The sequence below is a fragment of the Sciurus carolinensis genome, chromosome 12 (assembly GCF_902686445.1).
Source record: "Sciurus carolinensis chromosome 12, mSciCar1.2, whole genome shotgun sequence".
Taxonomy (NCBI): domain Eukaryota; kingdom Metazoa; phylum Chordata; class Mammalia; order Rodentia; family Sciuridae; genus Sciurus; species Sciurus carolinensis.
Genome location: NC_062224.1, coordinates 107,298,843 through 107,370,931, shown reverse-complemented (window position 1 = coordinate 107,370,931; position 72,089 = coordinate 107,298,843).

Genomic DNA, 72,089 nt, shown 5'->3' with positions numbered 1-72,089 from the left:
TTTTCTTTTACATTTCATTTTTACCATTGTTCCGTGAGACCATCTCTTCCACAAGTCTGGGAGCTAGTCATGGGATTTGAAAGGTGGGTAGGAAAAGGTGAAGCATTGAAATGTAAGTAGAAGTTAGAAGGCCAGGAGCCATAACCCTGGTGGTTAGAGGTCCTTGCCCCTTCCTGGTGGAAGGAAAATCCCTGCCCAGGGAACCAGGGGAGACAGGGGAAGGGACTATGTTCGTCGGCTTTTGTCATTGCCACCATTACCTTAGAAAAACAACTTAAAAGAGAAAGAATGATTCTGGTTCATGGTTTCAGAGGTTCCTGTCCACAGTTGGTTAACTCCAAAGCAGAAACATCATGGCGGAAGGGAGTGGCAGAGGAAACTGGGAAGGAGAAAGAGAGGAAAGGACAGGGACAAGATATAATCCCTAAGGGCATGATGTCCCCAGTGACCTCTTTCCTTTAACCATGCCCCACCTGCACGGACTTTCCACCACCTCCCAGTTGCCCATTCAGCTATCAATGGATTGACCACTGACCAGGGCAGAGCCCTCGGGATCCAACCCACCCCACCTATGAACGTCCTGCCCGGGGAACCACGCCCTCCACACCTGAGACTCTGGGAGAGAGACACATCCCAACCGTGACCAGGGCTGAGGGTCTGGGGAGAGCAAGCTGAGCAAAGGCTGCGATAATCAGGAAAAATCCTGAATATTTTTCCTCATAAGGAGACTCAGAGTGGGAAGGGAAAGGGACGCGAGGAGGCAATGGAAAGCCAGATAAATAACACTCCTGTCACATAGGTCTTAAGACAACTTGAGAAATACGGACTTGCTCCTATCACAGAACAGTGACATTTAGGACATCGTTGCCGACACAGTCGTGCTCAGTGGTTCCCATCTGCACTGTGTGGGGAGGGAACACGCGGTCCCCAGAGCCACATTACCACAACACACTGCTCTTCTGTGCACCCCGCAGCACTCCTGTGAGAACTTCAGACTGTTCGCCCCTCTGCTCAGGAGACATTTCAACTGCTGTCCGGAAGATGGGAACAGCTGGGCTGTTAAAGCCAACAGCCTCCTGCTTCCACACAGACCAGATTGTGTCATAATTGGAAATGTGAAATATGCCTTCCGCTGCTTCAGCTCTCCAGGCTGAGTGAGGCCTGTTGTTTCCTCCAAACCTCAGGAAAGGCCAATCCCGATGTTGAATAAATGCCCCAGTCCTACTGGTAAGAAGAGGGTCCATGGCCTCTGTGGGTCACGGTGAAATTTGTGGGCTTAGCAGCCCCAGCTGGGGAAGGGGACTGTCCACCAGACGGGAGGCTGCAGGGAGGCTGGACATGAAAACAGGCCACGTTAGCCTCAACGGGCAATGTCCTCGCCAGTCCCCTGCACCTGTCCGTGGAAATCTTCTGGTCCTTCAAGGCCTGGCTCCACTCCTGCCTGTTCTGTGAGGCATCCCTAGAAGATCCCCTCACTTCTTTGAGGCTGAGCTCCCCAGACACCAGCTGTTTGCACGTGGACTTTCCCTGTGGTCTCCTGTGGGACCCAGCGCTCTTTCACAAAACTGCTTTTCCTCCTCTCTCCTTCAGTCCCCACCTCTTTACCTCCCTTCCTGAGGTTCCCATTGCTCCTGGCTCCCATACCTCTCGTTTCAGAAGCCACTCCGTTCCCCACGTCCACCTGGGTCTCGTAACCTGCTCAGACTCCACCTGTGAGGGTCAAAGGTGGGTCTACTCCACCCCCAATTTCTGCTGCTGGGGAAGTGCCTGGGGTCTGAGGGTCCATGCAGAGGAGGAAGGACTTTAAGTTCCACATTTCAGTTCACAGTTACTTTTTCCCCAAATACTAAACAGATCGGACACATTCCAAACAGCAAGGGTTAGTTTCCTGCCAAAACCCATCACCAGGACTACCAGAGACACAGATTTCTCCTGTTACTCTAATTGTGAACTCACTACTCTTCCGCAGGTCTTTGTCCCCTCCTAACCTCCCCAGAGGGTAAAGGATACCATGTCCCCTGTCCCCTGTTCAATCCTGGGTTTCTCCCTGCCTTTGTTGGTGACTTAGAGAACTATTTGCTACCCAAACAAGTTAAATTTTTTTCTCTCCAGAAAGAATGCAAGTTCCTTTTTCACCGCCTCAGGACTCACACGGGGCCAAGCACAGAGCTGCTTAAGAGCTCGCTCGGAGGCCGAGCCAGGACTGAGACCCAGGTCTGCCACCTGCAGGCTTCACCCTGCCTCTGCCCCAGCCTGCCTTCCTCTGTTCTGTAGCTTCCCAGCGTAGAGGGTCCTGTTTCCAAGGCACTCGCCAGCAGGGCTCTGGGAAAGCAGTGACCATCTGTTGGGTCTGGGGTGGGAGACGGGGTGTTCAGAGCCAGCAGAGACACCATCCCCACCCACTGGGCATGGCCTCATAGCAAGTGCCCAGGCCCTCAGGCAAGGAAGTGGGTTCCACAACCATGTCACATCTGTGGCAGTGCCATCAACAGCTCTGTCCCAGTCTTTGCCAAGGCATTTGACCCCCCTCCAAGACCCAGCCTGTAGCCAGGGAGAAATGGAAAGGAGGCCAGTTCAGGAACCTGCTCCTCAAAAATAATTTGGCTGAGAGTAAAGACAGGAAGCATTAATAATTCCTCTTCTTTTTATTGACAAAACTGCAGCCACAGAGCGAGTCCAGCCCACCAGGGCCGCACGCCACAGAGCTCTAACCCGGCCAGCAGACAGATGCTCCCTGCCTCTGTTAGCATCGAAACCTTTCTTTTTTCCAGTGAAATCTTATGCAGAATCCCAACACAGAAAACCAGGGGGGTCCCAGAGCCCCTGGGGGCCTTCTCCTTGGTCATTGTCCCAACTCATTCTCCTCCCACCCAGGCCCTGAGGCCCTGGTCTGAAAACACTTGCCAAAGAGGAAGAGAGGGCAGGCAGGAGAGTTGAATCACAAATTTGTTCTGGATAAGGCCCCTTGAAGTGAGCTACTTTCTCTTTTAGAGAGTAAATAATGGACCTAGGGATCAGAATGGAGCCTGACAAGGCAACTGTCAGCATCTCCGACATTCGCAGCCTTAAATATTCAAACACCAAGATGCTGAAGGATCTTTGACTTTTCTCTTCATTTTTTTCCTCCAAATGTCAACAAATATTGCTTTTGCTGAGTGAAGAGTATGGCCTTGCCTTTCCCGGTGAAATAAAAGAGAGGTGATGTGAGAGAGGAGATGAGAAAGGCAGGGTAAAGGCTGAGGGAGCCTGAGGCTGTCCTGAAGGAAGGGTCGGAATTGAGGGAAGGAGCGAGGTGGAGAGGGGGAGGGACGGCCCTGTGGTGGTCCTGTCCTTCTTTCACAGAGAAGAGAACTAAGGCCCCGAGGGGTGAGCATCAGGTCAGATCACGACACCAAGTTTAACAGAAGTCAGTGGAACCGGAGCTCCGAGTTCCTGTGCCTGGGCCAGACTTCCTCTCTCTGTATGCACTCATGAAGCCCCACTGTGTGTCCTTCACTGGCCTGAGTGTGGGGACAGAGATGAGCAAGACCCCATCCCTGCCCTCAAGGAGTCCAGAGACAGAGGAATAACTGGGGGCACCCGATCTAGTGAGCACAATCACTGCGCCGTGCTGCTGTGGGATGTTGGCAAGACCAGAGGCCCGATCTGTAGACCTCAGTGCAAAAGAAAATGCAGGACGCCTTGTTCAAACACGATGAAGACATTTGAAACCGGGACGGCAGAACATGAATCCCAGCGCAGAGCCCTTCTGAGCAGAGGGCAGCTGTGCGGTGGGGCCCACGAAGCCCACGCCCCGGCGTCAGACACCCTTCCCCAGAGGAGATGCTGCCAGAGCCGGGTCTGAGAGGACAGTCGCCAGCAGAGAACAGAGGAAGAGCATTCCAGGAAAAGCTTTGCCCAAAGACACCGACAGCACACTGCATATCGTGGATGTGGGACACGGAAACAAGTCCCTTGAGGCGGGCGAGTGAGGCCTGGGTGGGAGAGGGAGAAACCAGCCTGGCAGGGAAGCAGGACCTGGGAACAAGGCTCTCCCAACCTCGCCAGGCAGCTTCGGGTGGATGTTGGTGAGGGGTGGGCGCTGCCCCTGGATATGACATGAGCTCATGGGTAATTTAGGAAAGAAATCCAGACAGCGCAGGAGTGTGAGCCTGGAGCTAGACCCGTGTTAGGAGGTCAGTGCAATAACCAGGCAGGAACTAAAGTGGACATATCCAGAGGCCATCCAAATACTTAGGAAAGAGTTCCTAGCTAACAGGAGAGGCCTGGAGCAACTGAAGTCCAAAGTGTATGGAGTGTGGACCTGGTTACCTGGGGTGAGACTGAGAGTGGGAACCAAAGGTCAAGAGGCAGGTGGAGGAAAGAACTTCAAAGGAGACATGTTTGGGGGAAAAGGGCCATTGAAGGACAGCACCGTACTCCTCAAAGGCCAAGAGGGTGGCAGGTAGGAAGGAATGGCCACCTTGTAAAATAGCACCGTTCCGAAGAAACCAAGGGAGGCACCAGAGAGTCCACAGGTGGGTCAGTGATGGTGTCTGGGCTCAGACAATAGAAGACTCTGCCTCTGCACCTGCCCCAAGGCTGGCCCTGCACCACCGAGGTCCTCCAGGGGTTATGGCGGCCTGAATCATTGGTTTTCCCTGGAGCTGAAGTGAAGACGCTCCCTGCCATGGTCTGAATGCATGTGTCCCCCCAAAATTCAGAGATTGAAACCCTCACTCCCGAGATAGTAGTGTTAGAATCGGGACTTTGGGTGGTGATTCAGGAGGGGAGGCTTCCCCAGAGAAGGCTCCGCCCAGTTAATTAATGTCCTTATAGGAGAGACCCCAGAGAATGAGCTTGCCCATTCCACATGTGAGGAGACAGGAGAAGGGCCACCTCCAGGCAACAGGCCCTCACCAGACACCAAGTCTGCCCCCAAAACTATGAGAGAAATGTCTGCTGGTCATCAGGCACCCAGAATACGGCATTTTGTTATAGCAGCCCAAAGGGTCTAAGACTCACCTTCTTCACTTACTCTCCCATGGCTGCCAAACTTCCATGAAGGAGCTGCTGGAAGCCACACTTGACCTTGGAGAGAACACTGGGATGTGCATCTGCCCATGGCGACCCCCCTCATCCTCCCACACACTGACCCTCTGGGTTACCAGCCCTGCACAAGGCTCCGTGGCCACCAGGGCTGTTTGCCTTCACTGAGGGCACCCTCCTCCCGCAAGCTTGGTTCTGTCTCTTGAGGCCCCAGATAGAACTTGTCCAGCATGGCAATACTTTTCTTGAATTTACTCTTCCAGAATGATTCATAACTCATCTATCTTGGAGCTTCCCATCAGGACTGACTTGGGAGTGCACGCACCAGGCCCTGCTGACCCAAGATGAGACCCCTGCTCCACATCCTCAGGCAGGAGACCCAGTCCTCCGGAGCCTCTATCAGGCATATGACCTGGGAGAGTAGCAGTCCCACGTGGAGGCGCTCTTGTTAGGTTCCTAGTATGCTCCAGGTGTCTCACCCCACTAGCTCTTTTCCTTCTCCGTTCCAGCCAGGGAGGAAGGTTCTAGTTTTGCCCTATTTCCCAGAGGTCACCAGAGTGGCCAAAATTTGTAAAGTGTGCACCAGGTATTCAGCAGGTGCTCCCTGTTGTCTGGGTTAAAAGGATTTTACAGTCTTTTGTACTTTCTGATGTTTCAGGCAGCCATAGGCTTCTGGCCTTGTTCCTCCCCAAAGATAGAAAGTAGGAAAAGCCAACCAACGAGACCCTCTCTCTTCAGTCTTGGCTCCACATCCAAGGGCTACCAGACTGTCAGAAGCAGGTGCGGCAGGCCCAACTGGCCAAGATGGAAGGCTTCCTACAGAGGCTTCCCTCCTGGTCCCAAACAGCCCGAGAGGATGTGTGGCTCCATCCCAGCAAAGCTTTCGGCTGCTCTGAGTACACACATGTGCACGTGCACACACGAGTGCTCACACACATGCACACACACACACACACACACACTCCACCTTACTTGGTGAAACACATTTCCCCTGCACAGAGACAAACCACAGATGCGACCCGGCATACTTGGCGATGCGAGCCAGCCGTCCACAGCGATTCTGGCTTGCTTACAGCTGGCCCTACTTCTGACTTGGCCTCCCGCCATTATGATGAGTTCATGCCATATCTGTTGGTTAAATATTTTTTATATCTCCTTTATTCTGGAGAAAATGAGGCTCAGGACACGTTAAATAATATGCTGATAGACTCTCAGCCATCAAATGACAGAGCCAGGATTCATAACCAGCTCCATCCACCCCCACAGCCCAGTGCTCTGAGCACCAGGGCACATGTATCTCACCTTTTCCTGCCACAGGGCCTAGTGGGTGTCTATGCAGAGAGGACCCCTAGCAGTCCTCCCATGTACACTGGATGTCCCAGGTGGGGATGCAAAGTCTACCCACTTATGAGATTTTTTGCAAATCTCATAAACTTCAGATGAGCCACCTAGGATGATCCAGGGCTTCTTTATTCTCTGAACTAGATTTCTGGTTCCTGGAAAATGGCCACAAATGAACACACATTCCAATTCCAGGCTTTACCTCCGTTACTGACTAACAGGCCGCCCTCGTGAGTTCAAGAGTGGACCTTCCCTAAACTTTGCCTAGAGGAGGGAGATGAACTCAAACGGGCGCAAGTAGCCAATATTCATTTCTCCTGAGAGACAGCACACAGCAAGCAAGAGCTAAGCATGCATGGGTGTTACAGCAGCACTGCCCCGCAGCCATCCTGGGGCCAAGAGGACAGGGACAGTGGCTGCCCACACTCCCCTGCTTCTCTGCCTCACCGGGCAGCATTCCTGTGTGCCGCCTGTGCCAGTAGCAACTGGAAATTGTGAGAGATGCAGACGCTCCTGCCCGGATCCAGACCTGCTGGATCTGCAACTTTGGGGGTGTTTTGTTGTGTTTTGTTTTATTAATGTGCATTAATTGAACATATTAATCAGGTTCAGTGGATATGTGCTTTAACGAGGCCTCCAGCTGATTCTGCTCTATACCAAAATTTAAGAGCCACTACACTAGAACTTGACAAAGATTCAAAACTGGGCATATCCCACCCTTGGACCAAGAGAAATTAGGAATCCCAGGCCTTTAAAGAGAAGCACGTGTCTGCATAGGGGGCAATGTGAGAAAGCATCAGCTTTAGCATGAAGCATGTTTACTTACGGCTGTTTCCCAGGAAACATGGAATCATATGGATTTGTATCCCAGCTCAGCCACTCACTAACCATGTGGCTTTGAGCAAGTCATTTGTTTCCCAAAAATCAATTTCATCATCTGCAAAATGGGAATCATAAAGGCTGGCACAGTGCCTGGCATGTAGAAGCTGCTAAATGAAATCCCCTGTTGGAATGATGCCTCTGGTCGATCGGCAACCAGCCCTAACCCTCGCCAGCCACCGAGGACCTTTCTCTCCCATCATGGATGCTGGGGAACATGCAGGCGAGGGGAATAACCAACTCTCGGTGGTGGCGGGTGGGAGCTGCGCTGGGCTCTGTGTGCTCAGGGAGAATGACAGGCTCAGAGTGATCTGAATCCAACGGGCACAGCTGGGGAGCAGCAGATACAGAACCCCGTGCCAGATCTTTGGGGACAGAGTGTCACCAAGGAAAGGCTGCCTCACTCCTTCACAGCAACCCTCCCCTCATCAGCCATTCCTTTGAAAAACTTCAAGTACCACACCGACGTGCCAAGCAAAGCTAATGAGACTTCTAAGCGCACCCTCCTGTCCTCACAGAGCCGAGCGCGCCACAAGACAAAGCCAGCAGCGTCCAGTCCCATCAGAGAAGGGCTGAGGAGAGGAGGGGCAGAGTGGAGAGGAGGCAGCGATGGCGGTAACCTCCGCAGAGCACCTGCCTCTCACGCAGGCGGGGATGGGTGTCCTCAGCGGACTCCAACTCAGTGAACCCAGGATGGAGCCTGGGGCTCTGCTTCTCCTCTTCCTGCCCTGGCCTCCCTCCCCTCCTCTCCTCCAGGGTCCCTCCAGGGAATGAGGCCCACATCTCTACCTGTTCCTAACTTCTGTTCCTAGTTCTGGACCCAAGTGCCCTTGCTGAGAACCCTCGGCCAGTTCTATTCAACCTGCCTCTGATCAGCATCCTCCTCAGACCGCTCCACAAACCAACGCCCCTGGCTTCACCTGGAGCTCAGCTGGCTTCTCCTGCAGGCAGCCTTGGGGGGCAGGCAGGGCTGAGAGGGCCTCAGGGGCTCTAGCTCCTACCACGTGACCCCACTCACCACTCAACCCTGACTGCTGGGCTCCTTTCCTCTCCACCTCTGGAAGGGGCCTCCCCGAGGTGTGGGTCCCCCATGTGGGGAATCATGTCCCAGAGGGACAAAGAAACCGCTTTGTTATCAGCTGGGCGGTGCCCAGTCTCCCCCACAGGCAGAGCCAAGTGGAGCATGGAGCTCAGGCCTGGAGTCCAAGAGAGGGTCCTGGTTCTCCTGAGCCTGCATCCAGACTCCAGGGGTCTTATCACTTCTGGCCAGTTCATGAGGGAAAGAACCTGAAATCTTGATGAAAATCCCTAAAAAAGAGAGGAAAGGGAAGAGAAGGCAGGGGAGGGGAGGGGGAGAGGGGGAGAGGGGAGAGAAGGAAAGGGAGGGAGAGACAGGGAAGGAGGGGGAAGTGGAGGGGGGACACCTTCTTTGCTCTAAATCCTCCTGCTCCCTGTCTCAGAACTTTATGATATAGATTAGCTTAACCCCTCGACAAATAATAATAACAAAAAGAATCATTCTCTTTGGGAGGAAAGGGAGGGAAAAAATTGAGCTAGATGACAAGATTATTTTTAATGGGAAAAGGGAAAAATGTAAGCACCCTTGTGCAGGAAACATGTTCTAACGCTTTGCCTTGAACAATGTAATTGTTTAATAAAATGAAGAATAAATTGTAAAATAAAATAATCTGCAAGAAAAATACTTAGAAATGAAACATGACTGTCACTCCCACCCCTAGTAATTTGGTAGCCTGTTTGCCTTCTCAGTTACCCACAACTTTGGGGTGGTGGGGCAGGAGGGAGAACAGGACCCAGTTTCCTAAGAAGCAATGGGTTTGACATTCAAGTATGACTTTTTAAATTCACAGGAAAAACAATAATTTTGAAAGCCCTGACTTTTCAGTGCAAGTGCCAGGCATCTGAGAAAAAGAGTGTCTTTCCAAACCCCATAGGATGGGCAGAATGGAAGACACGGGGTGGGATCCGTGTGCCTCGGCCGGAGGAGGAGAGCTCAGCGGAGCGGCAGAGAAGAGAGTTACCGTGACTGAGGGTCCTGAGAGGACCCAGCCTGCCCCTTCCCGGTGCCTACCCAGTGGCTGCCTTCCAGAACACCAAGTGGGGAAAATGACCCTTCTCTCCTCAGGGGATCCTCATCTCTAGGGAGGGGGTGCATCACCCATCACTCACACACACACACAGGTGTCACCCTGGAAGTTTCAGGGGAGCACTGTGGCTAGCAAGAGCTGAGTCAGTGCATAAGCTGGCTGGGCAGTGGGCAAAGTTGCAGGGACTGACCCCAGAGGACAGACCACACGCTGCACCAACAGCAGACACTTGGCGACCGTGGCAATGAGAAGCGAGGACAGAGACGAGCCTTGACACCAGAGGTCAGCCAGGACAGGGACCGTCACACAAGCCAGAAGATCCTTCTTCCCACCTCTGTCATCACAACCCCATAAGCTTCTTTCTGCACACAAGTGTCACCCCAGATAGGAGGGGAGGGAACAACGGTCCTGCTAGGAAGTTTGACTTTTAAAATGACTGAGTTCCAGTTGCTTAAGTATTAGAGGATGACAAATCAGGCCCCAATTTCACTGAGGTACCTTTAAATGTCAGGATTGTCTTTCCCCAACGGCAAAAATGGCTCTCGTCATGATCATAGAAAAATGATGTCACATGCCTGCACGTCTGAGATGTGCCTAAGCTGAAAACCCACGGCCTGCCTTGGTGTGGGGAAGCTCTGAGAGGAGGACGGACACCGTCTCCACCCTCCGGGAGCCTAGCCCAGGGAAGCCGGGCCTCACACAGGCTGTCCCTGCAAGGGCCACGAAGGGTGAGAGGTGGGCCCTGTCCCAAATCCGTTCTCCTGCCGCCGACACCCATGTTATTCTCAGTGTTCTGAAATGAATCCTGGTGTTCCATGGTTGCCTTCTCTCTTAATCCTTTTCTAAAAGCAAAGACCTGTGGGGGGAGCTCATGAAGGGGCTAATATGTTAATTTGAGGAGTTTAATCATTCTCTTCTTCTTCAAAAGTGAAAACGCGGGAAAGCTCTAGGCGCACCCAGCAAGTGCTCCAGTTGGGTCCCACAGTAAACCCGACGGCTCAGCAAGTCTCCCCAGGGTCTCTCTGGCCTGAGCCATGGCGTTTGAAAGCTGGCAGAAGTTGAGGCGGCCCTGTAAGTGGGCTCTGATGTCCCATGGACTGGGGTCATAGAGGGCGCACCAGCCGCCAGGATCCCTGTGATTCCTGGACAGAGGCCGAGGCTCTTTGCAAATTCAGAGGACATCGGTTTCCATCATAGCGCCCAAGGGGAAGTGAGGACAGAAGACCCTGTTAGCCAGAAAGCTCTCTTCCTTGCAGGAACTGTGTGTCCTTGTGGTTAAATCTGTTGCTCTGAGGTCCAGCTAAAGTCAGACTCAGTCACTTACACAGTGAGGGACTTCGGCGAACCACTTAACACCTCCAAGCCTAAAACCAGAAAACAGACTCAGTCATCTCATGAGGGGTGGCAATACCACATAAGATGCTTCCCGCAACAGCTTCATAACATGCTTTACCTGTTACCTGCCAGAGCCCAGAGAGAGCCAGAGGCCTGACCACCAGCCTCAGCCCCATCAGGACCCGCGGGACATACCGTTGGCATCACCAAAAGTTTGTTAGACCTGCAAGTTTTAGGGCCTCCTGCCTCAGAAATGGGGGATGAGAATCTCTGAGAATCTGCATCTTAACCAAGTTCCAGATGGTTTCTACACACACGCAGGTTTGAGAAGAACTGCTCTGTACAATCACAGACAAGCCGGAAGTCACCACGGTGTGTGAACAGCACTGAGGAGGAGCCAGGGTGTGGAGCTCCTGCTAGCAGAGTGGTCTTAGGCAAGTCCCTTTCTGCAGCGGCCCTGACCTGCCCAGATAGAAGACGGACGAAAGCCTCACCCAGATGCTTTGCAACATGTAAAGTCACTGGCGAGCCTAAGAGAGCATTATCGTCGCCCTGCGTTTGTAACAGAGCCCTCAGAACGAGAAACAGCCAAGTCCTCGGCTTCTCTGCTCTACTCTTGGCAAAACCTCCTATCACTCTGGGAAGATTTCAAGAACGCTAACCCAGATTTCCCTGCAAGCTTCCTTGAAGAAGCAAGCTGACTCCGACGCAGTGCGCCACGAGATCCCCGCAGCTCTGCCCCCTGGTTTCTGCAGTGCACTGGGCCCAGGAGGGTGGAGAGGGAGTTCCTGTGCCTCCAGGCCTTGCTGCTGATGGGACCTGGCTTCCGGGGGGCCCCAGGATTTGAAGACCAATGGGTGGAAGCTACAAGGAGTCAGATTTCATCTCCAAACGGGGAAGAACCGTGCAGCTGTCAGAGCTGCCCAAACGTGGGCGACCATCAATGGTCAGTAGGGAGTAAGCCCAGCATCCCATGGCTCGTGGGCACGGGCCCTCTGGGGGAACTATTTCATCATTTCCTCCTCCTCCACCTCTCTCCTGGTTGCAGTCCTCTCCTCAGTACCCCTTAATTCCCTTCTCTCATCCCACGGATATTTGTTAGTCACTTAACTAAGCACTAGCACTGTCCACTTGGGACAAAGGGCCTGGCTCGGAAGGAGCGTCCATTCTCCTGGGCAGTGCAGACTGTCCAGCGGGCGGGCAGGGAAGGCCTCTCGGAACAAGCGATATTTTAGGCTGAGGTCGGAAAGCAGTAACTGGACCTTGTGATTCCCAAGGCCCATACAGGTCCCGCAGACGGAAATGGCAGGCCTTGGGCAGAACACAGGCCAAGATCAGGCTGGCCTTGAGGTCCCGGGGCATGAGCACACACCCCTGAGAGAAGCAGGCCCATTCACTGTCTTGTGCTCCAGATAAAATATTGATTAGGGAATTTAAAATTTTGAAATGATTTAAGAGCCCCAAGACGGGGACGTAATGTGCTGTGCCCGGCTGCGTCAGGAGCCATCTATCTCCTGTCAGCAAGCAGCAAGAAACTGACAGAATCAATACAAACGTGTCTGAAGACAGGCTTAACTCATTTCCTTGCCCGGGGCTCTGGTTGGAATGGGTCAGCCTAAGCCATGAATGCTGAGGCTGGGCCTGTGCCCCAGGAGCCAGCCCAGGGACCCAGGTGGCGGGATGCAGGCTGTCCTCACTGCCTCCCAGGGCTTAGGCAGGGATCTCTGCTATGCAACTAGTCATCTAGAGCTTCCTTTCCTTCTTTCGCCTTCTAAGGTCTAATAAGACCTATACAATAATAATATCCCCTGGCCTAAAGCCTGAAAGAAAAATAATAACCAGAGCACCCATGTACTTAGCACTCAATAGGTACGAGGGTCTTACTTAAATGATTTGTCAATACTTAACTTCCCAGAGCCTCAGTTTACCCATCTGTGAAAGGAAGATTATAACACCATCCTCATAGGGTTCACATTAAATTTAATAAGAAAAGTGACAAGATCAGAGTGAGGCTACGTAGCAGTACTGAATTGGACACTAGAAACAGTTAAAATAGTCAACTTCATGTTAGGTATATTTTTCCACAATAAAAATAATGTAATGAATAACAAGGTTAAAGCAGATCCACTATGTTGCAAAGTACAGAAAAGTTTCTCCTAAGTGGCAGCTGCTGAGAAAATGGGTTATCAGCTTTCAGTGATGAGTGACACCTCCATGGTAGCAAAACTTCAGAGTGACAGAAGCAGCTTTGGAACCCAGGCCTGCCCCATGGTGACACTGGAGCAGCATCCTCCGCCTGGCACTGTCACAGGAGAAAGGGGAGGTGAGCCTCTTTGCCAGGTTCTCTGCGTTGTAGCTTGCTTGGTCCCAGGCTAGCACCTGGGGTGCAAGCTTGCATGACTCAGTGAGGTTAATAAATACGTCAGTCCCAGGGAAGGGTTTTGCTCTGTGCTGCCTCACACATGGTTCTATGTCCCCAAAGTATTTATTAAACACGCTGAGAGGTTGAATAGGAATTTAATTTTTTCTAGTAGACAGTGGTGTGTGTAGCAAGCAAATAGAATTACTTGTTTAATCTTACCCTCGCGTGCTCAAGGCGACTGGCTAACCCTAGGAACAGCATGACATCTCAAGATTTAGGATACGAAAGAGCACATCTATAAAGGACCTACTTGCTTTGTCAAGAAAAAAACCCACGTGTAGGTCCTTTTTAATTCAGAATTTCTTTCATGATGAATCCATCTTCCTAAGGACATATGTATTAAAGTCACTTCTACTGGAAGCTATGTAGCCCCCTCACAGCACAAGATATGAACCTGTTCTCTTTTTTCTCAATCCAAACCTCAACTCAAATCTTAGAGTGTTCTTTGTTGAATCATAATCTCTCTTTTATTCAATTCTTTCCCGCAGTTTGTCATTTTTTTCTCTATTGAGCTTATTCATTCATTCACTCATTCAAAACCTTCGTTGAAGCACCTATTACCTGCCAGGCACGGTGGTCCATATGGAGAGATCATTTAAGACAGTCTTTGCCCTCAAGGGATTCACAGTCCAGCAGAAAAGACAAACAAAACCAAAACAGGGCGATACAGAGGTAGAAGTGGCCTGACTCAGGCGTGTCAATGTGGGGAGCAATAATTCTCCTGGATGGGTTGGGAGCAGCAGCACAGTGGGACTTTTGAATCACATCTTCATTCTAAGCAGGGGACCCAAGTGGCCTGAGCAAGGAAAAGCATTCTGGACATGAACACATAGGCAGTGCTTGGAGCTGCAGAAGAGGTGGCTGGTTAGGGGCTGAGTACAGTTTGGCAAAGCTATAGCCCAGGGTCCAGGCAGCAAATGCAGCTGATGAAGTTGGCTACCAGATCTGGGGGGCCTAGGGGGTCTTGACAAAGGACTCTGAATCTCATCAAGATAGTCATTAGCTGCCATTTATTGAGATATTGTTTGAGGCACTTCAGATATGCCATTTCCTTTGCTCCTCATACCCATGCCCGCAAAGTGGATATTATCCCATTTTTCAGGTAATTAAACTGTGACTCAAAGAGGTAGGGAATGGGGGATAATTTCTATGGAATGGTAACATGATTTAGTTTATGCTTTAGAAAGATTCCTCAAGTGGAGAATAGATTATCAGGGTATAAATATGAAAGCAGAGAAACCAATTAGAAAACTATTGTAATAGTCCAGGTGCAAAGTGTTAATGGTCTGAATTAAACAGAAGCAGAGAGATTAGAGAGTTGGGGGTGGGGGATAATGAGTACATTTTGCATTTCTGGGCCATTTCCTCCAATCTTTGTTTCTAGAGTTCAATGGCGGGGCATTGTCCTCTCAGCTCAGGACAGGACACGGGAGGCTCCAGAGAAGGCGCAGAGATGAAGGAGAGAATGCTTATTAGCCAGACCTCTCGCTCACTGCCTCTCTTTCATGAGATGTCAAGGACAACGAGAAAAACTGTTTTCAGTGAGGGTGTGTTTATTTTATTTCTATCTGAGAAGGGTTGTTTTCTTTCACTTTCCTATATTTTTCTAATTCCATTGCAGAAAAGACCAAAACGCATCTTTGATGCCGAGAAATGACCCAGAACTGTGCTCTAGCAGGCCATAAGCATCTCTTCTAAGTTCGTGAACTCAAGGAAGATCCCTTTCCTTCTTAGATATCACAAAGTAAAATGAACTGGGCAATCATTTATGTAAGACCTTGCGAAGAGAGAGCAGAGTGATAGATGGCATTATTGTTCCCAACTGTTTACTCTTCTCTGTAAGAGAAATAGGCGTCTCTGACCATTGCCAGGCATTTACAGAACCTCCTTGTGAAAGGAGTATAGTCCCTGCCCTGGTGATCTTGGACTGCATGTGACTTGCTTTGGCCAACTGACCGTGATCCAAAGGGACATACGTACATCACGTTGTGCATAAAAGTCGCAGTATGATTTGAAAAAGCGTCTCTTTCATTTTCATTATTCCAGATGTTGGCTCCTTTTCCCACCTGGATTCTTAAAGGAAAAAGGTATCTGAAGTAGGAATGGTGGTGCCCTTGGAACCCATCCCAAATGTGACCGAGAAGTGACTCTTGTCATAAGCCACTGAGATTTGGGGTTGCTTGATATGCCACTTAACCTGCAGGAAACTCATACTGGTGGCATCTAGCCACACAAGGCTCCAGGAAACAGGCCTATGGAGCTTTAGTGTTTAAGATTTCACCAACCAGAATGGAAGCTGCAGACAAATGACTAAAAGAAAAAGAGTATTCGTTCTTTCAAAGTCATGGCCCATTTAGAGCAATGAAGAGTTTCCTAGCTTGCATACACTGCACGAAATCTCTCAGACGTCTCACGGAAGACCTTTGAGCCTCATCTTTCTCTCAGGGGAGAGACCCTGGTAGGGTTCCCAGTTCCCTTTATTGAGATTATTCAGTTGAAGTCTATTACTGAATAAACCCAAGAAATAAGATTGAGCTAGCTGATTGCATGCTTTAGACTTTTTTCATTTACGAACTTGACCATTTCAATCTGTAAAATGCCAAGGCAGTCGACCATCTGCCACTTAAGTGTCTGCAGGAGCACTTACAGCCGACCATGCTTCTTGCCCGAGGAAAGCTATCTTTCTTCTTATGTTAGTTCATCCAAAAGAGACAAAGAGAGGAGGTTTTGTGTTACCCATAAGAAGACTTGGCTGGAAGGGCTTTCATGGTTTATCAAGCTGCTTTTTTAGAGATGTGATAATGGAAGATGAAATGTGACTTAGAGTCAGGCCTGACTTAGCACCTGGTGCATAATAGGCACTCAATAAATATCTGTGAATAGATGAATGGGCTGAAGACGGAATGAATGGGAACCGTCCCAGACTGCAGATGGCAGGAGTGGCCCTAATTAAGCCCTCTGTGTCATGTCAATGCTCTTTCCATAGGCGGGTGTGTTTGGAACATTTATTCATCAGTTTATTCAATACCCCAATTTCACCAAGCTGTTCCTGAGTGCTGAATATAATGCTGGACACCGGGGAGACGAAGCTGGCTTAGGTGAGTGACAGCCTTTGCCCTCCAAGAGCCTCCAGTCCAGTGTGAGCCAGTCCCCGCCCCTCAGCTTCTCTTCCAATAGTAACTGTGGGCAGTACCTTTAACTCAATGACCGCCCCTGCACAACGGAAAAGCTACCACCAATACGTCAGCGGTTTTGAAGTGGCAATGGTCACGCCGTTTGTTCTCAGGACCTCTTCATGTTCCTAAACAGTACTGAGGACCACAGAGGGGTTCCGTTTAATGCCAACTCTTTTTCCTTTTCCACAAGAACTGGCAATGCTAACAATATCCATCATGATGAAAATTTCAAACGAGCAATGTTTAAAAGCTATATTTATTCATCCCGCCACATTCACATAAATAACATATTATTTTACTTATTAAAGTATATTTTTCAAAATAAAAGTGATATTAATCTAAAGTTCCTCCATTCTCTTATCAGGGAAAAAATTCAGTTGTTGGTTTTTTGGGATTGGTTTATTTCACTTAGCGTGATATTCTCCAATTCCGTTCACTTATCTGCAAATGCCATAATATTATTCTTTCTTGTGGTTGAATAGTATTCCATTGTATATATTTATACCATAGTTTCTTTATCCATTCATCTGTTGAAGGACGTCTAGGCTGGTTCCACAATCTGGCTATTGTGAATTGAGCTGCTGTAAACATTGATGTGGCTGCCTTACTGTGGTATGCTGATTTTATGTCCTCTGGGATTACGTAGAGGGAAATGAGAGGGAGACAGGGTATGAAAGATGGTGGAATTAGACAGACATCCTTACCCTATGTACATGTATGATTACACGAATGGTGTGAATCTACATCGTGCACAACCATAGAAACAAAACGATGTACATTTTGTGTACAATGAATCAAAATGCAGTCTGTAAAAAATAAAAATAAAAAAATAAAATAAAAAATTTTAAAAAGTGATTTTAATAAAAAGAATGTCGTTTTTTACATTTTTAAAATGTCTGCTTCTGAATTCACTCTGTGGTAACACACATCATGCAGCCTCCGGAAAGCTCCTCTGCACACCGTAAGAACATAGCAGTGAATAAAGTGAAGGACAGCTTAGTGTTTTTTGTTTTTTGTAGTACTGGTAAATGAACCCAGTGCCTCGGGAGTACTAAGCAAGCACTCTACCACTGAGCTACATCCCAGCTCTTTTTATTTTATTTTGAGGCAAGGTCTTGTCAGGTTGGAACTTGCAATCCTCCTACCCCAGCCTCCCGAGTGGCTGGGCTTACAGGTGTGCACCACTGTGCCTTGCTAAGCATTAGTTTTTTAAAATAGTTTTGATCTCATAGGCCCCTGAGAGGTCTTAAGGACCACCCCAACAATCACAAGACAACATTCGAGAACCACCACTCTGCAAATAATTTAATCTTCCCTTGAAACGGGCAGAGGTGGAGGTAGGAAATGATAAACGAAGAGGAAATGCTAACACCCAGGTGTGTCCAACCTCTGAGCCGGTGCCCATTCAGCACGCAGAGAGTCAAGCTGGCGAGTAGCCTCCCCCTGTAGTCACTTAATGATTTCTTAAGGTTGAATGGCAACTCTCCAGGAACTGTTAATACTCCTCACATCAGGCCTCATGAAATTTGAGGCAGGATCATTGCTACACCAGTCTTTCTCCTCCATTAATCTGACTTAGTTCTCTTGAGGACCAAATGACTCACAAAGATAAAGGAAGTTGGCTTAGAGAAAAAAATGTACAATCAACTACCCATACACCAATACCAATTCCAAGTAAAACACACACACACACATACACACACACACAGAGTCATCTTCTCATTAGCAAAAATAAGAATAGAACACCTGAAAGCATTTCTAAGCCTATGAAAACTTTGCTGTGTGCATAATCAAAGGGTTCTCTCCTTTTACCAAAAAAGGATTTAGGGGAGGTCATGAAATCCATAAAATATATAATACTAAAAACAAAAAGAATATCACTAAAATAAAGAAAAACTTAACACCTAAGAGTAATAGGAAGCTAGGGAGTAATAAGATAGAGAAATGCAAGATGAAAAGACTTGAACAATTATTTAAGTAGCTTAAATTTCATGTCCAGATTCCTTTTAGTCCTATCTAAAGGTAAAACTGCAGTTAGCTACAAGATAATCATACACGAGCTTTTTCTAACGTAGCTTGACTGGTGCTGAAACAGTGGGTCCTCGTGGAGGGCATGGTAAGTGGCACAGAGAAGCTACGTTTCAGGTGAGTTCCCTCAAGGCAAGTTAAGGGCATAACAGGAAAGCCCTTAAACCACAGATTAAATATCTGTCCTATGTTGAGGGTTTACGACTCTCAGTGATCCCCAAACTATTTGTGCAAAGATTTTTGGTGACTTTTCACTCACCCTAATGCACATCCATACTCCCCAGGTTGGCCTTCAGGGTCCAGCATGACTCCTGGAGTGACCTTTCACTCGAGGCTCCCAAATCCCATCCCAGACAAGCTGGCGCAGGCAGCCCCAACCCTCAACCTGATTCTGCCTCCTCAGTTGGTCTAGACCATTTCTTCCACTCAGTATGTGCCCTGGGGATATTTGTTATGTGGGGGTCCAAGTTATGATCAGAGAAATATCCAAGTAACCAGTCTTCTCCTTCTCCTTAACAACTCTTTGTTGTTGTTGTTGTTTAATTTTTTATGATTATTTTGTTGTTTCAGAATGAATAGAAAGGGGTGGAGCAAGTGGCATGGATCTGGACACCCCATCTATGATTCATTGAATGATTCCATTACCTTTGCACCCCTTCCCCTCCCTCTCCCTGAGTTCTGTGGAAGGTTCCATTCATTCCCTCATTCACTCATTCAACAAGGATTTAAGGGTAAGGTGCTGTGAAGAGTCATGGGGGGTATAGCAGTGCATAAGACAGACTGATCCCAGTCCACAGCAACAAAAACACAAGTGAACAGAGAAATCACAACTTATAATTGAAACTATGAAAGTCTTAACAAGGAGCTGAGGATGAAATGAACATGTTAAAGGTCGAGGGGTTAAGGAAGGCATCTGTGAAAAGTTATATTTAAGGAAAAACCTAAAAGAAAAAAAAAAGAAAGTTGTCATATAAAAGGGAAATGAGTAGATTGTCAGTGTCCTCATCTGTTAAATGGAAGAATACAGTTCCTGTCTTGTATGGGTGATTTGAGAAGTTCATCTGTTAATCAGATGAACAGAAAGCACATAGAGCTGGCCGGGCCCATGGGAACAGACACGGCAAGGTATGTTGTAGGGTTTGAATTGACAGGACTTTTTCATGTTCAGGACTGGGAGGGTGACATTAAGTTAGAGATGAAATGACAAATCCAGGCAAAAGGGACAGCACATGAAAACTCCCAGATATGCAAGGAAGCACAGTATGACCAAAGAAATGCAAGAGGACTGGCATGACCAGAACCCAGAGAAAGAGGAAGTAAGTGTGTTCAGACAAGGTGGGAGAGTAAGAAGGGCCAGAGCAAGCAAGGCCAGGGAAGCACAATAAACAGTTTGTGCAGAGGCAGGGTAAACATTTGGGAGGTTTCCCATGTTCATGGATAGACAGAATTAATGTTAATATTAAAATGAGCAGATTACCAAAAGTGATCTACAGATTCAATGAAATCTATATCAAAACACCAATGATATTCTTCACAGACCCAGAAAAAACAACTTTAAAATTCAGATGAAAGCCAAAGCAATCCTGAGCAAAAAAGGACAACACTGGAGGCATTACAATACCTGATTTCAAATTATACTACAGAGCCACAGTAACAAAAGCAGCATGGTACTGGCATTTAAAAAAAAAATGTAGACCAATGGAGCTAAGTAGAAGACTATAGAAACAAACCTACATACCTACAATCATCTGATTCTTGATAAAAGTGCCAAAGGCATACATTGGAGAAAAGACAGCCTCTTTATCAAGTACTGCTGGGAAAACTGCATATCTATATATAGAAGAATGAAACTTGATCCCTATTTCTCACCCTATACAGATGTCAACTCAAAATGACCTAAGTATAAGACCAGAAACTTTTGCAACTGTTATAAGAAAAAATAGGGGAAACACTTAAACTTATAGGCACAGGCAAAAACTTCCCGAATAAACTCCCATAGCTCAGGAAATAAGAAAAATGAATCAGTAAATGGGATAGCATCAAATTAAAAAGCACAGCAGAAGAAACCAATTTCAGAGTGAAGAGACAACAGACAGAAAGGGAGAGGGTCTTTACCAATTACTCTTCTGACAGAGGATTAATATCCAGAATACATAAAGAACTCAAAAAATTCAACATTATGAAATCAAATAACCCAATCAATAAATGGGCAAATGAACTGAACAGACACTTCTCAAAAGAAGTATAAATGACCAACACCTATAGGAAAAGAAATGTTCGACATCTTTCGTCAACAGGACAATCAAACAACACTGAGATTCTCTCCTTCCAGTTAGAATGACAGTCATCAAAAATACAAATAACAATAAATGCTGGTGAGGACTGGGGGGGGGGTCTTATCCACTGTAGGTGGGAATGAAAATTAGTACAGTTACTATGGAAATCAGTAAAGAGTTTCCTCTTAATGCTAAAAATGGAACTACCATATGATCCAGTAATACCACTCCTCGGTATTTACCTAAAAGAATTAAAATTAGCATACATTAGAGATAACATGAATGCCCGTGTTTATCACAGCACAATTCCCATAGCAAAGTTATAATCCAGGTATCCACTGACAGATGAATGGATGAAGAAAACAGGAGACTGGGGATGTAGCTCAGTGGCAGAACATTTACCTAGCATGTGGAAGGCTTGATCCCCAGCCCCGCAGAAGAAAGAAAGAGGCAGAGGGAGACAGGGAGGGAGAGAAGCGAAAATGTGGTATATATACACAATGTAGTTTTATTCAGCAATAAAGGAGAATAAAATTATGTCATTTGCAGGAACATGGATGGAACTGGAGAACATAATTTTGAGCAAAATGAGTGAGACTGGAAGTGAAAAGTACCGTCTTTTCTCCCATGGGGTAGCAGAGAGATAAAACAGGGGAGAAAGGAAGGCCAAGAATCCAGAAAGGTGACCATGACTGTAGAAAGAAGGAGGGTGAGCCAGGGAGGAAGGAAGGGGCAATACTCAAAATTAAATAAATCAACTCGTGTTTTTATATACGTGCCAATATGCCCCCAATGAAACCTACCATTCTTTATCAATGAGTCGCACCACTTTTGAAACACTGGAGAGGGTTTGAACCAAGGAAGTGACTGCTCGACGTCCTATGACAGTATTGCACGGTAAAACCAAAAGATAAGAGACCAATCAGGAGGTGTTGTACCTCCAGAGAGAAGATATCGAAGGACCCGACCAAGGATAGGGAAGTGGATTGTCAAATTTGAGTTGACGGGATCTGTCAATGGAGATGATGCTGAGTGGGTGGGAGAGGAGGTGGGAACAGGTATCAGGGCTACCTTGCCCACTCGCTTTGAAATGTCTGCAAGTGGCAACATCAAACGACAGACCTACAAACCTAGAACTCAGGCTAAGATGGAAGCCATGATATTGGAGGCATCAGTGAAGAAGGTCTGTTTAAACACATGAAACTCATGTAGAGTAGTAAACAGGAGACTTTGGAGAGACAAAAAGAGAAGAACTGAGACCAAGAAGAATTACAGGTTGCATCGAGGGAAGAGAGCCAAGGACCCTGGAGAGGAACAATCATTGAGGTCCAAGAAGAAACAGAAAAGAAAAATGTTACGGAAAAAAAAAAAAAAAAACAAGAAAAGACTACTTCTAGGAGGAGGAAATAGTCAACATTGCCTCAAGTTGTTGAGAGTTTAAACAAGATAAGAATGGAGAACTGGCCATTGGATTTGGTAACATGAGCGTCATTGGTAATCCTGGCAAAATCGAGTTCAATCGTTTGATAGGGTCAGAGGTTTGACATGAACACTTGAAGAGAGATTGAGAAGTAAAGACCTGGAAATAATGTGTCTAGACAGCTCCTTCGAAATGGGAAATGGGACAGTGACTGGAGCAGACATAAGGTCAAGGAAGGAGTTCTGCCAAGATGATTGTGGGTGTTCACAAGAACGAACATTGGGTTCCATGATCTTTCCTTGGGAATTCTAAGTTTGATCCTCAAAACCCAAATGGGTTTTGTCTTTTGTCCCCTAAAGGGAGCATGAAGTTGTAGGACAATGTTGGTAACCTCATCCGGGCATTCTTACTGATTTCCCCCCTCTAGCTAAGGTTTTAGGTCTCCAACCTCAGTACAACATTCCTCAAGTTCCCTATCCCAATATCAGGATAATCTTCTCTGATATATTAAGAAATTAATTCAGTTTACAAGGGTTTGGACTGGAAGGCACGGGTTCCATATGTCCTCCTCCTCACCCAAATGCCACAGCAGTCCCCTCTCTCACCTGGATGCAGAGTAAATCATTAAGTTTCAACATGTCAAAGCAGTGTTCATTTAGATAGACACCACAGTGAGCCAAATATACTCATTTAAACGTCAATAAACCCGACCGCCGACTGAGCCCTTCATTTGTGCAGAGGGAGGTAGGATGGATTTGAGAACATCAGAGAACCCCGTTAACTCTCAGGATGTTATTACGGAGGAGGAAGCACCAACCTCCCGTCAATAGTCCCTAAATGTGATCACTTTCAATTTGTTCAATTCAGCGGATAAGTGATATACAGATTTGAGGCTTAGAACAAATCGTAACAAGAATTCTAATGCTGTGATGTTCCCGCAGGAACCAAGAGCACACATACCTGTCCCCACCCCCTGCTGAATTAATTTGGACCCACAGGGAGCTGGGCAATCTGCTGGAACCCCAAACCAGCAAACTTAAGAAAAGTCAAGTCTGCTTCGATCATCAACTGACCAAAATGTAATGATCCTCCAACTTTCAAATGCCGTGGGGTATTGATTTTTTCTTCACTCCCACACTTGATCTAAGGGCAGCAGAACCCCCACTGTACAAACTTCCATGAGGGAAGAGAATGCAAAGCCAATTTCCCAATCAAGACTCTGTTTCAACTTCACTGAGGTAATCATTGCTTTGTTCGAAGATAGAGGTTTTACCTTAAAAGTTAGTGGCTACCATACAATGCTAAGACAAATCTCCACAGCAATATTTAGATTCCAAGCATCATTCACGACACCCAAAAACATATGCTCAGTAAACATTTTCATTAAAGCACTTCATCAAGGCAGAGTTTCTTTTAAACCTAACAAGTGAGTAAAACCAGAACTAATGAATGTGCTATTTATCCTTGCTATAAACATTCATCATTTTAAAATAATATGGGGAGGAAGGAGACAGAAAGGGACAGTTCATCTGGGTTTCTGATGTGGCCAGGAGCTGTCTGCAACTGATTTAATTCATATGCCTCCTATAAAAGGTAAGTGATATTTCCACCCTTTCCTAGTGAGGAAGCAGGATCCGGCATGTTAAGTGATTTGCCCAAGGTCACATCCCCAGTAAAAACTGAATCAAGATTTGGCTGATCCCAAAGCCCATATGCTCTTCCCACCCGACTAGGCAGACTCTCTCACAAAATGACCCAAAACATATTATAAATGAGAAAGGGGAGGAAGTCAAAACAATTATTTGTAGGGTCGAGACTCTGGAGCATTCACCTTTACAAGAAATAAATCATGTTACCACATTGATCCATGCCAGTGAGTTAACTTCTCATTTATTCATTACACAAAATAATCTAATTATTTCAAGCCACTAGGGATCGCAGAATTACTGCTCCAGTGCACTAAGTTGTTCGCTAGTAACCTTAAAAAAAAAAAAAAAAAAAAAAAAAAAAAAAAAACTAACCAAAATGTTGGGGTTATCTGTGGAAACCTATCAGTTTGTTTATCAGAGAAAACTCACTACTGCCTGGTGTAAATAGAAGCTCCTCTGCCTCTTCAGTCCTCGAGATCTCACTCTCTCTAAATTCTGGACCTACACAGCAACACATAACGCTATGTAGAGCCTTCTCCAGCTTTTCCCAAAAGAGGCACCAGATCAGTCCTACTGACCTTATCCTGAAAATGGGAATGGAGCAGCAGGAAGGAGCAACACACACAAAGAAAACCAGAGCTAGCGGGCTGCGAGTGCCTAATGCACTATTTATTTTTCTCTGCTAGTATGTTTAACCACCTCTAATAGACTCCATAAGAGCTTTCCAAATCCAGTTTCAATGGCCTATTTGCTGCCTAGTATGCCATATAATCTTTTCCAAAAGTGGTATTGATCTTGTCAAGTCTCCTCATCATCTAGACCTCTAGCACCCCCAGCAGCGTCATTCCGGTGGCCAAACCACGTGGTCCTTTCACACAGTTACCATTAAGAGTGTCTGAGAGTGTCTGTCTGCTAGGACAGATCAGGAGTTGGGGGGTAATCATGGTCATAGCCAGCAGGTATGAGATCTGCTGTGCTCAACACTTGACATGTATTTTCTCTGGAGCCTCTCAACCACCAAAGGGGCGTAACATCAGCCCCCCTCCAGGCCGGGAAGGATACGTCATTGCTGCTGAGGATACGGAGATGGAGGCTAAAAGGGGTTAAGGAATTGACACCAGCTCATTCACTCAACTCAGAGACATGCTATGCTGGCTCCCTCTTCCTCTGCTTCTTCTTCTCCTGTTGCCTATCACCCCCAGGTTTTTTGAGAAATCAAAGAGACCTGTGTGATTGATTATGTAGTCCCTTCTTCATCATAGAGGGCAGAATCCAATTATATTGAGAGTTTCAGAAATGAAAGATGAAATGACTGCTGAAGAGTCATTCCGTCCCCTCACCAAGAGCTGAACCCAAAAGGAAATTTAAACTCCTAAGTCTGCGCCCAGTCCTCACGTGCCCCCGTCTTATCTAAGTCCAGACTCCACAGCCGCTGCCCCTCCCATCGGGCTGAATTCACACTCTTCCTCTGTAAAGAGTTTGCCCACGATTCTAATCTGACTAAAGCCCATGCATCCTTCAGGGCTGTGCCAAATCCCATCTCTTCCTAAAGGAAGTTCTTATTCCTCCTGATTGAGGATAAGTCTTCCTCCTCCTCTCCTTCTTACTCAACTGCTCTAACTCTTCCTCGTGGCTACCGGCTATTAAAGTCACTCAATCATATGCCTAAGTTGTGAGTTCCCAAGTGCAACAGGCCATGGTCTTAGTTGTCTTTTGCAGCCACTCCCTGGCTTTGTCCAACTCCTAGAGGTCAGCACATTGCTGTACAGAGAGTAGGCCCTTGCTGCATGCTTAATGAATGAACTGACTGTTTGGGGTCCCCAGCAGCCCATTAGCAACATTGGGCCATTAAGGTACAGACCCAGTGAAGCCCCAGCTCAGAACTGCCTCTGCTCAAAGGAAAGCTTCACTTCAGGCAGAATGAAAAGGAAATTGAAAGTGAACTACTACCACCCAGGATGTGTTTCTTCCAATACTACAAAGCATCTGGATCCATTGGAGTGGAGGTTCCAACCCTGTGGGCCATCCTGGGTCAGGGACTCCGACATGCCCTGCCCCATCTCTCTTGGGCTGGTGACAGCACTGCTCAGCATGGAGGGCAACTTGGGAGCCACCATGTCGTACAGATCCCTCATGAAATGGGTCACAGAGGGAGTGTTTTGATATAGAAGGAAGAAGATGAAAGATATAGCACGGGGCTGATAGACAGGTCTGAGACGGGTCCAGGGTGGGAGCCCAAGACCAGGTGAGCCTGCCGGGTACCTGGGAAGACCAAGGAGCAGGTGTGAGCCGGGCAGGCCTGGAGGAGGCGAGGTTGAAGGTGAAGACATGTCTTGCCCTGGTCCTTTGCCCCGGAAGAGCTTTCTTTGCAAGGTAACTCAGCTGTCACCCAAGACCACAGGACCCTGCAGGCAGCCTTCTTCCTCTCCCTGTGCCACTGACAGGAGGTTCACACAGTCTGGGGAGGAACAGAGACCTGCCTGATCCCTCTTCAGCAGCAACAGCATGTCCACAGCAGCGAGGGAGGGGGAGCCAACAGGGAGCAGACACCAGCCTCACCCCCTCGACATTCACACGACCTGATTGTGTCAGCGTCACTTGTCCCCCATCTGTCACCATGTCAGTTCCTGCTGGGGCCCCGGGATCCACGGAGGTTGCTCCACGTGTCGCCCCATTTATCTTTGCAGGCGGCAGCACTGATGGGTTTGACAGTTCTATTTGTTATCCCACAAAGCAGGGTCCTCACTCCTCCAAGCAAAAGAAAGAAAAGCCAGGCACGGAACAGAACTGAGACAGAAATAGGCACTAGGAGAAACCTGGAGCAGCTCTGCAAGGCTTGCACCGTCCAATGAAGATGGGAAGGGAGACCAGGGAACTGGGAAAGCAAACCTGGCTTGCCTCCTGGAGGAGGCTGGACCAGCAGACTCTGTGTGTGTGTGTGTGTGTGTGATAGAGACAGAGAGAGAGAGAGACAGACAGACAGACACACAAGCAGTGTAACTATCAGATGACAAAATGACCCGGGTGGCCTTGAGGGACTGGCCCTAAGGTTGGCCAGCCACCATAGTAACACTGCCCTCCTTGTCTTCCCCACACACTCCTTCTACAAGGAGGGAAGTCATGGAGACCAGGGTCCTCTGTCTGATGACACCTCCAACTCCGCTCTGGGGTTGTGACATTTATCACAGTCGGTGCTCAGAACACAGACTCCATCTATGGGAAAGATGTGGATCCTGGGGCAACACTACTCTGCACCCAGGCTCTTGGTTGAGCACAAAGCCCTCCAACCAGTTACCCAACACCCCACAGGAAGTGCTCTTACAGCCAGGCAGACAGCACTCTATACCAGGGCATCTTGGGTAGAACGACTTCAGACAGTCTGATGGGTTATGGTCCCAGGTGAGAAAAGAGCACAATGGCTACCAGCAGCTACCTGTTGCCAGGGGCATTACATTTGGTGTGTCCTTTAATCTCCACAAACAACCCTCTGGAGTAATATTACCATTTTATAGATGAGGAAACAGGTGCAGCATCTATGTAGCCCAGGGTCTCATAGAACATGGTAGACCTGAACTTTGAACCAGGTCGGACTCCAACCCCTAAACTATTAACCAAAATAGTACATTGCCTCCCAAAACAATGACTGAATAATTGTGACCCCCTCCCACAACCAAGGCGACCAACCATGCCAGTTTGCCTGGGACTGTCCTGGTGTTTGCCAACATTCCTGTGTCCCAGGAAGCCCCTTGGTCCCAGATAAACTGGGGTGATGGGTCATCTGACTGCAGCACAGCTCGCCAATGCCCCACACACCCACATAGACACCTCCTCTTTTGACCGCTCTCATGGGTACTGCTACATGCACAGAGCCAGGTCAGAGGTTCCCCCACTACTTGAGCTGTAAGGAAGGAGCCTAGGTTCTAGGAGGTCAGGTGCAGGCAGACCTTGGGGTCCCTACCCAAGGGAACCTCTTTCTCTCAGCTGACCTTCTCTGCAATCCCTGCTGCTAAGCCCAATTATGCTGCTGAAGATCAGAGAGAAACTCGGGGAATGAAGAACCACCGAGCAGCTTTGGGGGCTCTCTCATAATAAAATACATTTTACTACTTATAAAATATTCATACATTGTCCAATATTCTGTAGGATGTTGATTGATATAAAAAGGTAACCAACTGAGATTATCAGATAATGTCTTCAGTGACTGAAACACTGAGCCTTAGGAATCCTCCAGAATGGTGCACAGGAAGGGCAAGATGACCAACCTCCACGTCTGGTCAAGGCCTGGCAAGTGGACATGGTCTCAGAGTTCAAAAGAATTACAATAAGGATTAAATGAAATGACACGGAAAATTGCCTAAACCCATACCAGGTGTTCTAATGGTATCCTGTGCTGCTGTTGTTAAAACCATCCACAACTGGCGCAAAAGGAGTCTGTCTGTGTATCAGTCATTCCACTCTCTTTATTGCTCTTTGCCTTGAGCCTGGGGAAGGAGGTAGAAGGGATGAGTGACAGCAGCTACGTCTGGGACGGGCCAGCAGGCCACGCTGCGATGCACGCAGAGAGCAGGTGAGTGTATTTCTCAAGGTGATAAGAATTGGCAGCACCCTCAGGGAACGGTCAAGTGCAGTCCAGCTGTGAGTGTGGAGCGGGGACAGGGGGTCGGAGTGGGGGGACAGCATAAGGGAAAGCCAGGAAGCGAGTACTGTTTGGGGACCTGGAGGCAGCAGGGCAGGTATCTGACCTCAATTTTACCTCCGTTCCTTTGATGCCACTGATTGGACAGCCATGGTGACAGTATTGTGACTGCTACTCAGAGTTCTGATTGCGGCCGAACATGAAGGTAGGAATTTTACATCTCCAGCGATTGAAGTCCAGCCTTGCAGATATAGAAACTACCTCTGGGCAGCAAAACTTGCTGGTCCAGTGTCACTCAGTCCCCAGGGGGACCTGAACCTAGAGACTTCTCCTGCCACAGTTTGGAAGCTGTTTTTGCAAAGCCACTCCACTTCCCACAAACCAAGGATTTCCAAACTCATTCAGACCAAGCTAAAATGTAGCCCACAGCACAGAAACACCAACCACTCTCTTGGAGAGTACATGGCTTGGGACTTGAAAAGGCCAGAGCAGGGACAACTGACCAGGGGCCTTAGACTATAAGGAGCCACAGTGCTGCCCTCTGCTGCTTCCCAGCTCCATGTCAACCTGAAAGCACTTCAGGGGAGGTGGCTGGGAGCCAGCAGGCTTCCTCAAGGTGCCTCCATTCCTGAGGGTCCCTGCGCTCAGCAGCTGCTAGGACTTCCAAGTCGCCATGCCTCTCTATGCATCCCTCCGCCAGGTATTCAAGAAGACCCTCCCTCACCAGGCTGTTCTCGGGATCCTGATCACCCCTACTCAGAAGAGTTGCCTGAGGGAAAATTGGGAGATCACAAAGCAAGCCCATGGCTGAAGAAGACTGAGGTCTTGGTTCTCCAACTCCTGGCTCAGCAGCCCTGTCCACGACCTCCTGCCCAGTGGCACCCAACCTCCAAGGCTCTGAGAGAAGCACTGGGCAAGAAATGGAGCCCAGGAAGTCTGTCACTTGACGACTTCCTAAAAGGCAGAGGATCTCTCCCCAGAATGAATAAAAACAATGTCACTCATTCCCAGGAGAACCTATCCACTCGCTCATGGGAAGGTGGCGTTATAGCTTTCAGATGATTTTTATGTGACCTAGCACTTTTTCAAAGAATACCTCTTGGGACCATTTTTCTAAAATCTTTACCTCTGTATGTTATTTTTCTTTTTTATGTTGAACATCCTTTATTTATACCCTCTAAATTCCTTTATAATTATTTTTTCATTAGCTCCATGAGATCTAATAAAGGGAGATCTCTTGCTTCCATTCGGAGCTGCTCATTGAGTAATGTTATCCCCATCTGATCCCTGGGGACATTGAGGGGACATTTATAAGATGTCTTTTAAAACATCCCTTCCCAAACATGACGTGTGAGTGCCTAGTATCTTCCAGTCAGCCGACCTGCTAAGCCCACCCCCCAACCCTGCCACAAAAGAAATGTGATGTGATAGGAAAAATATTTAGGCATAAAAGTAGAAAACTATCATATAAAAATTAGTGCTCCAAAAAAAAAAAAAAAATTAGTGCTCCTGAAAAAACTAGTACTCTCACCCTCACCAGGCCTCAGTGAAGGGCACAGCAGGCAAATGCAACAGCCACACAAAGCCTCTGACCAGGAAATCAACCAGGATACACATGATGAAGGCTCATCTCTTGTGGACACTGATATCGCCCACTCCAGATCATATCGTGGTTGATGTATCTCTGCACATCATAACGTGCTTGCTTAGAGGACCTAATTCTAGCGCTTGTAAAGTGTACCTGTTTCTTGGCTACTGCTGCCCAAGAAGGACCAAGATGTTGGAACAGAGAGAACACTGGACTTGGAGGCCTAGGCTCAGGGTCCACGTCCATCATGGTAAATAAGTCAGGCACTGTCTGAGTCTCAATTCCTTTATCAATAAAATGGAATTTATGATATCTTCCCCACAGACCTCAGAGGATTGTTGCAAAATTGAAATTGATATTTTAATTTGTAAATTATAAAACTGTAAAGTCATAAGAAGGAACATCCCTTCATTGTGACTGGAGAACTGTGTGATAGCTCTCAGGTCTAGGGACAGACGCTGGCAGACAACCCGTGTTCCACGCTCTAATATGTACGTGACCAGGGGTGTGGGGTGGGTTCACGTTAATGTGCTACGATGTCTGTGAAAACAGCCATTTATGGAGTGGTGAGGTACCCCAGCACACACACCATGCAGATCTGGAAAGAAGGATACGGCATAACCTAGGAGATGACAGACAGGAGCGATGCTCCATCTGGACACAGCAACCTCATCAAATGCATTCCTCCCTATTTTGGTTTAGGACTTTGGTGTTTATAGGGGATATGGGAGGCAGGGATGAAAACAGGCAAAGACAGGGGAAAAGTGGGAACTGTAACAACCCAGGAAACAGCCTGAAGACTCTAGGGTATGTGTTGTCAGGCTAGAGTCTCAAGGACCTCCAACACAGCACGTCCTCAGTCAGACTCACCATGATCTCAATCCCAGCCTGCTCATCTTCCTTTGTTCCTTCTATCTGACAATGGCAACCCCAGCCAACCATTGTTCAAAATCTGGGTGTCACCCTGGACTCCTCTACCACTTCATCCAGCTGCGTCCAGTCCAGTAGACAGCACATCCTTCAAATGTCCTCCACTCCAGTCCTACGACTTCTGTCTGGGTCAGGGTCCTCGTCACTGCTGCCCGATTATCACAACCACCTCTGTGCAGCTCCCCTATCTCCCCTTTAGTCCACTCCCCATGTTCCTGAGTTCTAAACATCTTCCCTGGCTCCTTTCTTCCTTGTGGCTCACTCCTTGTTTTTTCTTGTACACAGACGGACCCTTGGCTCTAGTGTTCTGCATGCTTGTGGGTCTTTAGGTACGCTGTTCCCTGTCTATGATGCCTGTCCCTAGGTAATTCTCCTAGGTAATTCCTTCCAGGAGACTTTTCCAAACCCACAGCTACACTTGGCATCTCTCTCCAGTGCTGCCTGAGCCTACCCCCTTGATATGGCAATATGGTACTTAGCACGCTGGAAAGAATTGGTCTACTGACTTACAAGAACATGTCTGAAGAAAGGCTCAGCCCTACAGTCACTCTGTGTTCCACTGAGTCACTAGTGACCGGCGTGATGACTATTTGTTGCTGTGACTAGCACTAAAGTGAGTCTGTTTCAGTCAGTCTCGTCCAGAAGTCCAAAGAACCTCCATCCTTAATCCAGCCCAGCCCAGAGGACACTTCTGTCAGCCCAGCAAATTGGTGACTGAAGCATTCTCCACAGTCAAGCCATTACCAAGAGCCCCCAAACTTACTCCAAAGCCGACCCCAATATGTTGTCTGCCCAGAGTGAAACTGTTCCTGCGCCACCCTGAGCGACCCATCTTCGGATCGAGGTCATGATCTCGGCCTAGCAAAGGCCCCAGCAACAGTCCTAGGACACTCAAAACCCTTTCCACACGATGCCTCTCTCTGTGGTTGCACTTGTCAGCAAGCAGGCATGTGTCTGTGTGTGTCCTCATACGAAACAGGCCTTAGGTTTCCTGGGTTTTTAAAGTGTCACTTCACCTCTCACTGACCTGAATTGTCCATGACCCTTAGGAGTGGCAGCAGGTTACAGAGACTCGAGGCTTCACTTCTGCCTTTATCTGAGCTCTTCTCAAGGTGCCTCTCGGCTCCATCGAAAGGGAGTCTCTCTCCCCTCCTCTTGAAACGGGGCTGGTCTCGCCAGGTGCTCTGCAGAGCAACACAGCAGAATTGAGTCGAAGTGACAGTGTGCCAGTTTTGAGCCTATGCCTCAAGACACCTTTTGTGTGTGTGTCTCTCTCTGAATCCTGCTAACTACTATGCAAATAAGCCCAATCCAGTCTAGCCTGCTGAACGATGTGAGACACATGGCTCAATAACCCTCGATTTCACCTGCCTCTTGTTATATACAAACCACCTCAAACTCTGTGGCTCAAAACAACAACTGCCATTTATTCTGCCTACAAACCAGTGATTTGGGCAGGGCCTGGCAGGGCAGCTCATCTCTGCTCCTCCTGGCCCCTGCTCAGAAACCTCAAAGGCTGGGGGTTAACCAACATCTGGAAGTAACGTGACAGTTTGGAGCTGGGGTCATCGGAAGACCCCCCTCACCTACTTAAGCATATGGTGGACAGTTGGATTTCAGCTAGGACTGTTGGCTGGACATCTGTATGTGACCTCTCCATGTGGCATCTCAGCTTCCACACAGCCCTGTGGTGAGTACCAGCAGGAAAGGGAGAGAAGGGAGCCGCCAGGTTCTCAAGGCTCAGTCTGGAAACTGACCCAGCATTACTTCCACCATTTTCTATTGGTCTAGGCGGTCACCAAGATCTTCCCAGTATCAAGGGAAGGGGACATAGAGATGAAAACTGTCAACATCGCAGTGTAAAAAGAACAGGCGCAATAAATATATTATGATAGTTATCTTTGGAAAACACCACCTGCCACACCCCATGATTCCAGCCAGCAATCCATCAACTGTCAAACTCATGAGTGAGGCTCTCCTAAACCAATCAGTCATGTGCACGTGCACACACACACACGCACACACACACACACACAAACACACACACACACTCACACACACACACAGCAACCAACAGCCAACTGACGGCAGATGCATGAGCAAGTTTAACCAAAATTTGCCAAGGGTGATGCCGATCAGCAGAGTTGCCCAGCTAGCCTGTCAACTGATGCTGCCAGTAGACTAGTGAGCAGTCATAGATGGTCACAGTTGGAAGTGGTTTGTTACACAGAAATGACCCTGGTTCCCTCGCCAATTACTAACATGGAAACCCTTGAGCCTCAGTTTCCTCACCTATGTGACATCGGGGGTCTGGTGTGCCCAGCGAAGTGCCATCCGTGAGTTGCTAAATGACAGTTCCCTCCCCTCCCTCACACATTCAAAGCTGTGATCAAGGTCATCATTCCTGTGCTGCATACACCAAGGTCACAGAATCTTGACTGGATGTCAATCTCGCTTCTGCCTTACAGAAGGTGACTTTCAAAAATAACTCTCCTTACTAATCAATTAAACTAGTGAGAATTTTCAAAGTCACTCAACTGTTCCAGCAGAAGGATAAAGGGCAGGACAAGAGGTGAGCTGTATGATCCTCCTAATGAAAATTTCAAGGAGACTTGGTTTATAAACACTGCAAAAATCCATTCTAAACAAAAACAACAGCTTTTCACTGTGACTTGGATATTAGCCAGCAATGAAGGAGAGATTGACCTGATTTAGGGTTGGTTGCACAATATGAAAAGTGATTTTTTTTCCCCTTTGCCTGGACCTAGAGCTAATAGCTTTGTTTGTGTCCCTGATCAACAGAAGAGAACACTGGGCTTGTCTCCTTTAAAATCTGTAAGTGCACAAATGGAAACTTGCTTCTAGTTAACTCCACATGCACTTTGGAGCTGCAGTTGACATAAGCTCAAGTAAAGTAGAGAGTCCAGAATAAACACTTCACACTCTGATATTCTATGCCCACACTCCCCTCCCAAGAGAAAGGGGACCTGAGCCCTTTTCAAGAAAATTCAAAAGCAAACCTCAGCTTCTGCCTGGGTCTTAGTTGCCCCTGACAATAACAACATAAGCTTATGTTTGCAGAGGTGTTTCCATTCAGCAAAGGGCTCTGTGACAAATTATTTCCTTTTATTTGTACAACAGCTCTGTGTGGCAAACAGAGCAAGTGTGGATAGTCTCCTTCCACAAATAAAGAAACTTCTGTGATTTGACTAATTTATTTAATGGTAACCACACTTTTAATGAGCTCTCAAACTGGTGAGTTAGTCAGAAATTCAGAGTATTGGATTCTACCCAGGAATTTGAACTTTATAAGTTTGGGGTGAAGTCCAGAAATTTGTATTTTTAACAATCTGCTATGCGACCCTTTGATAGCATTGACCCCATCTGATACTCTTCCTAACATGCAAAATTCAAAGATGACTTTTAAAACTCATGCATACCAGTAACTCCTGTTTTCTCGTGGCCTGTTACTCTTAAGCATTTGGAAATACCACGGGTCACATGGTGCCCTCTTAAACATAACTATCGGCGCTGCGAACGCCTCTGACAGCCCAGCTAATGCTTCCGCTTGGTGCTTGAGCTGACTGCCAGCACTACAGGATTTGGCTTTGGGACGCAGACTTTTTCTTTCCAGAAGATTCGTCTTCATAATCATGTCTGACTTCAGATAACATTAAAATTAAATAGGTTTTCTTTCTTCTTGGGCCCACAACAGGGACAGGAGTGAGGAAGCGGAAACAGGCATTCCTTCTGGGAGACAGAAAGAACAAATGACAGCCTCTAAGAGCTGAAATGATCTCTCACGACCACCTGGTCCAACTCACTACTGCCTCCAGGATGGGGAAAGAACAGAACAAGAGGTTAGGGGTCACAGAAAACCTGGCCCTGACCAGAATCATACAACACAGCCCAACTGGCATCTGAAAACTGAGAAAGTGGACTTGAGCCCTCTGCCATATGCCTCATACCCATCTTTCATGGGGCCAATCACTCACATGAGAAGCTGGCAGGTACCTAGGGTGATTATTACTTTAGGACACTGCATTACGCATCTACCAATTGTTATTGTTAAGTGAATTTTTCATGAACTGACAGTTTCTAGCTTCTATAAGGCTACCCTACTATCTGACGACATTGCCAAAACCTATTTTGACTGTGTTTTCTCAATAGATACTCAATAACTGGTGTCTGAACCCATGAGTGAGGATAGGGCAAGGCCTCTTTTGATGATCCAGACTTAAATGTGAAAATCGAAACACGTTAAGGGAAATTACTTCAAGTTAACATCAAGTTAAATGAGATCAGCCAGAGGAAAGGGGTTTAAATGCCCCCTGGGATTGATCGGGAAGAGTCTGATATTATGGGGACTATCAAGCAAGCATAATGTTATCACCACTGCCTCAGCTTCTTGACCTAAGGAAACAAAATTGAGTCTGCCTACTGGTCATGCTCCACCCAGAGTTTCTCACTGCTGTGCAGAGGAACAGAGACTCACACTTTGAAGTAAGTGTTTGCCTAGATCTACTGGCCAAGATATCTCAATATACCTTATTGCGATCATTCTATAAAGCCTTACCTGATAGGAAAACTCTCCTCGAATTCTCCATCAACCACAGTCATCTGCCAGTCTGAGAAGATGCCCTCCAGTCCCTTTGTCCCACAGGGATACAGGAAAACTACACTTCTTATCTACCCTCCTAGTGTGGTTGGAGACATGTGGCCAGGTTCTGGTCAAAAATGTAAAAAAGGAAATTGATGATTGTCACTTCCAAGCCAAGTATAAAACAGCCCATGTACTCATCCATTCTATATCTTAGCTCATCATGGGGAAAATCGACAACCAAAGAGGCTCAGGGAGCACAGGGTATAAAGGTCTAGGTCCCCATATTGCCTGGTCTCTGCAGCTGTGGCACAGGCAGAAAGTCAACCTCTGTCCAGGTAAACTGATGAGACTCAGGCTGTCAATTACAGCACAGAGTTGGTCTAATGAATATGAGGCACACCTTCATGACTGAAGAATCGAAAGCATAATATGCATCTCTAAAAACCAATATGAAACAAAATGATCAGAAGGTGAAACAGCCTTTGTGGGATTTTTTTCTTTAATCTGGAAAAGAGAGAGAGAGAGAGAGAGAGAGAGAGAGAGAGAGAGAGAGAGAGAGAGAGGAGTAAAACAAAAACGCTAACCAAAAAAAAAAAAAAAAAAAAATCAAACTAGAAGTCACCCCCTCGTGCTTAGTACATTTTTGTGCCTTTTATGTCTAAAACAGTCAATGCTTTGTCTTTGTGCCAACTTAATCAAATTCACATCAATATAAAATCTGAATGACTCTCTTCCTCCTAATACTTTGAGTCCATTGGTTTTGACACAACTTTTCGTTTGAAATATTCATCTTCTTATCAGACTTCTAAGAGGGAAAAAATCCAAGTTTAATATTTATTGAGCATATACTCTGTATCAAGGACAGCTGGCACTCTAATAACTACTCTGTGCCACAGCTACCGATTTACAGGAGAGGAAATTAAGGTAGCAAAAAGTTCTGCATGCATCCAAAGGCCAACCGGGCCATTATTTCACCAGGATTAAGACAGTCATTCCTCCCACTCTTGAGTCTGCTCTCTTTTGTGACTTCTTTCCCTCTTCCATGCAGTTTTGTATGCTCATTTTCTCTGGATTTTCTGTGAATATAGTCTGTGGTAACAATTTTCCTAGAGGCAGAATTCCAGATTTGCTATGAAGGCAGGTACTTTATTTATACTCTGTTCACTTCCCTAAAAGGACCCCTGAATTGGTCCTTATGTTATTCCCTAAACTTGACATATTTATAAATGCAACCCAGGTTCCTCTGAGTTATGAATTCCTCAAACTTCTAACTTTTTTTCAAAGGCTTAGAGCTCCTAACACTCCTTAGTGACTTAAAGGGACATTTTCTTTCTAGTCTAAATTTCAAGCCTGCTTACCTTTTAATACATATTCAATATCTAGGTATTATAAGAGCAATAGGATTATTTGACGTTCTAATTTCCTAGGGCCTTATTTTAAATGCCTTTGTAGCAAAGGGTGATGCCAACAGTAGCGTTCATTCTACTGCTTCATTTGAAGTTCATCCAGAGAGCCCACTAGATATGAAACCCAGGGTCAAACCCAGAGGAACATGAGAGACCAACTAAATCACACTCTAGAAGAATCACACTGTGGCCCCATCCTCACCACCTCCAAGTGAATACCCTCACCCCATCACTTTCTCACCAAATGAAGTAATAATGAGCATCCAGGACGGTACTGAATTGAAAAAGAAAGCACAGAGGGTCAGTATGAGGCAGAACCCCCTAATTCACTGGAAAGGGACTGGTATTTATGGATGAAAGGACTCATGATGGTAAATGCACACCAGTAGGTATATTTGGGTGTAAGTACAGAATATTAAGATGGACTTCAGGCCAAAGTCCCGAAGCACAGATAACGCTTTTCTGTGGTGCAAAATTTCAGATGATGTTGAACCAAAAAAACCTATTCCATCCTTCATCCCTTCACATCCAGAATGTAAGTTTGCAAGATTAAGAGGTAATTAGGCAATCTGGGGTTGGTGTTTTGCATTGTTTCCTTTTGTTGGAAAAGGCCTGTGGTAAAGACTTGTCTGCATTCTGAGCTCACCCCAACCCCGGCCCGAGTCAGTATAAAGGTGGGGTTTTTCCCTTACCTCACACCTAAGGGAAGAGATTTCAAAAGAATTCCTCAGAGGGTCTAGGGCCTCTTTGTGGTTCTTGTGCACATACCTGGCCCCCATAAGGTAAGTCTAAAAGGCAGGAGAAATGGGCTTCCCAGCTGGGCTGGTGGCAGAATGAAAGCAAATTCTACTCGCGGTGCGCCTGCACCACCAGAACAGAGCTGCACTTGGCCCACTAGGAACAAAAGGCAAAGACCCTGGGTGTCACCACAGAACCAAAGCACGCCTCTGAGAGCAAGGACAGATTTAACACCCGCAGGCCAAGCGCACCAGTGCTGGGGGTCCTGAAGCGCCCTCTAGAGGCCAGTCTCCGCTTTCCTCACCCCGGCTCCCTCCTGCACCCCTGGCCAGGGGTCAGAACCCGCTGGGGCAGTCACCTCACTGATTTTCATGGATACTTCCAGGAGAGAAAAGGCTTGGTGGGTCATCTTGCAGATCACTTGGCTAGGCTACGGTGCCGCTGTTCGGTCACGTGTTCGCCTAGATGTTGCTGTGAAGGTATTCTGCAGAGGTGATTCACATTTACCATCGGTTGACTTTAAGAAAAGATTATTAACCTGAATGATGTGGGTAGGCCTCATTTATAGATGACAGTCTTAGAAGTTAAAACCAAGGCTTCCCAGAGAAGAAATTCTGCCTTAAGACTTTAACACACAAACCTCCATCTTTACCTGCCAACCTGACCTACAAATTTCAGATTTGCCAGACCCTACAATCAAATGAACCAATTTCTTAAAATGAATCAACCTCAATCTTTCTCCTTCCCTCTTTCTAATACATATGTAATGTAATATAAATTATGTAATATATAAAATTTTTACATATAAAAATTATATTTATTATATATTCCACATATATAATATGTGAGAACCCTGATTAATACAAAGGGGAACTATTAACAACCAGGCCTTGGCAACAGGCAGGTGGGAGCTTCCTAAGCAAACCAGGATGTGTAGTCTCCCCAGCCAGGAGTAGGGAGGATGTGGAAGGAGGGACAGAAGGGCTGGGTGAAGGAAAAAGGAGAGGCTGAACACCCTTTCCCTGACCACGGTCTGCAGCCTAGAACAAACCTCAACAGGAGAAAGGAAGAATTTTTTATTTTAACACAAAACGAGTTTTAACTATAACATGAAGCTAGACATCTTAATCACCACACCAAGATGGTGGCGTATGAGTTGAAGCGACCGGTGTTCGCGTTACTCTGGAACAGACAGAATATTCACAGGGCATGTCTGTGTTTCATCTGGGGACAGAAGGACTACATCACCCCACAGAGTAGGCTGAGAAAGGCAGGGGGAGACAGAATTAAGTTACTCCCTGACTCTCCGCTCAGAGGCCTGCCCAAGCTACCCCAGCAGCTGGTGCCTGGGCACAGGGCCCAGTCCTGAGGCCCGGAGCAGAGCCTGGATTGACTGCATCTCAGGGCAGCTCTGATGGGCTCCCTCAGCTGGGATGAGCTCACACACAGCTCAGCACATTGGCAGAGAGCACCTACTTCCTCTTCTGCTCACACTTCAGTTAACATGCTTAGCCCACCAAGGCATATGGAAACTTGAAAGCTCTTTAACACACTCAATAAATGCTTCACATGTTGAGTACCTATTTACTGAGCATCTACCCCGTTCCTAGTATTGTTGGACAGAAGTACAAAGATAGAGGCTCTGGCTTCAAGAAACTTAGAACCACATGTGAGCTTTGGGATACCAATCTTCTTGTACTGCATTTTAATCCTCTTATATATCTATTCTGAGTCAGCCTATATTATACATTCTGAGTGCTCCAAATTTGATTTCCATTTTTTTTTCAAACTTACCCCTGTGAGTTTCATTCCTGGCCATAAAAATCAGAGCAAAGATTGGTTTTGTGGTTTGAATGAGAGGCCTAATACCAAAGGCCACAAACTTTAGATCGGGAAAAGTTTTACAAGAGATTTAGAATGTGTGCAAACCCCTTTTATTGTGCATAATACACACAGACATATACACACTTACACTTATTTTTGGATTTTCAGTTTCCATTTATATGACTTAGTACTTCGTCCTTTTTTTTTAAAGGCTGAAAGAGGACCTAAGGACTAAAATAAATTGCTCTTCCTGAGATAGAGGAGTAGCATTGAAATTACCCTTTTGAAAAGCAGAGAGCCAGACGGCCAATCTATAGGCTTCCTTTAAAACACTTAATTCCACAAGAGATGCTCATGGAATGGTTTCAGATTTTCTTTTAGGAAGCGGAAGTTAAGATGAAGCCAGTGGCTAACAATCTTAAGCAGAAGATCCACACCCTGATGGGGAAACGGAGCGTGTGAGCAGCCACAGCTTCTTCTGAAGTGCCAAGTTCAGGTGTTGGTCGATAACGAAAGGACAAGAAGCAGATAGGGAGGTCCCCGAGGACCGATAAGAGACCAGAAGGAGACCTTGTGGGCTCAGCTGAGCAGAGGGTCATTGTCACGAGTGTGGTGATGGCACTCAGCACTTATTGGCTTATTTTCATGAAGCAATGAGCTATTGAACGGCCAGCTCGCCTGCCACCTGCCATTTGCCGTTTCCATTAAGCTGTATTTAGTTCTAGTTTTAACCAAAGCCAGCCCGATTATCGCTGAAGCCTCACTTTGTACCTGATCTAAATCAGAGACCATCTGAAGAGACCTATTTCATTAAAAAAAAACGGGGGTGGAGTCTACTGTTTATCTAAGACCAGACATTACCTCGCTCCCTGTCTGGCAATAGGTTCCCGTCCACAAAGACGAGCAAGTTGCCCAGGGATGAATCTTGTCGAGTTTCCTGCCAAGGTACACTACACCCGCCCCACAGAAACCGCATTACCCTCACGCGGCCATGGCGCCTCTGGAAGCCCCCTTGCCCGTCTTGCCCATCACCAAATCCCAAAAGGACACCCAGCCTTGAGGACCCTGCCTTCCCTGGGAATCCAGTGAGTCCCCCTCTTCCCCAAGGATACGCGTGGTTCTGCTTCATAGAACACAGAACATCTCCGGCCGCTCCTGTTTTGCACCCCCAGAATCTCCCGAACTTTATCAGAGATGATGCAGATGTAATTAAACCTGAATTCCGTCTCTCCCTGTGACAACTCCACGGACAATTAATGATGATAAAAGAGCCTGCCAGCTGCTGCCTGACATGCCAATGTGAGTTCCAGCTCCAACGAAGATGGAGGGTGAAGGGCAGGTCCCTCTGGCTCCATTTCGGTCTGTCTTTTATCTTACCCCAGCTAAAAGTAATGCTTACTTTGGGGAAATTTAGATTCTTTCTTCTCCTCTCTTAGAAACACCAAGCAGACAACTGAGGGTAAGGCCGTGTCTGTGGAATAAACAAGAACGCTTCCAGGAAGGAGGGAGGGAAGGCTGGTTCCAGCCCAAGATCAGAGTGGCGGGCTGTGCCCACCGGCTGGCCCCCGGGGGAGAGGACACAGGGGCCCCTCCACCTCTGCCACAGAAGCATCGCGGGGTGGGGGGAGACTATTCATGTTCTTTGTGCGATGATGCTGTGCATGCAAGACTGACTTGGCTCACCTTTGTGTCTTTCTCTCTAATTTTAGGTTTAGCCTTGACTACGGCTGGTGCAATAAAACGCCTAAGGGAGACCAAGCTCGAGAGAGGCGGGCTGTGGTGGGGGTGACTGGAGAGAAAATAATCACAAGGCGGATGAGAGAGAAAGAGGAGCCGCCACACTCACACACTCCCACTGCACAGCCGCTGGGACTCCCTGGCAACAGCTCCACCCGGCCTCTCGCTCGCTGGGCTGCTTTCTGCTTAACAGTTGGTGTTGGGGGTTCGAGAATCCATTTAGACAATTCCCAGAAGAAAAAATGCAAATGACTCACAAACATGTGAAACAAATGCTCGACATCCTTGTAATCAAAGAAATGCAAATACAAACAAGACAACATTTCCACCTATCAAGTTAATGGGGATTAAAAGGAATCCTAAAGTTCCTCAGGGTGGTGAGGTGATCCGTCTCTCACCTGCCGTGCTGGCTGGTGCAACCCTTCTCTTGGCAACATGCAGCAAAAGGGAGCTACCCAGAGGGCATGAGCAGCAATTCCAACAAAGACTTGGGTGCAAAGGTTTCATTGGGATGTTCTTTACAACACAGAAAGGTATGAAAGTAAAAAATGACTTTGTTATAAATCATATAATCTAATGATAAAGGGTAACATGTAAATATGAAAAATAGATTTCAACATTCCCTCATCAGGTCATATTAGGCAGTGAGCTTATATATTTTCAAGATTTTTGTTGTAATAAGAAGTGAAAAAAGCTATATTGTATGTGTAATGCAATCCCAATTTTTTTAAATTGGGAGAAAGAGAGCAACACATCAAAACATGAACAGATTATTTCTATGTCGGTGATTTTCAGTAGATTTTTTTTCATACTTTCCAAATTCTCTACAATGAACATATGGCAATTAGAAAATATAAGCCGTGTGTTTAAAATATGTAAATAAAAGATTAAAAGCATATTAGTCAGGATGGACTTTATAACAAACAAATCCCAAGGTTTAGTGGTTTAAAACAATACAGGGTTACCCACGCTCATTCTGCCGGTTGACTGCAAGTCAGCAGGGACTCAACCCCATATCACCTCGCTAGGCAACAAAAACTAACACAGTGTCACTCATCACCACGGCAGGAGGCAGCAAACATGGGAAATTATACCCTGGCTTCTCATGACCCTCGTCCAGAGGTGACACATGGCATTTATACTAACAGCTCATTGCTCAAAGTCAGTCACCTGTCCAACTTCACATAATGCAGATAAAGAAGTGCAATCTTACAGTGCACCTAGCAAGGAGAAACAAGAGACAGCTGTGAACAGAGCTGAAATATTTACTCTCAAAACAATGTTGGGCGTTTTCCTTAAGAATTCATTAGATGTCACACTGAAGGTCTTTCTTCTGTGCTTCATTAGCAATAAAGAAAAGATATTGTGCATCATTCCCACAACCCAAAACAACTTGGTTCTGCTTCTCAATTCTGTGTGTGGAACCAGCTATTCCACAGATGCCTCTAATGCAGGCAAGAAGTTATTTGAAAAGGTAAAAGGCTATATAACTACCACAAGTACACCAAAGAAATATGCTGTCCTCTCAGGGACGCTGGCAAATCCAGAAGAATTCTAGAATTTCTCAACCAGCCTTCAAAACAGAAAACTAAAATAAACAATGTTGGAAATTTCTCCCACCTTCTCTCCTCGTTGGAGAAAAGGCCCAAGCATATCTCTGAGGTCCTGAAACCACTCACTAGGAAAATTTTTCTAGCCAGCATAATCTATTTTCTTTTTAAATCTGGTAGTCTGCATATAAGTGACCACACCAATTCTGAAATATAACTATTAATGTTAAAGAAAATACCATCATAACTCCCTGTACAAACAGGTCATTAAGCTCACTCTAGTAAACACCATTTTTGTATCGATAAAAAAACTAATATAACTACGAATAACAAAAATGGAAGACAACATAGTCTGAGCATTAAATCGATTCACATATTTGCTAAAATATAAATTGAACAAAGTTAAAAATAAAAGCTAATGACATGGAATGTTGGTTTGTGGCTTGCGGTGACAGACCTCTCTAAGGGATGCAGGTAATTACAGAAAATCTGACCAACTCAGAACCCCCAGGTCATCGTAGTCTTTCCCATCACCCAGTGTATCTAACTGGTCATCAGATCTTCGACTCTGAACCTCCTAGATACCCGCTGGACCTGATCTCTCTCCGTTCTCAGTGACTAGGGCTTCGTCCTCACCCACCTGGGCTATTGCAATCACCCCTCCCTTGTCTTATTCCTTCAGCACCCCAACCCTGACACACACCAACACTGAAGCAAACAATCCTATCACTTCTCCCACCAGCCCTCAAGGAACTCCCGTCAGGGCTGGGGAGGTAGCTCAGTCGGTAGAGTGCTTGCCTTGCAAGCACAAGGCCCTGGGTTCGATCCCCAGCGCCACAAAAAAAAAAAAAAAAAAAAAAAAAAAAAAAAAAAAAAGAGCTCCCGTCACTTTGAGGATAAAATCTGGGCAAAGAATGGAACACTCTCTTCCTTTCGTCCACCTCCCAAGACTTTGAGGGGCCTTCTCCACACTGTGGGGAGACACTGAGTTTCAGGGTCCAGGAAATTGGGGCAAAGCCGCCTTAGACCTGTGCCTGTTTTTCAGGGATGGTCAGAGCTGAGAATTCAAGAGACATCACTAAACGAATCTCAAGACTCAGTCTGGCTCTGGTCTCCTCCTTGCCTACACTTGAGCTCTGGGTCAGCTCCCCACTCTCCGACTTTGAATACTGTCGCTAGACTGATAGTCTCTTGGTTCGTCTCCAGCCCTTGCCTCTCCTTAGGTCACCTGACTGCCCATGCGCAACTCTCACCAGAAGCTTCATTAACACCTGAGACTTGACTTGACACCCCCTCGGCCCCTCCTCACCCCTGCTTCCCACCTCAGTTAGTGACACTTCATTCCTCAAGTTACTCAGGCCAAAAATCTTTATGCTGGTCTTGATTCTTCTATAGTTTCCCCTACACCTCCTGTTTAATCCATCAGCAAAGCCTTTCAGCTTGACATCCAAAATATAGCCAGAAGTTGACCCCTCCTCCCCACCCACTCTCCCACCCTGGTCTAAGCTGCATCTGTCCCTTGTTGGGACTGCTTAAAGAGCCCTCTAGGTGTGTCCCTCCTCTGTCTCCTCCTGTGGACTCCATTCTCCACCCACCACCTGGGTTTAGAGCTTCCTTTACTTTACCAGGCAAAGCATTCCTCCTCTCACACCCCTGCAGTGGCTTCCCCGTTGGCTCAGAATGAAGTAAAGTCCTTACTCTGACCCAACGGCATAGCCTGGCCCTTCTGTGAGAGCTCTACGGCCCTCTCCCACCTTGTCCGCCTCCCTCACGGGACTGCGAGCCACTGGCCGGTTCTCAGCTCCTCTAAAACTCGGGGCACTCGCAGATCCAACTTTCTGGGTTGCTCCTGAGCCGGAGATCTGCCTCCCTCGCTCCCCTACTTTCAGGTCTTCACTCAAATGAAAGCTTTTGATGTGAACCTCCTGCCCTCCCGCCCAGAGTTCCCCACGCCTCCCTCCTCGCAGGAGGCGTTTCCAGTTTAATCTCCCCCATAGCGCTTAACACTCACCTCCAAAATACCGTACAGTTCAGATTCCTTTTTGTTCTACAGCAGAGCATATGCTCCATGCGGGAGGAACTGTGACCTGTGTAGCTCACTGTCGCAGCTGAAGAGCTTGGAACAATGACATCAAATAGAAGGTTAAATGACATTCGCATATACTTATCAAATGAAGGGGTGAAGGAACGAGGCACTTCCCAAGATAATTCAGCACAGATTCCTTTTGCGGGACATTTCCCAGGACCCATTACGATCATGTGTTCCCACCATTCCTGCTGTCTGCTTGGCCTCGTCTCTCTCCTTTGCCACTTCTTAAAATCCACTAATGCAGATTGTGCAGAATGGGCCTAGTTTAACTTGGTAGAATTTATATATAACAGAAGAAAATTATTCCATTACATCTTCCTTAGAGCATTTCACAAAATCCACTCTATTTATGTAAAAATTATTCACTAAATGTTGTCTCTGTCCCAGGCAGTATGTTAGACGGCTAGGGCAAAAGTTCTAATAGGACGCAGAATTTGACCTCTGGGGAGAGACATAGAACCAAACAGTTGGAGAATTTTAAGTGGAAGGACGACAATGACCGAGTGTTATGGAGACTCAGCGAAATGTTTCACAGTCTGAAAAGGCCAAGGAAGCTTTCCAATGGCCTGACCTTTGAGCTAAGCCTTAAAGGGTAAGAACTTTGGGTGAAAACCAGGCCTGTCAGGGTCATTTCAAGCAGAGAGAGAGGCAGTGGGAAGATAGGGGAATGTGAGAAGAAGCGAGTGGCAGCTTGTCTGAGCTGGAGAAGGAAGGAAAGGGCTCAAGAGGAGAAGGGGCAGTAGTCACAGATGGCATACAGGCAGACCCTGGGCACCCCACTTCTGTGCCTGGCACTCAGTAGAGGAGTGAATTTCTCTAGAGGGTCACAATGGAGCAAGAATACCCGGATAGGAATGAGACGGAGGTGCTGGTGTGAACATGTCCCTAGAGCCCACCCTGCATGCCAGCAGAGGACCACCACATGGTCACGCACAGGCTCGTGCAGCCCTGCTGAGCGAGGCCCATCAGTCTGCTGCATTTGGTGATGGGCGCTCTGTCAGCATTGCTCCTATCCCAGCTGGTCGCCCACCTTGATTTCAGTCATGCTCCGTTTGTGAGCAGGGGGAGAAGGCACCAGCGAGGCCTTGGCTCATCCCTTCCCGAACAGCCCCTCCAGAGACCCCGCCCTAATTACATCACCTTCCCCAAATCATGCATCTCACACACGTGAAGTAGCGACCATATGCCAGGCTATGAGCCAACCACTGGCCCGTTACTAAGCCCTAATGCCCCTTAGCAGTTTTCCTGTGCACCCAGCACTTGGGGTTTCAGTGCTTCATGGAGTCGGCTTTCCTTTCTACTTACTTGTGTGTACGTCTGTCTCATTTACCAGGTCATGAGCTTCTTGAAATAGAAACTCTGTTTCAGGCGTCTCTGCATCTCTCAGGCACTTTGGACAATGCCTGACACACTCAGTGTTCAGTAAGTATTTGCTGAATTGAAAGTAACTGTGCAAGGGAAGTCAACCAGAGGTAACCATTAAGAACTGGTGGCATGGAAATCCTTCAGTAGGACATGTGAGCCCCAGAACTGAGCGGGAATATGATTCCAAAATGGAGCAATGGATCCAGAGGAAATTGGGATTTGCAGACTTCCATTAGAGGGCAGCACAGTTATAACATTAAACATAATCTGATACCTAATCACTGGTCTGTGATGGGAGGAAATGTGCCCCAACCCAACAGACAGAAGGAAAACTGCAAAGAAAGCATTTATGGCTATAAACAATTTTTCTTTATTCCTCATCTGGGTCCTGAGGCCTGTGATTTGGCTTCAATTTTTCATTTGTGGTTGTTTGTTTCAGATAATAAAACTGTTCCTTTAAAATAATGGAGCCTATATTGAATCTAAAAATAAATATCAAAAGACCAAAGTCCCTGAGTGGGAGCAATTATTGCAAAAGGACCAGCCAAGCTCAAAACAGCTGTTAAGGGATCCTGGAACAGGCAAGAGGAGCTTGGCCTCCTGGCTGATGGAGTCACATGGGCAGGTTGACAAAGTGAAATAGAGAAGATTTTAAAATTACGGAAAACACGCACACAGCAACGGCATGCTCGCTGCCCAATGAACATCGCTCTTATTTGATTGTTATTGACCACTAACTACTCGCGGTATTGTTAAGATACTTCACAAAATGAACAGAAAATGAGCATTCCCCTTGCAAGGGAGAAAACACCAACGCAACCAAGAAGCAGAAGGAAGAGCCACTTGTGAATTTCCAGGAGGAATAACACCAGGGTCCAATTTTGCTGTTAGATATAATAAGTCCCAGTAAATAAGCAAATGAGAAGTAAAGCAAGCTGATGTGGCTTTATTTCAATAGTGTTTATTTCTCCCCTGATGCATTCAGAGCAAGAAAGTGACAAAATCATTCTGTGAATTCCAAGTACAATATGGTTTCCAGGAGTCTGAAGCTATTTCACACCTGCCTTCCTCCACAAGATCTGGGCTGGACAATTCACAAACACAACTTATATTTATTTTTTAAGAAGTTTTTGGGTAAAAACAATCTTCTTAGAAGGATGGCATTGATATACGTCGGTTTTTTGGTTTTTTTTTTCCCTTCCTAGAAGACTGTTTCAGTGCTTATGTTGTTTAAGGGATGCATTTCAATCAGCAATTGTTTGATCAATTATTTTTAAGTGGGTAATAGATTTTCTGTTTATTTGTTTTTCAATGGACATTTATTGAGCATGTACTATATACCAGAAACTATCAGAGAAAGCGTTCGTTTCTATGCTCGAAAATCTCAGGGCCTGTTAGCAGAGTTAGAAGGAAATAGATATGGACAACTGAATGAGATAAGTGCTATGATACAGAAACACCACAGGTTAGCACTGAACCCAACCTGGGCCAGTACAGTCTGGGATAGGAAAGGCTTCCTGGACAGAAGTTAAGATGAACAGGAAAGGAAGAATCCCTCAGCCAGCTGGTTTGCTAGGACCTGTGGAGAAAACAGGAGACTTATTGTCATCTGCTTATCAATAATAAAACCAAATTAATATTGGTTGAGTGCTTCCTCTATGCTGAGCCTTAAAGCTGAGTATTTTGAACCCCAGACTGTGTTGAGGAAACATGGGCGATAAATACAGAAAAGAAGAGTATTGACATCTGGCCGCAGCAGGGAGACTAATGCTACTCCAAAGATACCAACGCTTTCACCCCTAGACCTTGTGAGTGGGTTACGTTGGCACAATACGCCTACAGAGCAAAGGCGACTTGCAGATGAAATTAAGGTACCAGATATTGAGGCAGAGCCCTGGATTATCCATGTGCACCCAAATCATTATAGGGATCTCAAAAAGGGAAGGGGGGCAGTAGAGACAGAGGCAGCACGGACAGAGGTGGAGCAGACCTTCCAAGCGTCTCACATTGGAAGGAAACCAACTGGCTTTGCTGGCTTAGAAGATGGAGAAAGGAAACCAGAAGCCAGGTGATCCAGTTGACCTCCATACGCTCAGAACAACCCCAACCTCCAGCTACCGTGTTACAACCACATGGAACTCAACTCTGCCAACAAGTGGAATGAGCCTGGAAGCTGATGATTCCCCAGAGCCTGCCAACCTGGGAGGCTTGACTTCAGTCTTGTGAGACTCAGGCAGGGGAACCAGGCAAGCCCACTGGACTGCAGACCAATGGATCTATGAGATGATCCATTTGTATTGTTTTAAGCCACTGAATTCATGGTAAGTTGCTATGGAACTAATAGAAAACTAATATGATAATATTATCTAATTAAGTGACAAAGTAAAATGAGTGACAAAAATATTACCAGGGCAGCTAGATGGGTCAAGCGGCCCCCAAACTCTTAGGGCCATGCAAGGTTGGTATTACTCTCTCATTTCACAGATGACACAGCTGATGCACAGAAATTTTTAAATTATTAAAGTCACAGCTAGAAACTAGCAGAATGGGGACTTGAGCCCAGGTCTGTGAGGTGCCGACGCTCCTGCTTCCAGGTGACCATCTGGTTTCATGCTGGTCCGCAGTTCTTCTCTGCACATTATGGTAATTGAACCCTTAAGTCGAGTCTCAGAGGCGGAGAGGGCAGAAATCACTCCTTTCGACAGTCAGGACACCCAGTTCCACATAACACAGGGCTCTCCAACGCCAGCTCCCCGCTCTGCGCCTCAGCAGTCCAGAGAAACGCAGGCCTCAGGACGGCCCTTCAGCCAGGCGGTGGTGCAGAAGGGAGGGCTGATGGCCCCGGGTGGAAAGTCGATGCTTCAGATGAATCCAAAGCCTGCAGCCATGCTGCGGAGCTGTGCAGGGGATCTCTGTTCCCCTTGGGGTGATAATTATCAATAAATGCTGCACGACTTTGGCGAACATGGCCACGTCTTCAGTGGCCTCGGCAGCGGTGCTGAGGATCAGTCATGGGGCTTTAAATGCCTCGTTTTTTATTCATTTATGGAATGCCTAATTTCCTACAGCCATTTTGTGCCTGGAGTTTTTTAAAAAATTAAAACCTCACTCCTGAGAAAACCTCCAAGAAATCTGCTTTATCTGTAGCACAATCCATTTCCCAGGTCTCTCTGGAACACCTCTGTGGGCCAGGCAGGAAGCGGGTCCCTGGCAGTGTGCCGGGAGGAGTAGACCACACTGCCCTGCCTCCACAGGGCTTGCACCCTGGGGAAAAGGACACAGTGAGCTAGCAAATCAACAAGACAGGGCTATCTGAAAATCACCGGAAAGGCAGCATAAACCTACCCAGACGGCGCCTGTCTTAGGGTCACAGAATAGAGGGACTGACAGTAGGATTAAGGAGCTCGGAGACTTCAGACTGCTGCGTTGCCCACCTCAGAGAGCTTCCCCATGTAGTGGTCCACGTGAACTGAGCCTTGGAAAGTCTCCCTGGGCAAAGCCCAGTATTGCAAAGCGGTGGGGCTTGAAGGTATAAGTAACTCAGTTTCCACAAAGTACACCTGATCCGTGTCTATGTCCCTCACCAGATGGGTGTGGGTTGTTCACCTAATCTCTCTGTGCCTCACTTTCTTCACAGGACTGTCAATGCATATAAATCACTGGATGGTCAACCAATACAGTTTCCAGAACACAGCTCTGGCTTGATAAATATTAGCTCAATGTGGAGTCTGCCCTGAAAAGTGAAGCAAAGTTAACTGAGCCTGGCACTGGGTCTCCAGTGTCCACATACACCCCTCACTATTGTTGCTCCCTCATAAAATGGGGCATACTGCTGTGGGTTGAATTGCGTCCCCCAAAATCATACGCTGAAGCTCTAACCCCCAGGACCTCAGACTGTGACCTTATTTGGAAATAGGTTCAGAGCAAATAAAATTAGCAAAGGTGAGATGAGGTCATACTCGACTAGGGTGGGCCCCTGATCCAACAGCTCCTGTCCTTGAAAGAGGGAGATACTTGGCCACAGACATAGTCACTCCTAGTGAGAAGGTGATGTGAAGAGACCCAGGAAGATGGTCACAGGCAAGTCTGGAAGAGGGGCCTACAATAGATCCTTTGCCAGAAGGAACCAATCTTGCCAGAAACTTAATTTTGAACTTCTACCTTCCAAGACCACGAGAAAATTTGGTTGTTAAGTCATCGTGTCTGCGGTACTTTGTTACAGCAGCAGTAGCAAATGATCAACTTTTGCTTCAATATATATATATTGTTGAGCTCCAAGTCCCTGGTACCTAGCACAGTGTCTGACACGTAGTAAGTGCTTAATAAACAAGTGTTGAGTGAGTGAACACATGAATATCTGGTGTGGCGGCTCGTATTCCCAACAAGCCATGCCAGAGGAGAGGAGTTTGAGGCCACCACCAAGCACCTCGATTTCAGCTGGCAGAGGAGGCTCAGCCAAACATGGGACCGACAATCCCTAGTCAAGACCCAGACCAGTGCTTGACACTGGTGAAGGGGAAGCCCTGGGAGACGCCATTGGCAGGGAGCACAGCTGTGCTTGCAGGCCTGTTGGGCTTGCTGCCCATCTGCGAGGTCTGTACCCAGGATGGGCTTGCCACACTGGCCTGGGATCAGGCATCAGTTGCCGGCAAGGTTGCTGGAAAAAGTAAACAGCACCCCCATAGGATAATGAACCCCCGGAGCCAGCAAGGTGCGGACAGAGAACCTCAGAATGAGGCAGAGCAGAAGCCCAACCTGCAGCCTGGAAGACCAGGGGGATGTGGGCAGGGGCAGGGGCAGGTGCTTCAGGGGGGCTGACGTCCAGGGAGTGATGTGAGAGTCAGGGGTGAGCCCAACACGTGGGGACCCCACATCCCCAGCCCACAACTGGGGGAGGAGGAATCTAAGCCTTTCCCCAAGGGACTGGCCATGAAGGCCAAGCCCCCAAGAGGGAGGGCTGGGGTCCGCAGGGCAGAAGGCCAAGAAAGCAAACCTGCATGTGAAAGGAGCAGGAAGGGTTAAGGTCGTACCTGTACAGAGAAAAAAGAAGAGCGGAAAGAGGGGTTTTGTAATTGCACTATTCTAATTGACTGCTGACTCCACACGGCTCAGATTCACCAGGTAATTACTCAGTTCTCCATTTCACCTGCGCAGCCACGGCAGGCATGGTTAGTTGGGGGCGGGGGAGTGTTAAGAACTGATTGGGGGAGATCATTCCTCATAGGCCTGAGGTTATTCCTGTTAAAAATGATGCCAGGAAAATCATAATTAAAATGAGAACATGGTGAATAACAAGAGCCCCTTCCCTTGAATGTGAAATAAATTTAAGAGCTACCTTAGCTAAAGAACTCAACACATTCGACCTTCCAATAAGGGTAAGCAGAGTTTTCTATCAGAGTGAAATAGAAACTATAAATCAAATGTTTCATATCTAAAGTCCAAGCCAGCTCCAGTGAGTAAAATTCCACTCTCCAACAGTCTTGTGGCATTTTTTTCCTTCTTCTTCTCTGCCTGGCTATCAGACTTCTGTGACTCCGGAACTCTATGGATCCTGTTTCTTCATCTTAAATCTGTGAAACTACCATCAGCAGCTACAGTCTTGACTACTTGTGACATACTACCCGAGATAAAGAAGCTGGTCAATAATAAATAAGCCTGAGTGCAAGATTCTATCGAGTGTGCTGAGACGGGACTGTGGGAGGGAGGACGGAGGGAAGAGGGGAAGAGGCGGCCGGTGGGGGGATCCCTCCCTGGGGAGGAGGCAGCAGGAGCTTGAACTCAAGGGCCACAGAGGGGAGTCTGTGGAGGAGCAGACCCTCCTGATTCAAGGAGGATGCAAATATGCATCCCCTGAGCAGCTTTCCCTGCCCGTTCCCAGCTCAGTAGGGACCCAGCAACATCTTTCACCCAGGGCAACTCACACCTCTAAGGAGACGCTGCTCACTGACTTCAGGTGCATTTTTGCGGGCGCTGTTTGCTAACTGGAAGAGTCCGCAGGGCTATTGGGCTGACGGATCCCCTCTTCCTGTTGGGAACAGGAGAGAGCCCGTCCTCAGCAGTGCGGTTCAGAGCAAAATGAAATATGCTCCTGTGGTCACAGTCACACTCCACGAACTCTCCAGAGACTCTCCGATCATCTTAACGGCCTCGCTGTGGAGCGGCAGAGCCTGGGGTGTTCTGTGGCCGGGTCGCAGCAGGAGCCGTGTCTCAGGAGAACCTGCAGCCTGTGCAATAGGCGACGGACAGAGCCCTCGGCTGACCCAGCCCAGCGCCTTCAGTGAGTGAGGCCTGGGGGCTCCAGCGCCCTCCCCTGCGACTTCATCTCAGGCGGTGGGAAATTTCCACATTGGAGAAGTTGAGCATTCAGAAGGGCAAAGCCTGCTCCAGCCATGAAGTCTCCACCGCTTCCTCAGCAGCCGTCCCGCCAGCCACCCTCCCTGTCCTGGGCTGGGACAGCTTCAGTCCCCATTGGAGAGATCATTCAAAGGATGACTTTGGGGACCTAAAGGGAGGACGGGCATATTTCTGCGCTGGTTTATCTCCAGGCGACTGTATACTGAAGTCCCTGGCAGACCCACCAGGCTTCCCATCGACAGATGCCTCTGTGCAGTGGGTCTCAGTCCTGGATCCCAGGAAGCCTGGCCCAAGACTCTGGCCCCACCAGTCAGGGGTGAGTTGCAGCCTGGTCGCTGTGAGTTTCAAAAGCTCCGTGGGTAACGCTCTGTGCAGCTGGGGTGGGCTCTCAGGTCACACTCCAAGTCCTCCAGGTCACTCTCCACCAGGGTAGGTGAGCCCCCAGTTAATTCCTGGAAAAGGTGGTCTCACTAATTAGTGACTCCTTGATTAACTCCAAGGGTAACTGAAATCTAGAATCTTAAGGACATCCGCGGTCATCCCTCATGTACCAACTGGACTAAGCACCGTCTCTTTGTTCAAACTGAACAAATATTTGCCGAAGGCCGTTAGGGACCAGACGCTGTTAGGAGTGGGAGCGGCTTTCCGGCTACTTCATGCCACCCTCTGCTCGTCACACTCGGAAGCCTGGTTTTCTGTTTGAATTCTCTCCCTTGCTCAACCTTTATATACATTGTGTGTAGCATATAGAACATCCATCTGCTTATGTCACACACAGACACTTGGCTGATCACCAAGGGACCCCGGGGTGCGGAGGGTGAGAATGGAGAACACGCTCCCCACATCCGGGCCCGTGCCTTGCCCTCCTCTCTCGTGGCTTCTCATCTCCTGATCAAGTTTCTGTTATATTAACCTAGGGACCTAACTTCTGTTAGGTGTTCAAGAAGCCCAAATAAAAGTCCTTCTCCCCTCTCTCTGCTCTGCCCTTTCAAGTGTTTAATTTCTACCAAGCTATCAGGAAAAGCACAATCATGAAACTCCGCAGCCAGGTTTCATGATTCTTACGTGTGCCTGAATCCTTGAAGGGAAGAGGAAAGTCCTGCTGCCGTGGCCGCCCTCCTGCAGAGCCTTAAGACCCAAGCCGCAGACCTCGAGGTGGGCCACCTGGGCTCTGCCTGCCTTCACCATGCTCCTGGTTCAGTTGTCTGTGTCTGTCTCGCTCTGACTGTAGCTGGCCCACGATCATCCCTGCGCTGCCACCCCCACAGAGATGGTCACCAGTAACCGTGTACCTGTGATGAGCACTGACTGCCTGCCACACACTGCTCTGGGGCTTTTGCTAATTATCCCTAGCTTCACTCGACCTCAGAGCTGGGTACTCCTTGCCTGTTACACAGATGAGGAAGCCGGGGTCCAGGGTTTGGGCAACTCGCTCACCTTTGCACAGACCCATGTGGCAGAATTCCGATCCAAACCCAGGCCTTCCAGCTCAAGTCCTACTCCCCGGCCACCACCTCCGTGCTGGGACCCAGACAAGTAAACACAGCTGCTCCCCAGGCTTTGTAGCTGTAGCCCTGCTGTTATCTCAGTTTCCTCCTCTAGAAAATAAGACACAGTAACACTGAGCCCCCGGGGTTCATGTGATGATTAAATTAGATAACACACATGAAGTACATAGCACAGTGCCAGGCATTTAGTAAACACTTGATAAAAGCGACATGCTGCTGTTGTGGCTGCGGCTTCTGCTGCTGCAGTTTGGGTCTCTGTCCCCAGGAGCCTATCAGCTACACCCCAGCCTGACCTGTCATCACGTCCCTCTATGAGCAGTGGCCAACAGTCACTAATTTTCAAAATAACTTTATTTACATTCAATTCAGGGACCATACCATGCACCCATTTAAAGTATACAGCTCAATAATTCTTAGTATATTCAGAGTTGGACAACTATTTTTAAGATCAGTTTTAGAACCAATTTAAAAACAAACTTGGGATCAATTCTGGGAGATTTTTCATCACCCAAAAAATAAATCTTGTTATCTATTAGCCATTAATCCATTTGCCCCACAGCCCCTGCAACCACTAATCTATTTTCTATACATTCTGGACATTTTGTGTAACAGAATCAATAAGTGGGGTCTTTGTGACTCACTTCTTACTTGGCATAATGTTTTCAAATTTCATCCGGGCTTAGCATGTATCAACGTTCTTCTCTTTTTACCGCTCAGTAATATTCCATTGAATACACAGACTTCATTTTATATTTCCATTCGTTGATTGATGAATACATGGGTTGTTTCTGCTTTGGGGTCCTCTGAATAATACTCCTAGGAACATCTGCCTACAAATTCTGTGTAGACACATCCTTAATTCTCATGCATATCTAAGAGTAGAATGGCTGGCTCCTGTGGAACTCTGTTTAACCTTCTGAGGAAACATCAAACTGGTCTCCAAAGCACATAGCCACTTATCTTGCATTTGCTTCTAGGCAGCCTGCAACAAGTACTTAGCTTCGCTAAGCCTCAATTTCTTCTTCTTGAAATGAGGATATCATGTCCCACAGGAGATTGTGCCCATACAGAGCCATCCACTACCTGACAAGGTGCATAACCAGGGGCAGGTGCCCTCTTGTCCCCCCTGCCAGCCTCTCCAGTCGTGGTGGGGAAGGGGAGGTGTACCATAAGGGGCTTGAGTGAAGCCTACCAGGGTCAACGGGTGGAGAAGATCAGACTGTCCAATCAAACCTCCTTCCTGGATCATGTCACCAGCCTCTAAAATCAAGAGAAACATCAACTACCCTCTACTCCAAGGTGCATATATTCTCTGTGTCGCCATAAACTGGACTTTTGCCCAGAAACCACAACAAGTAAAGATGAAACCAATAATCCAAGTTTTCTATGCTAATGTAATTTGGTGGAAAATGTACTACAACGGGCTCTGTTAGAATAAGGTTCTCTCCATTTCCAGAGCTTCTTCCAGCAGCGTCCCAGGAGGACCTGCAAAAACAAGAGTCAGGAAACCATGGTCCCCACGTGCCTAAGTGAAGTGTGGAGGTGTGAGCCACCAGACCCCACACTGAAGGCCCTGATTAGCATTTCCCTTCCTGGTAGAAATGACTGACAATCCACCAGTTCCAAATAACAATAGCATAGCTCTGCAAAAAGTAACCATTGGGTTCTTAGGGGAGTTGTTATTTAGGGTAAAAAATATCCCTTGGGCAGATGCACTTCACTGCAGAAGCTGGTTTCAGAGTTACTTTGCAAAACCTAGAGGGGAAAAAAGACATGGAAAGCCAGAAAAAGTTGTGCCTGCAATATTTCACCATGGAAGGAATATTTTTGCTTCAGGGACAATAGGGAGGACATTTAGAGGGACCTCTCCTAGCATTTGGGAAAACAGAAGGATTTCTATCTTTCACTGCAAAGATAGTAACAGGACTGACCTGAAGCTTGAGGCCAGTGAGATTGCCCAGAACTCAGGGGTGGGGTCACAAACCAGAATGAAGCCAGGGTCCCAGGCCATCTTGCCCCGGCTCGGGCTTCTGCCTCCCCCTGCAGTCATGCTAATTATGGGGTAAGAAAACTAATCTATTCTTTCTCTAGAGACATTAATCAAACCTATCAAAAATGCATATGAGAGAGTGCAAAAGAAGGAAGGGAGGAGGGAAGGAGGGTGGAGACCCGATTTTCAACTGGGGACTGCAATGAAAGATTTAAAAGGAAAAACTGCGTAGTATTCACTCATATTAGCCATGGGAAGATTAACAGGAAACTTAAGAAACTAAAAGCCACATGTGGTGTTCTTTATTTGAAAAAACAATGTAAACTGAGGGAGTAACACAGCTACCTAACTGTTCAAGTGCCCAGTTGATACTGAGTAAAAATATATAGCAGATCAACACACTGGCTGCTGGGAGATAGAACATTGCTTGTTCTCTATCAATTGCTGAATTCTATATCAAGCAAGTATGGCACAGAGTCCTTCAATTTCTAAAGAACTACAATGACCCTACTCAGGAGTCAGCTCCGGGAGGTTTGGGCACATCTTGTTCCTGGGGCATCCTCAGGGCTAACATGGTGTGGCACTTCAGGGGCTCCATCTGTGCCAGCTTGAAGACTCTAGCTGGGTGGGGAAGACGGAGCCTCTATACCCAAGAGTGGGGACACTCTGGAACAGCCCATCAGCCAGGTCAGCAGGATCAGGTGCTAGGAAGCCAGGAGCACTGGGAGCCAGTCCCAGAGGAAGAGTCTGTCCCTGACCCACCAATGCTCATGGAACTTCCTTTCAGAATCTGTGGCCTCTTCTTACTCCCAGAACAAAGCAGCCTCTTGGCGATACATTTAAAAAGTCAGAGAGCCTTCTACAACAATGACGTGCTGTTATTACGTAAGGAGCATAAATCCTGAGTACACATTAATAGAAGAATAGAGGCAGGCAGCCGAAGTTCAAATCCGGACTTTGCTGCCAGCTAGCAAGGAGGTAAATCACTTAGCTGAGCACTGTGGTACAACCCTGCAATCCCAGTCACTCGGAGGCTGAGACAGGAGGATAACAAGTTCAAGGCCCACCTTGGCAACTTGGAAAGACCCTGTCTCAAAATAAAATAAGAAGGGTTGGGGATATAGCTCAGTGGTAATGCACTTGCCTAGCATGCACAAAGTGCTGGGTTCAATTCCTAATATCCCCCAAAAAAGAGCTAAATCACTTATCTTCCTGTACCTCAGTTTTCTTGTCTACCAAGTAGTTACACTAATGCTGCCATTGCCGAGTTATGCTGATTAGGTTAAGTAACGTAGCACATACATTTGGCACTCTGTTAAGTGGTATTTCTTAGTGATAGATGTGTGTATATGACAATGTTTCAGCAACATTTAGAGTTACGATTCACAAATATTTACAAAATTTGTTCCCGTTATGTCAAGTAATATAAAGACAAGCTATATTTCTTGCCTTCAGGGAAGTCTTGGTGTATTGAATTAAACAGACCCAGGACCAGCTGGAGCACAGAGAGGTTAAGACACTTGCCTGAGGCCCCCAACAGACAGAAGTGGTACAAAAATACAAATCTGGTAATTTCCAGATTTTGCCCTTCCCCACGGCTCACATTTCCTTGGTGGCAGGGGTGCGGAACTGGGCATCTCTTTAGCGGCTATGCCCCTTCTATGGAAGGTAAGAAAAGACAGCAATACTACAGTCACTGGGTGGCAGTCGTTGGGTGTGTCCCAATATGAATGCACTGAGGTTTACTTCAGAAAGAAAAAAGGGGCAAAAATAAGTTCAAACGCTTTTTATTTAACAGGTTATTTCATGGGTCACCCAGAAGAGAAAACCTCAACCAATGAGATGGAGGAGCTATTTTTTGGCAGTAGAAGAAATACAGATGGGCTTTAATTTTTTCCTGTACATCAATGACTTCCCTTTCCAAAAAGATCTGCCTGTTGCAAAAACTCTTTTACACAAGGACAGGGGAAAGTGGTATGTGAAAGGAACAGTCATTTATTAGCAATTCACCTTCAAGTTCAATCTGCTCCCATTCAAAAGACTGGATCCCAACTGTCCTCTGGGTAGAGAAAGGGGCACTCAGGTTTGGGTTTGGGGGCAACAATTATTCCACATAAGGAAGCAAGAACCATTGGGAGGTGCCTGGAGGAAAGGGCCCAACCCACATTCCTGTGCATCGACACATTCTGAACATCTGCTTCATATTCAGCATGGAGAGGTGGCATTCAGCACATGCTTCTGCACCCTGGGTCACAGACCAGGCACCCGGGCTGATTTGGGGTTTTAAAATGAGGAAGCAGCCTTGGGAGGTGAACTGATCACCCGCAAAGGCAACAGTGGACATCAGTGTGTACAAAGGGTTTGCTTTTGAGGGTGAAAAATGGTGAGCACAGAGCTTGGCAGATACAGGCAAGGAGGCCACGTGTTTTGAGGAAGAGTGGAAGGAATGGGAGCAGGCCCTGGAGGGTTCCTGCAAGGACCAGGCTGGGACATCAGGAAGGCCTGATGTCGGGGACAGCGCCTGGGTCCAGCCCAGGAGGAAGAGAGGGTCAGGGGATGTCCAGGCTACACCAGAAGCTATTGAAGGCAAGGCAAGGCAGAGCCTGACCCCCCGGCCAGAAGCAGAGGGCCTGCCTGTGCTGGGCGCCCTTGCTCCATGACCCTCAGTCGACAGGTCCCGGAATCCCTGTTTGACATTTCACACCTGCAAAAGGGGTGTTGTGTGTTTCACAGCAAGAATGGGTTAATATCATTAAAGTGGTTCAAAACCTGACCCGGGGGCTGGGGCTACAGCTCAGTGGTAGAGCGCTTGCCTTGAACGCCAAGGCACTGGGTTGGATCCTCAGCACCACGTAAAAATAAATGAATACAGAAATTATCTCCATTTACAACTAAAAAAACTAGTAAAAAAAAAAACCTGAACAGGGAGCTCGGGTGTGGCCTGCCACAAAGCTTCCCAGTGTTCCCAGCCCCACCTCCGCTTCGTCTGAGGCCATCCTCCTTGGAGACATGACCGTGTCTCGGGCTGTTTGCCTTCTGTGTTCAGGCTCCTTTCCAGCTGGACCTGAGCACGCTGCTTTCCTTCCCAGAAAACAGAAACACCACGGAGAGAAGACCCGGCCCTCATGCTGCACAGCTGAGTGTCCAGCAGCCCTTGTTCCAGCCCGGCTTCGTGAAATCCCTGTCCTCTTGAGCCTGAGTTGGCTCATCCTTAAATGAGGGGGCTGCAACAGATGATCTCTAAGTCCCTTCAGGCTCCAAAGTTCTAGAGTCCCTTGGAAGTCCCCTCCTGAGGGACAGTTCAGGGTTCTGGAACTTTTCTTTTTTCTCTTTTTGCCCAATTAGCAGCATTTTATCCAATTTTTTTTTTTTTTTCCGGTCAGGTATTTGCTTCTATTCCAGGCATTCTGAACCAATTCTGCAAATCAGACTTCTTGGAAGACTCAAATGTTTTAACAATCTTCAAACATATGACATCAAGCATGCCATTTTCCCTTCATCTACCAACTTTGTACTTTTATCAAAAAAAAAAAAAAAAAAAAAGAGGTACTGGGTCCATCTGGCATGATTTGCTTTGAATAAAAGCCCATCTGCTTATTACTTCTAATTTCATTGTCCTCTAGAATGTTTACAGAAGCTTCTTTCAATATTTATTGCACTGTGTTTCTAATTACTGATCCAGACCATCCATGCAGCCTTGGGGGGTATCGGCTTAGGGTGGAGGTGTCTTTCTCCTTTTCATCTCCACGATCCTTTCCTCTGGAGGCACAATGTGGCCCTCGGCCGTCACTGCAGAGCCCTGGTGTGATTCTGCAGAGGCGGATTCTGACAATCGACTCCTTTATCGTGAGTCTCCCTGGGGACTTGTGAAGCAGCCTCTGATGAATTTTTGCCTGCCTCGACACCATTATTGTCATAGGAAGGATGGAGATAATTACCTGATTTATTATCCTGAGGCTGGCTTCATTCTGAGGCCCCGAGATCACTGGAAACAGAAGGCTCGTCTTGTCTTCAGGAGTCCTGAATAGATGGGTAAAAGATTGGCTGTTCCCACATGACAGGGTCTCTGGCAGGCAAGAAATGGGATCATCTCCGCAGTGGAAACGTTTACGACTTGGTCCTTGGGAAAATACTCAAAGAATCCAAAATGCTAAAACTGTTTTAAATTAAACTTTTTCTCCCCAAATGAGCTTCCACATCTGACTTCCCTGCTCACAGCCCCCTCTATCACTGCCCACAGCCAGGCGAGTCCCGGTGCTCGCTCTGTACCATCTTTTCGCCATCTGTCCCTAGCTTCCATCGCCATTGTCTAATTTCAGCCCCGTGTCACGCCGTCTCTATTCCTGCAGTGCTTTATCTTGCAGTCTCTGCCCCAGCCCCCATCCACGAGGTACATGGCTCCAGAATAACCCACTTAAAATATGTCTGAATTTCACCATTCCCCACTGAAGCAATGGGGACAGCGAGCATGCTGTGAGCTGGAGCAGGTCCCTGCAGTGCCCTTGGCCTGCAGGGGTGCCCTTGGCCTCACTGCTTGCAGGGGCTCCACTGTCCAGCCTCAGCCTACAGCTGGTGGTGCATCCCGGGGCTGCCCCGTGACTTCTCCAGGAGTACAGCAGGTGCTCTGGGCTCTGTGCTTTCGGCTTTTGCCCACAGTGACTCCCCAGGCACGTGAAAAGATTGGAAAAGGAAATAAGACAGAATTTGAGATGAATTCTTAGTGCAGACACCTGGGGATTGCACTATTTTTTTTTTTAACCAGGAATATCACATTCCATATGATTCTGATGTTTCCCCCAGATCCTGGAAAAGTGTTTCCACCATGTAATCCACTAGATAAGCTGCCAGTCTTCCCCAGTGATTCAGATAGAAGTTCTGGTTTGTTTGTTTTGTTGTTGTTGTTGTTCTGGTTTTTGGTTTTTGTTTTTTTGTTTTTTTTTTTTTTTAGAAAAGAGAAAAAGAAAAGCAAGCTAGGCATGGTAACACAGACCTGTATTCTCGCTACTCAGCAGGCTGAGGAAAAAGAATGGCAAGTTCAAGGCCAACCTCAGGACCTTAGTAAGATCCTTTCTCAAAATAAAAAATGAAAAGGCTGCAGATGAAGCTCAGTGGTAGAGCACCTTTAGGTTCAATCTCCTAGAGGCTGCATGCAAAAAAGAGAGAAATAAAGCAGTATGTGTTATATAGGCAAGGCACTAGGTCCAGGTTAAAAAGACAGGCTTTAGAATCCATTGGAACTGGGTTCAAATTCCAGCTCGGAGACTTACTAATGCTGCAACGTGGGCAAGTTATTCAACGTTCTGAGACTGCCTCCTTACTGGTGAAAGAAGATAAAGACCCATCTGGCAGGTTTCACATAGTGACCGATCCTGTACTCCACCTAGCATCTGCCACATAGTCTTGTCCCCCGGAAATGACAACCCACTAAGAAAACCAGGCTGAAGAGGCGGGGAATACATACAGAAACAAGATGCAGGCACTGGACAAATGTTCACAGTCCAGATAGGAGAACTAACCAAGAGACCATTGGAGAGGTGGTTTTAAGTGCAACAACAGCAGAGGGAAAGTGAGCTGCGGCACCTGGGGGTGCTACGGCTAACAAGGCCCCTTCAGAGCCACGAGGGCTATGCTGGGGAGCCACCCCATTTGACACTCTCCGTGACAATTCTCAGTTACGTGTAACTCAACGTTGCTTCGTTTCCCATCTCGGTCATCCTGGGTCATTCTTGGGTCTGGCTGTCTTAACTGGAACCAGAAATGTCCCTGGAAGAAAAAGGAAGCTGAAGGATCAGAAATGAGTTTTGGAGGGAAGGCGAGTGTCCAGTCGAGGAATGTGCCTACATTTGGAAGCCACAGGAAGTCTTTGAAGGCTTTTGGGCAGAGCCGTGATGAACTGAAAGCAAACATTCAGAAGAATCATCTGAAAACCCTGTGAAAAACCCATCGGCTTGGCTGACAGCTACTCAAGCGTCGTTCTAATCAGAACTTTCACTTCACCCATCTTCAAACCCTCCTGCCTTTCAGCTCCTGCCAATATTGATTGCTAAGGGCCTGTGGCTCCCTTTCTCAGTGATTTCTCAACCAGAGGGGACACAGGGTTTGGAAGTGAGTTGGCATTTGTCACAGGGGTGGTTGTTCTTTTCACAAGTCAGGGGAAGTGGGGTACAGCATTTAGTTCCACAAGGACCAGTCATGCCACTATCCCGAAAGCAGCACAATCCTGCTCAAAATACCACCAGTGCCCCTGTTGAAGGCAACACGGCTTCTCGTTCTTTTGCTTCCCTTATCTCTGTCTTCTACAAGCCTTCTTCTGTTTGCCACCAGGCCTCCCGCCAGCCGCCTGATTAGTAGGTTCAATGATCACTCCATGTCATCCGACCCCTCCTCCCTTTCAGGAGCCACTGGAAAGTGGCCAGCGTCCACCACGGACGATTTTCACAGTGCTTTGCCATGATTTCGATCAGCTGACTCTCACGTCAACACACGGATTGCTCTGCTCTGGTTATTGGTAGTTTGCAGGAAGGGAGGCGCCATTCAGACCATCTGGCAACCTGTCCGCATTTCTTACCGTTTCAAACAGTGGAGTTATTTCCAGTTCACAAGTGTTCTTTCAAATCTCTTGGAAATTCACTTGGTAGGGCACCCCTTGTGACTGAATTTTAATATCAACATCCCTTCCTTTGGGGAATTTAAGTACTTTGGTGGCCTAGTTAGGAAAAGTGAATCTCCTTCTTTGGATTCATTATAATATTGATGATACAGTTATATTTTTATAAAAATTCTCTTACAGAACTAAATGTTTTATTGCAAATTCTGTGGGTCACTTTTTCAAGTCTGTTACATTTTATTGCTTGTATTACTGGCCCTCTTTTGGAAACAGTATATCTTGCTAATAGATTGAAAGTATCTCAAAGGCAAACTGCCTTATTCTTGATATTCCCTGGCACTTTTGCTGGCTCTTGGTCTACAGTAAATACTTAGCAACTATTTGCTGACGAACTGGTGACCAAGTTGGTGGTAGTTTCCATGGAACAATAGCTAGTACCTATTGGGAACTGTAAACTTTGCCCAAAAGTTTGCTCTTTGAAATAAATCCTCACCAAACCTTACTGTACTTTGCTGTCTTCAGACACTCTGATGCCCTTTGTCACAATTAGCTTCTTTGCACCAACACCCATCTCTACGCCATGGATATTTACCTCATGATGAAGGAGTCCCTGGCTCCGCACCCGCCACTTCCTCCATCTATTCCCAACCAGAAATGAACTATGCCAAAGAGAACTGGTCACACACTCTTTGGGAGCACGGTACCGAGGTCACAGAAGGTCACAGTTCTCCACTCCTCCCACGTCTTTGCAGAGCACATTTTCTCCTCCTGTCAAGATTCTTTTGTCTGTTTTCCCATTCCCTTAAATCTTGTCTTGTGACCTTGTGACCTACCTTGGCCAATAGCAAAGTATGTCAGATGTGACCACGTGCTAGTTCCAAGAGCAGGTTTCAGAAAGAACTTGGGTGCCTTTACTTTTTCTCATGGAAACTTGCTCAGGCAGGCACAGGGCAGAACAAGCCCGGTCGGCCTGGGGAACGATGAGGTCGACAGGGCCCCGTCTCCCTCACACCACGGCAGCAGCCCCCAAATGCCAGACATGTGAATGGGGCCTCCAGATTAGCCGACCCCGAGTTGTCCTGCCCCTAACTACAATACACCAGCCATGATCTACCCAGTTTGAGCCAGACGAGCAGAGCCACCCAGCTGCCCAGTCTCTTGCCTATTGTTTTAAGGCACTGGGTTTGGGAGGGTTTGTTACACAACATTATTGAGGCAATAAATGCTCCTATAAGGTCTTTTTAAGCTATAATTGAACTTAATAGAAAACTAATTTAAACCCTTTAGGTAATGTTAAACAATCTATTTTTTTGTTTGTTTAATTTATTTGTCTAGAACCATCAAAATTAAAATGCATAACTAATTTTTCAGATAATTAATGCTTTCCTGTGAAAGTATAAATCTTTTACTTAACATAACCATTTCTATGGTGATCTTTCTTAACTACACTGTATGTCCATTTATACCAGCATAATTTTTGAATACTATACTTAACTTTCCTTTGATAATATTATTAATATAAAAATTACTATCCTAAAGTGCTCTGTGGTACTGACCTCAGGGGGGAACTGCAGTATATTGGGCCATTTTGCCTTCTGGTCTCATATCTGTGGATATACACATTGTTGGAACCCCTCCTTGCCTTTTAAGATATCATTGCCATTTCTTGCTAAGGTGGCATGAGCTTGTCCCCAGAAGCTCCTTTGTCTCTTCCAATTTACCAATGCTACCAAGTCATATATTCATAGAAACATTTATGTAATTTTTTTAAAGTTCTCCAAATTAAAGAAACTCTAAGTGAATACAACACCAGAAACACTTCTCCCTGAGGCAATATGCACAGAGGGGTAACACAGATTTACTACCTCCACCTAGAAATGGGTTATCAACTGAGATAGAGAATAACCCAAGAGCATATGAGCTTTAGGAAAAATGAACAAGATTTCAAGTTCAAGAGATAAAATATACTCACTGACCCACAACATATAATACAGGACTAAAGGGTCACACCGGAAAACACACACGTACACACACACACACAGTCTACTTATAGAATTATACAGAATTATAGTTATAAATTATTATTATAATTATCCTCAGTGGGGACAATTTATAATATTTATATCATAAATATATAATTATATTATAAATAATTCCATAATTATAGTATATATAATTCTAAAATTATAATTATAAACTATATGTGTTTATATCTATATATAGTTTATTTATTTAAGAGAGATTGAGAATAAACATAGACATCTATATTGCTGGATCTATATTACTAAATCTCCAAAGGAGTAATGATATTCAATAAAATAATAACCATGATTTTCCAATAATTAAAGATATGAGCCCTTAAATTAAAGGTCTCATACAGTATCAAGTAAATTAGATAAGGGAAAATACTTAAACATTATAGTAAAATTATGATCCAAAAAATCAAAGAGAAAATTCAAAAAGCTTCCACAAAGGAAATAAAAAAAAGAAACAGCCTATAAAGAAACAAAAATGAAATTAACATCCAACTTTTCAACAGTAATAATGTATATAAAAATTTAATAGACGACTATTCTAAAGTAGAAAAATTAATTTAAACCTGGAATTTTATAGCTAACTAAACTATCATTTAAGTGAGAAGGTAAAATAAAGCTCTCCACGGGCAGAGATGCCTTGAGAATATTTGCTGCACGGAATCCACCACTGAAACATTCCTTACCTCTGAAACAGGAGATCTTAGTCCGGATGGATACCATGAAATACGCGAAAAGTGATTAAAGACCTCAGGGAGCATCTGAAGCGAGGTAAGAAGGGGAAGTGACAGAAATTGTGGTAAAAGGAAAACATACATCAAAATGGTAAAACTAAATACTAATGTAATGGTAATTTAAAATGTGAGTGTATTAGATTCACTGAACAAAAGAAGAGACTTTCAGATTGAAAAAGAACATCATCACCATGGAATCAAAAATTTATAAGGGCTGTGTTCTAAACATGAGTTTCCTAGAAACAGAAAATATTTTTTTAAATATTCCAGGCAATTATGAACCGGAGTAGCAATGCTGCATCTCAGAAATCAAATTACAAAACACAACAAAGGACTAAGAGATATTACACTTTGGTAAAAGCAGCAATGGCTCTAAAATATATTATTAGCAAAGAAGTCATTCACATTTACTGAGGGCTGGCCACCCTTCCAGTCCTAATCTAAGACCTGCTCATGTATTCACTCAATCTCCATTTTATGCATGAGGCAACTGAGGCACAACTATGTCATAATCATAAATACAAATGCAACTTAAAATGAACATAAGACAATAACTAACAAACTAAGGGGAGAAATAAGTCAACAATTACAGTGAAAATTTTTAATCACACCTTTCAAAAGCTATTGACTCAAGCATATAAAAAGGATCCTTGACTCCACCATACTAGTAGAAAAAGGGAGAAAGAGTTCACAATTATAGAATGCTACTAACAAATGTAGTAAATGCAACAGAAGAAAAATATCACCGTCTACAGCAACCTGTGAAATTCTTCAGGTAAGAATTATTAATCCATGATACAACCACTGGGGGAAAAGTTACAGGGAAACAATAATGAGGCCAGCTGGTGGCACATACATGCGGGTGATCCCACTTACTTTCAGGGTTGAGACAAGAGGATCGCAAGTTCAAGTCCAGCCTCAGCAATTTAGCAAAACCCTGTCTTGGGGAAAAAAAAAATTAAAAAGTCCTGGGCATGTAGCACAGTGGTAAAACACTGCTGAGTTCCATCCCCAGTACCAGGTCAGAAAAAAATAAATAAATAGCAGAGAGAAAAAGAGAGAGAGAGAGGAGCAATATTTATACAGTCTTAAAGTAACATCACACAGATATCGAAATGGAAATTGCTTATTGACTTCAAGATGGAAAAAAATACACCATTATGACTAAAAGATGTGATACACTCCACCTACACTAAGTTACTGATAAGAGGAGAAATGGATATTATGTGCCTCCTTGTGTAATAATGCAATGGGCAGAACATGACTCTGACCATCCTCACAAGGAAGCAATCAGAAAAATCCAGACTGTGGAACATTAAGATAATTGGCTTGGACTCTAAAATGATGTTAACAACCATAGGAGGAGTCATTGGTTCCTGGATCAGAATTGAATCTAGATATTGATAAAAACTTTAAAAATAAAGTATTGGTTACTTTAGTATACCTTCTAAGAAATAAAAAAAAAATTGAGAAAGTTCAGTCTTCTTTACAGTTTTAAAAACAAAACTCAAGAAAACCAGAACTAAAAAGGAAATTTCCTAAGTCAGTTAAGAAGATCTACTGAAAGATCCAAAAGAAGCCTCATTTTAATGCATCCTCTTCAAAGCCAAAATAAGATAAAGATGTTCACTGCTCCGCAATCATTGTTCATAGTCCTCAATGTCCTAGGCAATGCAATGAGAGACAGAGACTTCAAGGGAGCAGCAAAATTGTCACTGATTACAAATCACGGAGAATGCATGATAATTTTACAGAGAAAATCTTAAAACCTAATAAATCCGAGTTATGATTAATGGAGAAAAGCCCAATGCTCATGGATGAGATGGCTTAACATTGTATAGATGTCAATTCTCCCCCAAATTAATTTATAAATATAATAAAATTACAAGCCAAATTTCAGAAATTTTTTTAATATCTCATAAAACTGATTCTAAAATAAGTAGAGAAGAATAAATGTCGATGAATAACACAGATAATTTTGAGAAAGAAGGAGCAGAAGGAGTCACTGAGCAGGAGGAGTGGTTTTGGGGGTTGCTGTAACAAACTGCCACAAACTGGGTGGCCTAAAACAACAAAAATTCATTCTCTCATACTTCAGGAGCCTAGACATGCAAACTCAAGGTGTCACATTCCCTCTGACAGTTCTTGGGGAGAAGTCATTTCTTGCCTCTCCCAGCTCCTGTGGGCTGCTGGCATTTCCTGATTTTCTTGTCTTATGGCTACAAACCCTCCGACCTTGGCCTCCGCCTTCCCATTACCTTCTTTCCTATACATCCATGGCTCCTGCTCTTCTTTCTCCTGTAAGGACACTTGGCGGTTCACTCAGAGCTCACCCAGTTAATCCAGCATAATTGCATTTCAAGGCCTTTAATGACATCTAAAAGTCTCCTTTTCCAAGTGAGGGGACATTTACAGGTGCTAGGGATTGGGATGTGGAGCTCTGTGGAGCAGGTGGGCACCATTTCACTGACTACACTCACTCAGCCAGGTATGAAGGTGCACAGGAAAGTCAAGCCTCGGTCTATTGTGCTGGCATGACAACACAGTAAGAGACCAACGGGGGAAGAAATAGGGACCAAAAAGTGTTCCAGATTGAAAGCTGAATATGTGCAGTAGCTGACAAGTCAAAAGGTAGGATCCATCCAGGAAACAGGGTTTTAAAGAAAAGCTATATGGAGATAATTCTAATTTGGGCCTCTGTATCTTATACAAAGGTAAAATCCAGGTAGCTTAGAAATCTAAAGATTAAAGATGAATGGAGCCAGGCACAGTGGCACACGCCTGTGATTTCAGCTACTTAGAAGGTAGGAGGATCCCAAGTTCAATGTCAACCTGGACAACTTAGTGAGACCCTGTCCAAAATAAACAATAAAAAGGGCTGGAGGTGTAGATCAATGGTTTGATCCCCCGTACCACAAAAATAAATAAATAAATATTAATTGTTGGATAGTGTGGGGGGGGTACAGAAAAAAAAAAAACATAGGAAGAGAACATCCTTGTGACCTATAGAGAGGAAAAAGTGTTCTTAAATGAGATCCCAAAAACAAAGGCCATAAGATGAAAAATTTACATTTGATTACACAAAAAATTAAGGATTTTTTCTTCCCAATAAAACTCCAAATAATACATGTGGACATTTGTCTATCCAGAAGGAAAGCTTAAATCCTCTCCCCCTGAGTGTGGGCTCAACCTAGTGATTCGTGGTCAAAAAACAGAGCACAAAAAAGAAAAACACAACTTTGTGTTGGAGAAACCCAGCAAATACCCTCTTAATCTAGGGTTCAAGGCTAACACAACTATGATGAATTTTGATACTATTAGGTACCCTTTGATGAGAAGGACCCTCCACTTTGGTGACTTTTTCCAAAAACATGCCGAAGCCCAATCTAAGCATGAGAAAACATTCAACAAACACAATTGAAGGACAAAATGTGTGGCCAGTACTTTTCAAAACTGAGAAGGTCATAAAAAAAAGAAGCAAAGACTGAGAAACGCACAGATCAAAAGAGACGGAAGCAATATGGCGACTAGATGCCAGGGAGTGTCCTGGATCGGAAACTAGCCCAGCACGAGGAAATCCAGGGGACACTCCCAGGTTCCAAACACGTCTGTGCTTCAGTGTTTCCCCGCATCATTGTCTCCTCTTGACAAACACACCAAGCTATGTAAGATGATAGCAATCAGGAGAAACTGGCTGAAGGTGATATGGAAACTCTATCAACCTGAAATTTCCTGTGAACCTAAAATTATTCCCAAGCAAGACATTTGTCACAGATGAGATTTTTCTCTTCAAAGATACCAGAAGAAACTCGTGTCAACCAAAACTGACAAAAAAAGAAAGTCTCGAATATACATGGAATACCAATAAAGGGTAAGAAACCCAAATGTGATATGGATGGCACAGGCCAAGAGAGAAAGCCAAATAACTAATAAAAATATGAAGAGATGCGCCACCTTAAAGATAACCAAAAACATTCTAAGTAAGATCAAAGACATAAAGTCACGTCTGTTGGGGGGAAACTGCATTGACGAGAGCGTGGAGAAACGGGACAGTGTGTCCCAGCACACTCCCGGGACAGCAAAGGTTCATTCTGCAGAGCAACCTGGAGGTACCACCTGAGATGGAGCGTGTGGTCACCCCACCCCTGCTATCCACTCCGGGGTTATGCCCAGACGCACACGCCAGGACCACAGAGGAGCACAGAAAGGAGTGGTCCTCTCTGCGGATTTTGTGGAACCCACAAGTGTCCCCACCTGGGGGTGTGAGGAAAACATGGCGGATGGGCACTCTGAATCATGATTCAGCAGGATTCACCAAACACCGAGCTGGACAGAGCCTGAAAAGTGTGCCAAGTGAAAAGAGTAAAGAAAATAAACATTCTCAACTTCAGAGCCATACATTTCAGGGGCGTGTTCTAAATACATTAGAGAGCCGGGGAGAAGGGACAGAGGACAGGAAGGTGCATGAGGAGGGAGAACACTCAGCTAGACTAGCAGGGGAGAAGCTGTGAACAGGCAGAGGTGTGCGCTCCCAAGGTCCCATCTAAAGAAAATGGGGGAGGGTGGTTCTGGATGGCTCTGAAGGAGGTCACATTCGGGCCAAGAGCGTGAGTGTCGTGGATAAACGTGAAAATGTCTACACCATCTACCCAGCAGTCCTTTTTCTTTACATGCTGATTACAAAATAACTCATTTCTTAATGGTCAGATAAGTCATCCTCAGATAAGGAAGGCATTGTTGTACTAGGTTTCATTACAGCAAGATATTCCTCCAGTACAGCCTGAAACTCAGGAGTAATTCTATCTCGGATCTTCATGAATCCCCTCAGTTCACAAATAACCACTCCGTCACATAATTTCCCCCATAATATACATTTGCAACAACTAAAAAACATTTTTTCTTTGGGGGTCGGGGGCAGAGCATCAGACTCCCTCACTAGCAGTGAAACCCACCACAACACTCCAGCATGCCAGCCGGCAGGTACAATTCTAATTCATGCTTCAGTAAAAATACAAATTATAATACACTTTGAACCTGGAGGGTCATTTGCAAATAATGAGAAATGCAAATTCTAAATCAATGAAAGTCCAGGGAGTACTGTACCATGATGACCACTCCAGCGCCCTGAAAGAGTTACTGCAGCTTTTGAAAGTGTTTAATAGAATCTCTGAAACAACGGAGGCCACGAGCAGACCCTGCTCATTTTGATTGACAGTCTGGCCTGTGGCTCAGACCACAGCAGTACTGACTCTAAGCAAATCATAGAAGATTGAAATTCTAAAAGAAGCTGTTGGTTTCAAAGCTTTTAATGATTCAAATTTTCAATCAAAAGGGTTTTTTTTTTTCCAGTTCATTACCCACAGACTCTGTGGATCAACTAATGTGTGCAGCCCATCACCTCCCCACCCCCACTTAATTCTTCTAGTAATACAATCCTGTCCATCATTTTACTGAGCCCTGGAAAATAAAACCAAAATATACATGTTCATTTCACCTTCATTTACCTTGGCAGAATTCCAAAAGCCTGAGAAACAAAGTAAAAAAAAAAAAAAAAAAAAAAAAAAAAAAAAACCAACCTTTCAGAAAGCTTCGAAAATGAAGCTGATCAAGCTGATGATTCCTCAACACAGCTGAAATGATGGAGGCTGAACTCGGGCTGGCGGCTCCGACGGACCAACGAGAGATGCATGTGCAGAACGAAGGTGAAGAGGAACGTCTCAGCCCCAAATCAGTCTGGTGTCCATCTCACAGAGTGCAACCTCCTTGGGGTCCAGAGGTGACAACAGCTTGGCTTTGCAACACACAGGCTAGTCCAGAAAGCAGCCGACAACCGCAGGTCTGCTTGGAGACCGGGACCAGGTTCCTACCATGTAAAAGGGCTCGTGTGGAACCGATGGAGTTGTCATCCAGAAAAGATGATTTCAGAAATGTAGCTAGCAGGGAAATAAATAGGGTAGAAATTCAAATAAAATTCATTCAGGTATTGCCACTGGTATATGTGACACTAAGGATCGTAGCTTATGAGGGTCATGTCATTAAACAATGACACTGAAGGTCATCCCTTGTTACCCTTTCCTATAAATTAACCCACTTCTTGGCTCATGGGCTGTCACTCAGCAGAGTCACTTGCTCACTGACTTGCCCAGAGCTAGGACCAGCCAGACCTTGGTAATGTTAAGAGACACCACACGTTCTGTCCCCAAATGTTCAGTTTCCATGTTTGACCAATGGTGGGAGCTGAAAAGAACCAAGGCCTAGCTTTGAAGCACCTTGTCAAGTAGAGGACAGCACAGAGCATACTTTCTGCCGGTATGAGACACAGCCATGTTTCCTCAGGGTTACCGCAACCGCCCCGGGGGATCAACCCCTGATGGTGTCGTATATATAGTAGGTTCCCCATATAAGTATTTTCAACAAATGAAAGAATGAACAAACCTCTGGCAGTTCTCTGCAACATCAGGAATCTGAAGGAAAGAACAGTCTGCGTCTGATTTTGGCGGATCCATCAGAGGAATAAACCCCAGCGGGGGATGGGAGCAGAGGGCAAGAGCTCAGCTTCCTGGGGGAGGACTGGCAAGGGCTAGCAGGTTTCCAGGACTACAGTCAAGGACTGGGGACCAGAACAAGACTCCAGTCCCAACAGAAAATGCCAATGCTGAATGGGGCAGCTCTGCCAGCTTAGCGGAAGCACGTCTTCTCTCGCTGGCGCCCTGCAGCCTTGGGCAGGAGCGGGCCAGG